The sequence below is a fragment of the Manduca sexta genome, chromosome 24 (assembly GCF_014839805.1).
Source record: "Manduca sexta isolate Smith_Timp_Sample1 chromosome 24, JHU_Msex_v1.0, whole genome shotgun sequence".
NCBI lineage: Eukaryota > Metazoa > Arthropoda > Insecta > Lepidoptera > Sphingidae > Manduca > Manduca sexta.
Window position 1 is genome coordinate 427,307 of NC_051138.1, and position 72,089 is coordinate 499,395.

Below are 72,089 nucleotides of genomic sequence, written 5' to 3' on the forward strand. Positions count from 1 at the left end.
TGTTGGGCCTTGGACAGCTCTTGCGGAGCTCGTAGAACGTTGTATTGTCGAGAGATGGCGCTGTTATATTTTTCGCGATTTACTGTGAGACAGTCGCTGCGATTTTGGTTCAGATTTGTCGCTAAACTAGTTGGTGTAGCTATAGGTTTGTTAGTGTTGCAGAAGTGTTAATAAGTCGTAGTTGCTGTGGAGTTATGTGTTCATAATTATAATTGATTTGAAAATTTAATAAAAAAAAATCAATTTAAATCTGTGTGCCAAATTTCACTCAAATGTCAATGTTAAGTTGTTCCTGCGTTTACTGCTAACAAACATCTCAAATGTCTAGAGTTTGTATTAACAACATTTTAAAGTGCAAGGGCTAGATGTTGTAAAAACTTTCTTTATTATAAAGCAGTAAGGTTATGACCACCACCACGAGGACAATTCTCAAAGGAAATTTATTAATGTTCGCATCGTTGCAAGTGAAGGAGATCCAGTGCCTAGATTTCATCAACCTTTTTTTTACTTTTGCAATACTGTTCAAACCTAAAGCTACGCGGAGTATTGTCGTCACAATGCCTTTAAAGCCGTCACACGGCATCACGTTATATAGTTGAACGCACCGCGTTCGAGACCATTGTTATGAATACTGTATATAATTTATTGTTAAATATTATTAATGTTATTGTAGAATGTGCCTTATGAAGTAGCACCGTGGGGAGTAAGTGGGGGTAGGCTGGGAAATATAAAGCCGACTTTGATTTGGGCTTGTTGAAAAATGATAATAAAACGTTTTCGTTTTATATTTTTTTCTGAATGAAGGTATACCGTGAAGTCGCCAAATATTATAATATTAGAACAAAAAAAAAATAACGAAAAAAATAAAGAGATAATTATAATTAATAATTTCGATCAATTTACTGGTGAGCAGATACGTCTTACTATGAATTATCAGTCCTATGTTTATGATTGTAAGGTTGAAATTCAATTGTTATATATATGGTTGTTGTTGGTATCAAAGTGTCAATCACATTTCTTTATTTCGCTATTTCGAAGCCATTAAGGTTATAGCTTAAGGTCCATTTTTCATACATTTTGTTTTACCTTTAATCTGGGTAACTAAACAAGTATTGACAAGTATTTTTGTTACCTACTTTTTTTATAATTACACGTGTGATATACGTACACGCACGCACACTTTACCTGTTAAATATGTGAAGATGAAACGTTCAATTCGTTTCAAACGAAAGGAGACGGGAAATTGGGCTTGACAGTACACTTATGAAACATATATCAATATTCTTCTTCTATTTTTATATCTGCTAATAAAAAATATTAGATTGTATTACAATGGGAAAATAAAAAGATGATGAAAAGCGTTTTTTTACGCTGTATTCTATAGCGATTATTTCTTTACTCCCGTTGTAGAGACAGATTTTTTTTTCTAATTTAGAAATGGTTCTATTATTCCTATAAAATAATGCATAAATCATCTCTGCAACACTAAGCCCAAGGTTCTATGGAGTTTCGCCCGTCTCCTTTGGACCTTGCCAACGTCGTCGAACACACACGACCTAAAGTAATGACGAATCCCTGGTCGAATACTTTTGGTGCGTAAAAGGCGTATCCGTACTCGTGTATGTGGAAAATCTAATATTGTTTAGTATTTGTAACAGCTGCTAGTTACCGTTCCGTATGCACGGCAAGGAGGAGTTTACCGAGTATAGTTACGAATCGTCATTCCTAGTACCCGCTCTAAAGATATCACCTTGTCACTGTTTAATCTGTAGGTATATGGCGAGATGATTGATGGTTGTTTTAAACTTTACTCTCTCCGCGTCATACCGCCGGTGACTAGCAGAAGTGCAGGAATATGTTATTAAACATCACCAATTTATTGTATAAATTATTTTTAAGTGTTTTTATGTACCTGTGACATATCATGTGATTTTTGCATTCCATTCAGCCTCACAAGTCTACCTAAAAATATTCTTATTCGCAAGCCATTTACGATATAAAATTATGTGTATGCTTTATGTCATTAATGTTTTGTATCTTTGATTGAGAGCTATAATTTAAACAATTCTTGAACAAACAGATAATTCACGAACAATTTACTTTACACTACTATTGTTGCCAAATACTGCAGTGCATACCCGTTCTTATATGTGTACACAACTGAAGACCTGATGGATCAGTCGATCGTTTGATGATGGGCGTCGTCAGATCCATTAAGAGGTATAAAGAAGCCCAGTTCTTAATTATTTTTTATACGAGAGAATTACCTTATAGTTAGTGCAGTATAGGTCAGATAATGTAATGGGGCCATCCATAAATTACGTCACACGTTAAGAGAGATGACGAGGGTCGACGAAGTGTGATATGTAACAAGATAACGGGATCCAAATTATTAGATATTCTTATATCTTATTATTCTTTGGCTCTCTCTCTCTCTGGTCGGTCCCTGATATCTGAGGATCGTGGTCAGCATCAGGGTTGCATCTGGAGCGGATGGTCTGCCTTCACCGGTTTCTGTTCAGCGCGTCTCTTACAGTTGTGTAGAATTTAGAGGACGATGAGTCTTTTACTTGCTCGGTCCATCTCATTGGTATACGACCACGCAATCTTCTGCCTTCGGTGTTCCCCACCATAATCTGTTTTTCTAAATTTTCATCGCCTCTGCGCACTGTTTGGCCAAAATATGAGAGAATGCGTTGTCGGCGTATAGTGGACAAGCTATGATTTGATTCATAATTCTTTGGCTATATAAGGTTTAATTTGTTTTGTAGGCGAATTCCCGTCCACTATACCACGGTCGCTCATTGGCTGTATTTGAGCCAAATTCCGCCCGCTGGGATGTGAGGTTGATTATATTTAACAAAGTAGCGCCCTATTTACGACGAACTACTCTTTTCATATATTCAGTTCTATGGAAACATATTGCAAAACGTGTGACGTCAGAACAAGTTTCACACAAGAACTTGGGAGCAGTCAAACAATCAGAAACTTCGTGTGACATAGTTTAAGGATTGCCTCAATTAGCGAGAGATGGCACCACTAAGTCAACATAATTATGCCGGCTTGTTTGTATTATATATGCACTATACTCGTCATCCTGATATGTCCAATTATAAACCACATCCTGTCTGCTTACATAACAGTACTTGCAATTTGTTTGGCGGGATTTCCAAATGATCATTTGACTACAAAATACCTAACTAATGTACCATATTTAAGGAAAGTAAATGTGAACAAATATTTACACTGTTCTAAAATTATTTCTGTTATATCACCCTGCCCTTTGCGTATTCCTGTATGGCGCTGAGAGATATTCTGTTAATCATTGATGACAGGTCCTTTTGATCAATGTTTAAGTAAATATTCATAAGACGTATTATTACAGTTAATGCATATAGTTTAATTTGATTACTTTTGACTTTGGAAACTGGTTTTTATATTTGCCCCTCTTCGATTATATTCAACAATTTAGTACGACATCGTCAAATAGGCATGTAATGGCACTATACATAGCTGCGCGCTAATGATTACGCGAATATTCCTCCACTTAATTACATTGTCAATTATTTACTGGTTAACATTGCAGTAAATTTTATTTTGTAAATATACGCAGGCAGGAAAAATAAACCAAATGTTTTTCATGTACGCATAATTAGGTACTAATATTGTTCCTATATCTTCGTGAGATTAATTTTTAAAATTTTCGACAACACGAATTACTGTTATGCAGTGTGTAATAAAATATTGTAACATATTTAATGGGACAGCCATAAAAAATGCATGTATTTGATTTTATTTTGACTCATGTAAGTTGAAAACATAAAGTTTTGCTGCAAATTGAACAGGTTTGTCTTGTGATTTAAAACGAACAATCCGTATAGCCTAATTACGGTTGAGAAAATTACAGATAAATCATCTCAGTTAAGCTAAAAGTTATTTAATTTAGGTTTCGGTACGTAGCCCGCATACAGCCTAGTGCAGACTACGCTAGACTACGTAGTTCAGTGGAGTAGAGAGTATTAGTAACGGAACGTGTCGTGGACACCAAGAATTTTATAGTGACTAATATTTAATGCGACTAAAATGTTGGCGTAATACAAACTAGGCTTTGTCGCTAGAGGTGGTATCAAACAGTAATGTTAAATTTCTCTGGATTTTATGAATATAGACTGGCCTACATTGAAGCCCGACTAATTGGAAATCGTCAGTATTCCACGTTCTTCACTATAATAATATGTACATATAGCGCTCAATATCCAGACGAATATAAAACTCACTTTAGTGATGTGCCAACTCGAGATAAACAGAACTCGAGCTAACTCGAGTTGAAGTTCACGTAACTCGAGTTCAAGTCGAGTTAAGTAACTCAAGTGAACTGGGTAAAATGAAACTGAGTAATGATTTGTTTTGGGTTATTTTTATAAATGTAATGACTCACCAATAAAAAAGGAATTTATTTATTCATCATGTATTTATGTTTTATGTATTTAAGATTAAATCTTCGTAACATAAATAAAGTAAGTATTTAAACTCGAGTTAAAGAGAATTCAACTCGAGTTGACTCAATCTAAACCCAACCCGAGTTAACTCGAGTTGACACATCTATAACTCACTTAAGCCACCGCCCTACTGGTTTTAGCCTATGGAATGGCGATAGGTAGATGACGATAATACGCTATACTCTGTAGAGAGCGAGACAACACCGCCGCGCTGCTCTCATCAATTGAGGAATGCCCACATGTGTGTATCGAATTTTAAATTAAATAAAATCGGTATTTACAATGTTTACCAACGATTTGGTTTTGAGCCACGAGGATAGCATTGTGTTAAAACGAAAAGGAAAACGCATAATATGTATATAATAGGTACCTACGCATCCTATCGTAAAATTAATGTTATGACTGGTATTCCCCTTTAGAACTTTATAATCTGATTATTTATATAGTGATTTTAGTTTCCTTATTTTGTCATCATAATAAATTGCCATCATCAAAGCCATTATAATAAATTGTTTGTCTTCAAAGACATTGAACTGGATAGTTGGTTATAGACTGGACAGTTACATCAGGATCAAATTTGTGCACGAAAGTTATTAACAATTGGTAATAAGTCGTTGTCTTATTTGAAATGCTCGAGTGACAAGATGTCACAGCATTCTTAGATACCTTTCTATTTTCTGTAAATATGCTTTACAGAAAATAGAAAGGTATAAAGGTATATAGGTAAACCGGAAGGCGGTTCTTAGATATCAATACAAAAAACAAAACATATTTACAGAAAATATGCTAATAAGTATGTACATTAAAAATATGAAGTATTTTATATTGGTGTTTTGTTATTTCACGGCAGATAGACTAACCATTGCATGAGCGTAATATATTTGTATGACAATCTTCCCAATGTCCGCTCTACATAATCTTAGGATTACCTATTTGTTTGCATATATTCATTAATTCGTAAGGGCCCGGTTGTACATTCCAAGGCAATTCCTACAGGTATATTTAAATGATTAGCAGCACAGTCATAAAGACATTTAAATATAAAATAATTTTGTCTATTCCGCCAAGCAGCGTGCAAGCAATGTTGTATAAATTAAATGAAATAAAAGCCAATGTTATTAGAGAATGTATTATTATATTACTAATGTTATAAAAGGTAACATCTACTTCAATTGTCTGACAACTGATAAACGGATGCTTGCAGTCGCTTAAGAGCGACTTTAATGGACATGAATTAAATTGTATCTTTGTTAATCAATTTTTGACAGCTCGAATAACATATGGGCTTTTGTTTACATTCGCACACGGTGGAGCCGTAACTTCGAGCAGACATATACCATCACGCTTTGTTATCAAACAAAATACGTTTCGTCATCCAGTTGCATAAACAATTACTTCATTTGTGCACAATATTATGGTGATAAGCTAGACTCGTAATAGAGTCAGAATATATATATCGATGGTTAGATATAACTACAAAATGTGGGTGCATTGTTGTGTCTCTGTTAAACCCTTTGTGGATAAAGTTTCGAACTTGTCCACGTGGAATGTAAATATTTTGAAATTTGGAGCGGTTTTTGTGGTTTGTCCCGCAATTTTAAATTAAGTGCAATGTCGAGTGAAATGGAACAGCTATGAAGTAAGCAATTATCACCATAATATGTGCTCATAGGTTTTTTGTAGAGTCCATGCGGATCATTGTACATATCATATTCTTATGAATCATTATAACTAATGTGTATGTCGGAGATAAGCCAGTATCCTCGTGTTCGGAGTCCATTATAATGAAAACACACTCTTAATATTGGTTGGTTTATTCTCTCTTGATCTTGGAACACAAGTGAAGTGAATTTAAAATGACCAGGCTTTATATAATCCAATTGAGTCATAGTGAATTTAACTGCAACTTCCTTTTTAGAAAAATAATTAAAATTACTGTACAATAAATCGTAGGTTATAGCTGAATATTCAAAATTAATATTATAATGAATTTTACATAATTAGATATAATATTACTTTACATAAATAACTTTTTAAGTAAGCAAACTATTATTTTACATTATTTGCTAACAGATGGCGCTATTAACAAGGTGTGAATATTTTTACTTATAGATTAAACAATGATATAGAAATCAGGATAATATTAACAATTCTAATTGAATTTACTTTAGACGTTTAGATTACATAAACCATTAAATAATGATTTAAATAAATATCCATTATTTTCCAAACACTCAAATAGTCAATACAGTTTCTAATTTATTCTGAAACTTAATAAATAACAGAATTGCGGTTGTAAATACTTATTTAAATATCATTCTTAAATATTCTAGACTTTTTCATAATAATATAATCACTAAATATAAATTTGCGCCCATATGTACATATCATTCCAATAACAATAAATCATCATTTGTTATGTTAATATTACTTTTATTGGTATTTTTCTTATTTCATTAGCCGCACACGAACCTGTGCTCTGTGGGTCACATAATATAACGTCATTTTTGCCGCCCATTCACAGCCATAACACCGAGGTAAGCGACACATCGCCAATGTGAAACAAAACGTAGATTAGGAAAATTTGGCTGTTGTTTGAGTTCCCTTTTCAACAACGAGTTAAATAATAAGCTTCGCGGAATAATGTTAAAATAACTACACTAATACAAAATTCCCTTTAACACAAATATAATATCTGTTCTTAGGGAAAATAATAAATTGTCTAATATGAACTTATAATGATTAGGCGCTAGTCGGTTGCGGCGTATGGCTGCCTAGTGCCTACAATGGAATTTCCGAGGATGGGCCGTGCACCATAATGGAATAACGATGTTGCGATGTGTGCAGCCACATGCCTTACCATCCTATACTTGCTTGCTTACTCCTTTTTATATGAAAAATATAGGAAATTCGATGCAAACTACTGCCAGCACGTGCAGGATTTTCTCAGAATCACGAATGCTGTGGTGCCACAATAAGTATGTTGTGAATAAATGTTTTTAGGCCGCTTTTTGTTTATGGGCAGACGTGTATTACAAGAGAGACGCTAGTTTGATTATTCAATTTTTACGAATTTATCGTGTGCACATGCCATTATACCTTGCTAAGTTCAGTTAATTGTATTTATTTCTTTAGTGCATCCATTTTAAACAAAAAAGCTCGTGTAAAAATTGCATGCTTATAAAATAATAGTTTTACGCTGTGCATTGTTAATCAATAAAGAGAAAAATAACTTTAGTTGCGTGTCGTGTACTTAATGTTTTCCGCGAATAGGCAATATACTCCGTCGGATGTGTAGAGCAAATTAAATCGGGACTTTTGAATTCCCTTGCACTAATCAACTGATTCAGGCATGTCTAGTTCTTAGCCCTCATCTGGATTTTATAATGTCCGGGTATAGTTTTTTAAATCACATGTCGGTAAAACCAGCGCAAAAACCCAGATATTATATTATAAAAAATAATTTATAGGTCAAAGTATTTATGAAATTAGGTGTCATTTCACATTTTCCTTATGTCATATGCTTAAAAAAAAACACAGTTAGTTGATTGTAGGCACCGGCCCAGGGATTCCGAGAACTGTAATTTTGCGGTTGTGAGGCGCGGGCAGTTTTTAGCTGATTGTGACTTATTTATTGTTTTAATGCGCGTGATAGTCACAATATGTTCACACCAATTTCAATTTTAATTAATTTTGCTGAAAATGATTCGTTAACCAGGTAAGTAAGTATTGTTTGTGTTTCGTAGTGTTTTATTATATCGTTTTATTTTATTAATTTAGAAAACTTAAAGCTAACGTACATAAGTAGTAAGAAAAATATATACAGAAGGCCAATTACAAGTTTCCATGTATAGATAAATAAGATTAGAATAATAAAAAGAAAATGATAGATAGTAGGTACATGCTATAGAATTCGGAGAAACTAAGAATAATTGAAAGAGACAAAAAACTATATGAAGAAAAGGTCGTTAAATTTTTTTTTGAAGTATTAAGTAGTTGTAGGCTGTATGAAAGTTAATTACTCCTTTAATAGTGCGGCGTGGCGGTGGCCTGAGGTCTGAGGTCTATAAGAGAATAACACGACGTGTCAAGAAATGTTTTTTACTAGACGATTTACAATTCAAGAACAAACAAAAATTGCCATAAAGAAAACAAGATAATGAATACATTAAACTCTATAATTGTTGGATCTACTTGAAAATTATATAAATGTGATCACAGTAATATTTAAAACTTATATCCTATTTCATATTGTACAATACAAACAAATATACGAAATCGATAGCAAAGTATTCAAATCATACATTACACAACATCTACTAAGTACCTACCTATATCTTGTGGAATACCTTATCGAGACAAACGTGCTACCGTTAACTTTAAAATAAAATAAATAAATTACTGTAATTGGCCGATAAAATCGGACCGTGTCATCTAAAATCTAAATTGAAGTCTGTTACGATTTTCAACTGACAAATATTGCCAAATAAAATAAGCCTTTTTCACGTAAGAATACAGAACATTTTCGTTGGTTTGTAATAAATAGCTGTAGTTCGACATGTGGGTTGGATCTGGCGCGCCCAATACGCTTGAATTTACATTGCAATGTATTACATATACTTCACATGTGCACATTGGCGCCTCAAGTTTATTTACATTCACTAACTCTACCTAGTACCTAAAGGTATTATTTTATTCATGCCACCGCGTATGCCAAAATTCTTTTCTGATTTAAAATTCCTCAACCTGCACTTTTCACGATAAAAAGTAGTTATAATAATTATCTTCGCTTAATTGAGATCAATAACATGAATAACTATGTTTGTACAATTCATTATTAGTTTGCCCTCTACACTACAATGACAACTAGTTAGCGTTTTGTGTAAAAGAGTACTTTTTTACATTGTATTATTTATGTCGGAATACATAATTGTATAATAATTAGTTTTAAAAAACACACACACGCACGCCTTATATCTTCGAAGGGATAAGCAGAGGCACAAGTAATGGTCCCACTTTTTGCCTTGTGTATTCCATTCCACGATGTTATAGCGGGCAGGCCTACCGCCATATTAGGAACAAATTCCATACTCCGGGCTAATATAGAACATAAAATCCCAGTATCGCTGTGCCCGACCCGGGTTTCGAACCTGAGACCTCAGAGTGGAACTCTTCCCACGTACACAATACAATTACACCATTGAGGTAGCCAGTTATAGATAGCAATAAATGATAAAATCTTCTCAGACATATCTCGAAACGACTCTCTGGTGCGCACCTCTAAAGTGCTAGAGCAACATAAAATGGAAGAGACTTACGCCTAGGTTACGTCTTGCGGTGATCAATGACCGGAATTCAGCTCGAAGTCCTTAAAGAAGCTCAGCAACGTCTCCTCCATGGTATTTATTTGTTGCGCTCGAGAAGTACCAGGCTGGAATAGACCATTGAAGTCAGGTGGTAGTTTACGTACTATCCGTGATTTTTTGGTGTAGCGGCCACCTGCAGTTGCCCAGCGTTGTTTCCTAGAACAAGACATATAGATAATACTTTGCATTGAGAGTACGTTGGAAGGTGTAGCGCTTATAATAATAATAATATCAGCCCTGTATTATATACTGTCCCACTGTTGAGCACGGGCCTCTTCTACTACTGAGAGGGTTTAGGCCTTAGTCCACCACGCTGGCCTAGTGCAGATTGGTAGACTTCACACACCTTCGAAATTCCTATAAAGAACTCAGGTATGCAGGTTTCCTCACGATGTTTTCATTCACAGTTAAAGCAAGCGATAATTCACAAAGAATACACACATCATTTTTAGAAGTCAGAGTTGTGTGCCCTTGGGTTTTGAACCTGCGGACATTCGTCTCAGCAGTCTATTCCACTACCTAGGCTATCGCCGCTTTTTATGTAGCGCTTACCTCTAAAATAATTACGAGGAATATCTTTGTTGTTTGTAAATAGGTAGTAGGCTGGTGCAAAATGAGACATTGCCATGATAGTACAGTCAGAATTCTAGAAATTTCACAGTAACAAAATACGCTACCTAGATACTGTTATAAACAGAAGTTCTCACTTTATAATACGCACGTAAACTGCATTGGCAGTGTGACATCTTTATTCTGTAGTACTGCCATCGAGGTAGGAAATTTATAATGGGTACTGCGAAATGACATATTTTTCTCATCCTATCGTCAAAAATACTAATTACAAAACCTTGCAAGTTTGTTATTGGGATTTACTTTATCCTGTTGTAAATGTGTGAAACCCCAGTAACTATTGTTTCCACAAATGATCGTTACTCGTCACCTGTCGTTTACTTTCCTGTACAAAGTGCTGTTGTTCTGAGTTTCCAAGTGATCGGGTAATGTATTATTCAGGGTTTTGTTGGGTATTCTACTAAGGTCAGGGATATCTTGGTTGTATTGCGTATTTATAAATATTTAAATATCAAAAATGTAAACAAAATTTTACCAACTTGTAACTTGTCAATATTAGTACCTGTCAATCATAAGTTATCTTCTCTCTATCTCTTTCTTACACCCGCATCGTTACGCTCGACGAGTCACGACTTACAGCGCGTATCTCTTTTTTGTTATTCGACAGTTACTTTTTCTACTATAATTCAAAGGGTTAAATTATGATTGATTTATTTTTGTGCCGATTTTGAACGCTTTAGATTTTCCTATAAGTATTAAAAATATTGTCAGCTATAAGATAGGTACAAGTCAAGACTTAAAAAAATATTAAATGAAAATACAGTAGGTATTGTTTACACGTGTGGTATTTGTCTGGTGTTACCATTAACCTTGGCGGCAAGTCGTGTTACAAGTCCACTGCAGCGACGGGAATTCCAAATTAACGTGCAATATTGCCAAGCGCTTCCTCAAAACAGTTTTAATTCTTTTTTCTACACGGGAGCCAAATGGTTTGATCATCGCCTTATATCATTCTTTTACGATAAAAATCCGAAAATAAGAATCTCGGTGGTTTATAGGAAAGAAAAAAAAAAGATATTTGTAATGTAGACATTAATAATTTCATTGTTTTGAAATCTTCCAATCATAGTATACCTTTTTGTTGCGATGGTATCGTATTTTAACTGATGTGTACGTTAAGGTTTCTTGGCACAGCGGGTGATGAATCGGCTGTCAGACGAGACGCTGAGGGTTCGGGTCCCAGGATCCGCAAATATTTATTTCAGGGCTGGTTCTGGACGCCAACGTAATTCTTCGCCTCCCCGCTATAGGAATATGTATATTTTCAGGTAAGAAGGTGTTTATTGTGTTCAATAAGATTGTATTGTAGATACGTATAAAGAAGGGTAGAGATAAACAAACTAAACATTGTCGTATAATGAAATATATTCTAAACTGACACAATGTATACAGTGACAACGCAGTTCAGTCTATACTACCGGACATATATAAATTATATAAAACAAACCCTATGCTTAGTGCTAAACGACACCGCGACTCAAAGTCGTTGGGTTCTATTTCTACAACATTTTTTACATTTGACTTGTTTTTAGGCGGACCTAATTTTTGTTAATTCGTTTATTTATGATATATTTGGCTAACTATTGAGTCACGGTGCTATATTTCAACACTAGGTATATATGTACCTATTATAATATATAGATAATTATCACCTGCCGCAAATGTTGAGAGCTCGGTGTGGTAAGTCTATGTTATTTAGAATGTTCTGGTGTAGATATTTGTGTTGGTAAAACAGTAATTTTTACTTTGAGGCGGACATTCAAAATTGATCGAGTCGAGTCACGTGGTCTCTTAATCGGTGAGCTCTTATTGTACCCGAGAATTTTTCACGTGTTTGCAGTTTGTGTATCGTGACTTCAGATCTGTTAATGACCAGCCTTATTTTATGTGACAAATTTAAGTTTACGGCAGATAGGTTAAAATTATTAAAAAATAAACTCATTGCAGAGCTCCAATCACACCATCAGAAGTGACTGCCGCACTTCAATATTCGTCGATAATTGGACAGTGCAACGGAAACCCAAATCATTAATAACTTATAATTATAAAACACCATTCCAAATTGGAACGACGGGCAATATATGACGAAATGTCCCTCACATTCTCAATTTCCCTTCCCATATGAAAAAAAAAAGTGTAAAACTGGATGGTTTTGAGAAACACAGACAGCCTCAAAATATGCCTACCAGTCAATGTCCTTAACCGCTGCTTTCTTTTGAAAGTTAGGGCAAGGAGAATTTATTTTATCATTTTTTTCTATGTTAAAATTTGTCATTTAATGTTGTGTAGTGAGTAGTACTGCGGTCATCCACAGCGGTAATCTTATGACGTCATATGTGACGTATTAATCATAGCGAAATGTCGCGGACTCGGTAAGTTTGAGGTTGTTACCAACCGACCCGATGTCGAGACGCATGTGTGACGGCGGTGTATCTGACACAACACGCAACAAGCGGCACCACCGTGAAGTTTGTCATCACATTTCGTCTCGACATAAACACTCACTTATAAATGTTGTCTCATAGGGTAGTGTAAGAGATAAAGGAAAGTAATCGTAAATTGAAACATAAAACACTTTAATTTACTTAACTATGACTAAACAATATTTATAAGTAAGCGTAATTGTGACACATGACGGTATGTACATTGCAGTAACACATAGGAAGACGTACAACAGTCTGCTCCCGTCGCCGCGGACATCTCCATGCCGGCGCGAGGGAGCTACACTAAACCGGTCGACCGACAGCTCAGCCGAGTTACAACTCGTTAGCTGTGACCATTTTACATTTATATCTAGTTGTGTCCACAGCTCCGTAACTAGGCACAGCTCTCGGTCGACACCCGCTTTAGACAACAATCAACAATAACAACTAGCGACGGCGTCGGCTCGCAGCAACCGCGGCCGCCCTGTCTTACCCGTTTCTTACATGCTCTCAGTACAGCATAAGGGACATTTCAGTTACTCTCGACCATATTGCGACTTTTGATTTTCAATACAAAATTTATCGCAAAATGGCGGCTTTATCCCATAAAATTACATATTTACCGCAGTAGAGCTGCGATGTGCGGAAATTCATTTATTAATCGCAAACTTAGGAGTTTTGTCCTAGTAAGAGATTATTCTGTTCTTACAATACCACTTCACGTCAAACGTTTATCTATCGCTTTTAGTATCCGTGTATTTGAAATTGTAGTGGCACGAAACAGTTCCTCAGCTAGTCCATTGAAAACATCGAAACCGTCTGCAGCTGTCGGAAGTGACAAAGTCGGTTTCGTCCTGTTCTGAAGGGACTAAGCACATCTAGCACACGTCTCAGAGCAAAGCGTTTAAAGCGATAGATAAACTACTATTATATACACATATAATAATATATACAGACAGCTAAGGTCAGAGATTTCAATAACCTTGCCAGTATCATAAATATATACCTAACATAGAAACATCCTACATTTGATTTGAAACAGAGAAGTAACATAACATTAAGACATTTGAGGCCGCGAGAATCATAGTAGGCTCTAAGATTATTCGGACTTAAAGTTGAGTATAAAAAACGTACCATACATTTTTGTTTTTAAAATATAAAAAATGGCAGCATAATAGATTTATTTATACATTTAATATGAAAAGTATTATGACACTAAAGTTTATAACTAAAAGAAACAATTACAGATTTAATTTTAATTACACTTTAAACTGATTCTCGCTGGCCAATTTATAAAGTAACAGAAACTGAAAAAATAGATATAGGAGTACATAATTCGATACATATACATTTGCTTCTGAGACGTTTGCAGGCCATCGCATCTGTGGCGCCTCGCCAATCTTCTGTTAGTGTCTGAAGGGTCCATCGCACAGGAAGCCATCAGACGTGGTGCCGAGCAGCACAGTAAATAAGTGTTAATACGCCGGTTGATTCACGAGAAAAACACTCGACTTGTTGACGAAGTCACACTCGATATGGTAATGGGCACAACCTCGGCGACCGGTTGCGCTTCTGCCTACTCCCCATCAGCCCGGGAGTCGTGCGTGTGTCCGTATTGGCGAGGCGTCAGTGGCGATGGGCCGTACATGCCGTGTAATTATCCTAGGGGGTCGCGGCGGCTCTCAGGCGACGTTGATCGACGTGCTCAGGCTCTCGCGGAGTTTTTCGAACAACGTCTCGCTATCACTGTCGTACATCTGCAAAGATAGAGAATCACGTTAGTATTGCCACTTGCATTACAAAAACTTTCTTAGATTCATGAAGATTAGATCCAATTTAGTAATCAGGACTTTACATTATCTTTATTGTCACATGGCCTATGAAGTTATATACAGACGCCACACAGTTACCAGGTTAAAAGCTCACAACACACTCACATCATCATCGTCCGAGTCGGAGTCGGAGTCGCTGTCGTCCTTGTCGTCGAAGGCGGCGGCGGCCTTGGTGCGGCGCGCGAGGCGGCGCGGCGTGCGGCCGGCGTAGTCCCGCGGCCGCGTCGCCGCGCCGGCGCAGCGCGACCGCAGGAACTGCACCACGCGCACGTCGCCGCGCCGCGCCGCGATGTGCAGCGCCGTCCAGCCCGCCAGGTTCTCCTGCGCCACCATACAGATTACATTGTAGGCAAACAATATGGATATATGATTCTATACTGCGCAATCGAGCAAGAGATGAGAGTGTGGCCGACCTTTGAGGAAATATAAGATGTTTGTGAAGATGCAGCATTAAATAACCAATATTTAAATTCCCATTTACGAATTTTAAATGTTACATTAAAAAAAACACATAGCTACGTAGGGGGTACGTACAACTATTTGTTCAACTGTTATTTAACTTATGAAGTAATCGCGTACATTCATTTTACCTACAAATCAAACACGAGGACGAGAGTTCTCGACGCGAATTTCCAACTCAAACACGACGACGACTAGAATTGCGTTAAACATTTGCACATTCTTATTTACCTTTGAAACAATATAGCCATTACGAGCGTGCGCGCCGCGAAAAACCCCAAGGTGTGCTATCAACGTTATCAGGTGATTAAGAAGCGGGTTTCCCAGCGTTTGACGCGCAATACACACCAACACGTCTCATGTTTGACAGCATAATAAATAAAGGCTTTCTTTGGGTACATACCGCTTTTGATTATAGATAGCTGACAAAATCACTAAGTATTACTACACTATCTGTCTAAAAATGACGCGCAATATACTGCTAAGTAATTTGCCTTTGAAAGTCCTGGGTTTTTTTTTATCACCGATTGCGGCATATACCTTTCAATTGGAAATAACGCGTTAATTTGTCCCGTAAATGATTACTGTAAAAACTTTCACTTGACGCAAATAAATCTATTTGTCTTCCATTCTCAGAAGAGAGCTCAATTGACCATTCCCCCCGGATCTAACGAGGTTTGACCTTTAAGTTTCCACGACCGACGGATGGAAGGCATCTGTCATGGCTCGGGCATTCCGCGGTGACAATTATAATATGACATATAATATATACCATTGCTATAATGGAGTGCTAATTTCATGATAAACTAAGAGTACCTACGATAGGTTGTAAATTTATGTGTTATTTTTCTATTCACATTCACATTTCAACACAAATACAGACAATGAGGAAACAAAGTCAAGGAGTTTTTTTATTCATGAGTATATTGTTACGAGTATATCGACACTATATTGTTTACAAGAAAATGTATCCAGATTTCGACCGTGAAGTGGCTGTTTGCTAGTTATGTTTATCGAACTGATAAATACGTGGAGTGGACTTTTGACAAGGGGCTTGAAAGTTGAGAACAACACGGCAACATCACATGCGAGAGAAGTAAACAAAGGGCGTATTCAAAAGACTAAGACCGACAGGAGAGGCTATTGGATGAAAAGACTAAGTAGACTTTAGTTTCAAGGGATAGATTATTGACGAGCCTGTCAGGTAATTTCGTAAGCCCATCAGTGTAGTGCGTCGATGACGTCACAGCATATTTACCCGCCGCGTCTTATCCGTACGTAGTTTCCACATTAAAACCGACAACACTAACTGGAACGTAGATTTAGAATTCCCTATGCACAATCCGGGAAAACGTATTAGTGCGTTGCGTTCGCATGAAGCGCGGTATTATTGCCGATGGCGTCATGCACCGGTCGCTGGCCGGGTGCGTTCGATTTTCCCCAGCGAGTGGAGTGCGGTCACACTGACTCACTGGATCTGTGTGGGATTTCTGTTTTCGTATAGGCTTCGTTGTTGAAGGTCGCTGTGAGTCGGTTTTAAATCCGTCTTTAAGTTCTATATTATTTTTTAAAATATAACTTGATTTAACAATAGTCACGGACCCAATATGGAGCGACATAGTTGTAACTTCCTCAAAGGCCAAACGATCACACATGAAATATATGCAGGGTACCTTTTGTACTGGGAATGTTCATTAACCACAAGGGTTCAACATGATTAAATCTTGTTCAAGCTAACTTACCCTGGCATTGATATCGGCTCCGTAGTAGACCAGGGTCTGTAGCGTCTCTACGCTTCCAATTGACGCCGCCAGGTGGACACAACATTGACCTAGAACAAGACAAGAATATTTATTAGTAAAAACATCCAATGATCACAAACATTTCTAACTACAAGATAGAATGCTAGCTACTTGAGGCCTTTATACTGCAGTCTACACTGGCCCCGATTGTAAATACAGTATTGTCTAAACGTAATGTCGAGTTATGGAGACCTGCCTTGCTTTCATCAGAACCAGATCACATCTTGTAGTAACGAGCTAGGACGTCGTGTTTTACACCGACGTTTGCATTCACTATCATACGCCCCTCCACTAGAAGCTTCAAAGGTTCAAGTTACATACTACTCAGATTTGAAAACAATATCTAACATCACAAATACACGTGTCGACTATATTTATTCAGTTCGTTTTCCTTCTAAATTACTACGCTTATCACCACTATGATAAGACTGAGATATTACAAAAAATACTACGTTTTTGCCGCACCGACGTCAAGTCTTGGAAACAGGTCGAGGTTACCCAAAAACCATTATATACTGATTCTGAACTGTAGTTAAATATGTAGTTGGCATGTATTATATTATCTTATGTACCGATATAAAAGTACAGTGTGACAATGTAATATTTTTTATTGCTTCACAACTTATAAAATATCTAGCAATTAGTATAAACACTTAATTGTCACATAATTTCTACATCACATGATGTAATGAAACGCGGAAGGCATTAGAAACACAATGAATAAATGCATATTAAATTGAAATAGCGAATTAATGTACTGATAAGACAGTGACCCAATGAACGATATTTCACCTGATCCATAGAAGTATTAAACGTCGTAAGCAGAGGAAATGACGCGGAACATGTTGTACTACATTATGGAATATTTTTATGTGGGTTGGTACAACGTGGGGGTTGATGAATACTACGTTTAAGTGCTAATTGGGCTTTAAGTTACAAGAGGTGTTGCCCTGAATGATCTGATACAGCGGGGGATAAGATATGTTACATAGAAGTGGATAACGCCTTGTGGGAAATTTCAATTTATATAACATCGTGTAACTACTATATACGATTAGATTTGATATCAGGTTAATTCCGCATTCGTGTTGATTGCTAAAAATACTGTCCTGTCATTTTAAATTCTATAAATATATCATTCTCAGATTATTTAAAACAGAAAACCCATGGCCACCGGTGGAGCTGCTAGTATTATTCTAGTTAAATAGTTAACAATAATTATGATTCATATACAAAGCTTGTTGTTTCCATTCCGTGTGACATAGTCCAACATTAATCGTGGAAATTACAAACATTATTTTCCTCGAGATATTTCGCAAAATTTAAATAATGATTGAGTTTTGAAAATCCCGCATTCCTATAACAGTTTTTTGTCTAAATATATAGAAAAATAGTTGACTCATTTACACTGTTATGTATGTCGTCGTAGATTAGTATATGTTGTCCGCTTGCAAACTGCCTCGTTTGTTTTAGACGCACAACATAAGCTATTAAACGTGTGTGTAATTCGCATAACTAATGCGCTAGGTAAAATGCAACACGAGCTGTAGATTTGACGCAGTTACATACAAATTGTTATTGTAGACACAACGGACAAACCCATAACGTATACCACACAATCGGAACGTGGACAAAGCTTAAATAGCCGTAGCGACTACTTTAAATTTAATATGGAATCATTTACCGATTCCTAAAGTTAAATGTTTTGAATATATGACAGCATTTTAAAAACAACGTTAAAATTTTTTGCGCTGTCGTTTATTCGACTGACGTGTGACCGCGAGATATTCCGTTGATGAATTATTATTTAGAGATTTTTAATAACATCTGGTGTGGGTTATTTTTTTGTCTTTGTTTTGCAACAAGTTGCGTCATATACGAAAAACCAGCAGTTTTTATGTTTAAAAAATACAAATATTTTTATAAAATGTAAAAACAAGTGGTGACTGTTTCAGAACGATAATACAAATAACAATTAGAAGCATTGCACTTATCGTCCATTGACATGCTACAGAGGTCTATTCTGAAGTCGATCGAAATAACTTTATGTCGTCAATACTTGACTCACATGGAACGCGCTCTATCTTCGTCTCCGCTGCACTCATCTGAAACTTACGCGCATGACCTTTTCGTCTTGTAGATAGCGTAGTTCGTAAACGCTTTCAATCATGTTACATTGCAATATATATGTCAATGTAAATAACATAACTTGTACACAGTAAAGAGATTTATGTGTCATTTTCGTGAATACTTAATGAAAATTTGAATACTGCGGTTCAGAATAAAGAGAGTGAAATAGATAAATATCAATGAAAGAGAACTTTAATGAAATTAAGCATAAAAATATCATATATGAACTTGGATACTGACTAAGTACGTTGTTTACATTGCCTACAATATCAATTTAGAAATGTTGTACGTTCATATCTCGGTTAAGAAACTATTAGCCTTGCGATATTTTTAAAATTAAAAACAAAATATATATTTAAATGCTACGAACTTTGAATGTTAATCACCGGGCTGTTTGTAAAATTCTCTCTCGCATTAAACCAGTGTTTGCTAGTTGGAACACGTCCAAATATATTTTAACGCTGTTCAAAATAGGCCTCCTCTAAAAGCGTTGTGCTTTTAAAAGACCTGGAATTTGGGTTAACGGTTCTAGAATAACTAGACAAAACGACGTTTGTTTTTGACAGCATAAGGTTTTTTGCTTATATATTATCTTTATGTTTGTTTGACCTGATATTATGACAACGTTATGTTTCATGATAAGAAAAGTATGGTATACTTATTACAACCGACGAGACGTTGAATCCCGGTCGCCAGTATACAGGCTTGCATTAAACGTAATAAGATAAAAAAGTACTAAACACAAATAAAAATAATAGTATAGAGAAGTCTCTCGCTTGCCTGCGGAATCAAGTTTCAAGTCTCGACTCACATGCACATTATACCTGCGGGTTTACTTTAACTCTGTAAATGAGACGACAAAAGGTACTTAGATGTTTCTTTCTCTTTTGTGCTCTCTGTTAAAGATTCTTACACAAGAGCTCCTGAAAATTTAACTATCGCAGCATGAATCACATGTAAACGAATGAGGTAAAATGGAATTTTTCAAAAGCAGTGTTAATTAAAGATTCTGTCCAGGCTTTCTACGTAGGCATAATATTAATTTGAGTACAATACTGGCGTGCGTAAAACGAAACTAACCGCGTAATACCCCACGGGCACCCAATTGTTTCGACTAAGCGTGCATTACCATCCAAGGTCTGGTGGAACGTCACATGTATTTTCCATTACTTTATACGTCCTTTGACGTACACTCATATAGCATACTGTTACTTGCAAATATCGCACTCATCAATAAAGTCACGAATCGATAACCTTTCCTGATGTGTACTCTTTAATATAAATCATCCTTATAGTGTCTAGATAATGGAAGGATTGGAATCATGACCAAGAGACAATATCTCTGGTGCGACTGGTTAACGAGACAATTGTGAAAGAAGCAGCCATGAACAAAGTTTTGGTGATGCGAAAATATTCGCAACTAAAGATTTCCTAATATCCACAAAACAAATTTGCTGATTACGGGGTCATATGTTTGATTATTAGTGCAAATAACAAAGAAAACATGACAAGATTCGTGGAAGATCACTTGGTGTAATATTGATTCAAGACCATTTTACATATAGTAGTTTGATATACAAATATTACTTCAAAACACAGAGCTGTCGCCGACATTACAGCTCATTAAGACGGCACAACTAACTGGATTATTAATGTGGGAAACCTAATGTGGCCACGAAGCAGTTCCCCGAGCGACAGGTCAGCTTACAAACTGGAGATAACACCTGGTGATTTAACTTTTCTGTGAAATAACCTAAAATACTATCATGTCATGTTTTAAAATAATATTATATTGCATGTTATGTATTATTCATTTCTGAATAAATAGTAGATTACTGTGGTTTACACACATTGAACCACACGGGTTGGGTATGGGGCGGATATAGACACACTTTAGATTACGATTTTTGAACAGATAAGCCGCTTTAATTCTGATCTAAAGCCCCTACTTACCTTAATATTGTATGATTGCACTAATTATAAATTTATCTGTACAATAATTTTAATTCTCTTCGATTTGTTTCATCCTGTTTTATCGTACCTATAATTTAATTCATTTTTTTAATATATTGTCTCAAACCCATCTTTATTAATATTGAACAAGGATAAATTATCATAAATTACAAGATGCCTATAAATTTTATCACGAAGGTATAATCTTGTGCGAACATTCCAAAGGTTCCCTGACTCAGTAGATGCGAATTTTTTATCTCATACCATGTGCAACGCATCCTATTTCAGGGAGTTTTTTTGTTTATTATACAGGTGTTGTAGTTAACATAGTCTTAGAAATATACGGTTATCATAAGCTTTACTATAACACAAACAGAAATAATGAGTTTCTTTTTATATCTGAACAGGAATCCTGTATTATCGTATACGAATTATTAGGCAAGATTTCCGAGGCGCCACCTTATTTAGTTTGCATTTGTTCTGGTTTGAAACACGTCAAGCGTTGATAATGTGGTAATTTGTTAAAAATAAGTACTAGCGGCATTACATTGTAGTATGTAACAAGTGTGAACGGTGTAATTAGTGGATAGTTCGACAAGTACTTAGCAATATGCAAATGACAACTGGTTTTAAGTTTACTTGTTCAATATCTACCATTTGGTAGTCAGGCGAAAGATGCTAAATGTATTGTTTCTAAATAAGTTCTATTTGGGTTTTAATCAGCTTCTCTAAACACATTTCGAATCTTAAGCCAATTTAATATTTTAGAATGACGTTCCTTAACATCTCTTACGCAACAGAGAACCGTTACCGAAGCACCTAAATGTCGACTAAAAAAGCTTTTATCCAGCATTGAAACGAAATTCTTTACGAATGGACCTTTTTAATGTTTTTTTTTATATATTTGTTTGTTCAGAGATATAAAAAACATAATTATCAAAACACGGAGCGTACACGCTGCGGTTTCGGTACATTAATAGCTTGACATTGATGTGTGGGAAATTTGAAATATCAACAGTTATTCATCAAGACGACACGTCAAGGCGTGGAGAGGTTTCCTGCCCGGCAAGAGCAACGTATCGTCAGGCGTCACTACGGTACGCGCGCGGAGTGCTGGCGGGCGCGGGGCAGGGCGCAGCTGCCAGCGGACTGTGCAGTGGAGGGCGTGGGGAGGGGAGGGCTTACGTGCCGCGATGGGGTTTTCCCAGCAATGTGGCGAGCGGCGCGCGCGCCTCAACTCTCGACCAAATATGGCGTCGCGCTGTTTTCTCTGCTTCCGCGGCGCACTAACGATTCATTATCATAATATGCAAAATTAATACCAGTACCTACTCTAGGTATATCTATAATCATGACTAATTTTGTTTTCCGACTATGAACGTTATATTCTCAATTAATGCCAATTAAATTAGATCGTAAATATCAACAGTCAATATCAACAGCGCACATTTAATTTTATTTCCGGCGTCTGGGAGTGGGCAACCATTGTTAAAACCAGTAGGAACTACATTATAGATATTGGGCATAGTTTCATATAGGAAGGCAGTGCAGTGACATTGAATGAATGAATGAATTGAATGAATTGAATGAAAATATACTGATTCTAGATGATGTTGGTGCTCACAATCAGTAGAAAATCACTATCACTCACTAATCGCGCCATTCATAAAAAGTTTTCAATTATAGTGATTTAGTAAGATAATTTAACAGAATGCCGAAATACTTTCAGAAAAACGTGTTAGCACTTTGTATCCAATGAGATCATCGCTACAATATTATCGATTTAGCTACGTCAATGGCATTAATTTGACTGAAGCTCGAAAATAGCTTCCTTTGTATACGTGTGAATGAATAATAAAAAATAATTATTTTTTTGTCTTTGTGAATGGTTTTAAAGATCGTAAATTTTACGCAATAGACACATTAAATTCTTATTAAGTTGCCCCTTAGAGTTATTAATAGACCAAACCTGATTTTGTTTCTAGATTACTTACCTAAAGCATCGTAAGCTGCTAAGTATAAAGTTCATTTTATCGTAAGAATTAAACGGTTCATCATGTTCCAACGCAGCTTATACGATTTCTTTTGGATGTCGTCGGTCGTCTCCGAGTTATGTTGATATATATAACTACTATTTCCGTATTTATAGAAAAAACATTAAAAAGGAACTTGATTTAGAAACAAGATCGTACTCAAGTAGGTACTCATATCGTTTATCAAAAATCTTTGTAGCACGAGCGGCGTACGTAGATATTGGAACCAGCGCGGGACATTGAAAAACCGGCGGAAAACCCAGCGTTCCTTAATCACTATGTAGCCAGAAGTGTGTATATATTTGCCTATTTTTGGCGCCAAACAGTTTTCCAATTAAAATCTATTTAAAGGACATTACAGTCAGAGTAATAACTAGGCTGATAGTGCTCAACATCCAACGGGTCTACATTGTGCCTATACTACGATGCCATATTCGATCGTCCTGTCATTGACTTGTAAAAAACAAAACTCGATTTATGTCGGTGTTAGTTAATTATTTACATTGATTGTTGTAAATCGGGCATCAAACTAGCGGTCCCTCGCTTCACAGCAGGTCACACACCCACTGCGCCGTAAACGCTATCAAAGATAAAATAGATTGTGTTCAAGTAGTGGGAATCCCGTAAACAGTCCTTGTGCTAACAAAGCGAGGTTGTCGCGTAGTGATACGATCTGACAGCGTACGATTCGGTTAGAACTTGGCGGATTCGTCACCACAGAACCGGACCGCGCGTGTTTCCCCAGAAATCCGGTTCATCACACTACGTTTGGGGAGTATGCAGAATCACGGATGAGATAATCAGCGCGAGCGCACACTTTACATGATTAGAAAGTGCGCGTGAGAAGGAACGAGCGTGAGGGATTTCCGCACCTACGTAATGCTGCGAGTAGCGCGGACTTTCACGTGGGTATAACCCCATTGTTACGGCTCCAGCCATGCGTCCGCAGAAGAACTGCGGTTTTCCTTGCGCAGTCTTACTGTGAACTAAGTAGACTGGCCATGCCTCCGTAATCGTTTTTTTTTAATTTTCCTCAATTCCTGATCGGTATGCCAACATGAGATTAGCTAGGCGTTTTTTTTATATAAACCAAACGTCCTTCGTACCAAGAAACGAGTAGCCGCGATCGAGCTAATTGCGTAGGTACATACGCCGTAAAGATATTCATGAGGTATTAAATTGTCTCCTCAGGAAAAACCATGTCGCCGCGACTTAGCATATTCATGATAGAATTGTAGAATTAGCAAATGCGAGCGACGACCGGCGGCCGGCGCGGCGCTGCCGGCTGGGGCATCCCAAACGGCTTGTGCGGATCGGTGGCCGCTCGAACACGGTCAAAAGTTTGCTTTCACTTTGGGAGCTGAGCCGAGGGGGGCGGCGGCGGTTGTGTTACGCGACCGGTCGTCGTAACGTTGGAAATACCCAGCCGACGCTCGCCACTCGACAGCCTCCGACGCGCCACGCCGGCGGTCGTCGTTCCTCGCTCGCACACTGATGGCCTCTCTCCGTCGCCTTTGTATAATTAGGCTTACAAATTATGTAAGTATATGTGTTCTGAGAGTCTTAACAAGGTCGGCCTGTCGGGTAAAACCGTATGTAAATATACTACATAAAATGATACGAAATTCTTTTAAGAGAGGCGCGGGCCGACCGCCGCCTCGCTCCGCCTCGGAAAAACCAGATATAATAAACTCCAAAGAATTAATATGTTTTTAATGCATTTTACACGGGTCGGGAATTCCGAATTTAAATTATACATGGCAGACACGTCGGAACATTCTAGAGTGGCTGCACAGGTTATGTGGCACAAGGTACGCTTTTACATCAGGAATATAAATAGGAGCGAATCGGGACAAAACAGGCTATTCAATTTATTTAAACCAATTCTTTTTGTTACTTACCACTTATAACGTATTTTATAAATCCACCAATAAATAATCAAAAATTATTAACAAGCCTATCGAATTGAAAAATGAAGTCATATGTCCAATCAGAGAAAAAGTATGCATTCAATACATAGTCATGTTGTATGATGTCACCGGCATTACAGCGCACGAGTGCAAGGGAGATGGCGCGATGTACAAATATTATTGCAGCTATATTTTAAAAATAATTTTGACGCTTTTTTCGCACTGATTTTTTTGTAACAATCTAATACATCAAAGTAGAATACCTAGCACCATGATGACATTGAGTGTAATGGAGACCTTGGCGGACGTCATTGGACTCAGTGCATTCACACGTAAACATTGCGACGCCTTTGTTTACCAAACTGGTTCTCGTTGACCCTAACAATTAATTCAAGAAAATATCCTAGAGAATCTCCGCATTTTTTGTGCCGAGCGTGCGTGACGTCGCCGCGTTTGAATGCAGTATCATGTCCGGATGGTTGCCTACTGCCTACCACAATGACTATGCTTATCGAAACAGATCGTTTGTATAAATCATTAAGAGTTTTTTGGTACGTTCGAAAGTGTGAAGATACTTGTCTATTAGAGGATCTGCCCGAATCTTCAATACTTTTAGAAGTCTAGTAAAAGAATGCTATACGTTCGCCTAAGTACCAATAAAATTCATTGTAACAACTATGTTAAATGTGAAATAGTATGTTTAGTCAACTGTTTAATATTTGGAACTGTTGTGAATGATAACACTTGGTCTTTTGGTCGCGGCTCATCTAAGGTTATCTCAAGGAAGATGAATTATAATATGGCAGCGCTTCCATAACACCACGAGCCGGGTCACGGAGGTATCTCATCAAGATCAGGCACATTTTGCCTCCGAAACTTAGCGAACGCATTTACATCTCGTTGATTTAAGCCCTATTTCTTTTCATAGGCTATGGAGTTTGTAAATGGAGATCTTATCTTCAACTGTGTACGAGCGTCTCATTTGTATGGTATTGATTATTGGTCAGATGGAAGTCAGTGACACTCCCTATACGTTTTATTTAATACATAAAACCAGATCAATCGTGGCCGTAAACGAGCGGATGGGAAGCACGCACAATCTTTAATCTATTTGAATACAGCAAAAGCACTTGTTTTGTGTGAGTTAAATGAATTCGAGATGAATGTGTGCTATACTACGCAGCGGGTTTAATAACATTATATGAATTGATATTTTATGTTATGGAACGGTACTCTATGAGATGCTGGGAAAACCGTTTCGGATCGGGTTTTTACTACGTGAATCAGAAGGACACACGAGGTTACAAGTTGTTCTACTGTAATTAGGTATTTATAATTGTAGTACATAAACTGCATATTAACATGGACCCTTCATAATGACAATAATTGTTACTTATTTTAGGACTATTAGTACGTTATCATTTCGCAATTTGTGAAACAATATAATTTATAATATGCTGGTAGTTTAAACAGTCAGAAATTGAAGTGATAAGCCAACGCGATAATAATGTATGTGTGAACAATGAAATTGAGTAATTTTATTAGTTTAATTGCTCGCTATGTGACCGAGCTAGTCTGTACATAATAATAAAGCGTAGGTTTGAGTAATAAATTAATTAACGTTAACGTAATGCGGTGGAGAAATATAGGTATGTTAAGTCACTTGCTGATGTCAATAAATGAACAAAATTCAACTGAATGCAAAGATCAGCAGAATGCTTACCCAATGGAATGTGCCACCTGTTCATTGCCAAATATAATAAATAAAATAAAAATAATGATGTTACAACTCACCGTTATAGTTCCTCTGGTCGAGTATTGAAGACAATTTCCTATTGGGCTGTTCCGGTACAGGGGCAAGCAGGGCTTTGAGACACTCCTGGTTTCGCGCTGCGGTCGCCTTGTGTAAGGGCGTCTCTCCCATGAAGTCGCGAATAGCGAGCGAAGCGCCGGCTATCACCAGCATCCTTGTCACCACGGCATTGCCGCTCATCACCGCGAGGTGGAGGGGCGTGTGGCCGTAGTCGTTGGGCAGGTCCAGCCACTCCTTGTCAGGGCACACCCTGATGATCGTGCTCACTGATTTCTCGCAGCCGTGTACCGATGCAATGTGTAGTTGTCTGCAAGTGAAATCTGATATTGATTATTTTGGTAAAACAATATAGAAGTCGTAGTGTCCTTCAATTGACCACGATGACATCTTTTTGTTACATTCCGTCACTGTTATTAGTTGTGAACCGGTTTCATTGAAGAGCATGAATGGAACAAGTGTTCATTGTTACTTGGAAGCATTGTCTAGTAGCAGTTACCATGCCACATAAACAAAACGGGAATACACTACGTACGAATGAGCTAATGCTGATTTAAGGGTTACCGTACAACAACAATATAACCTGTGATTTAATAGCCTATCGCCATAGATGTTTTTAAATGCCCTACTTGGAAATTGGACTCAGTAACAGAAAGTAAATAACACCAATACTTTTCCAGTTAAGTATGATCCCTGCACATTGTAATATTTATCGATTTACTGTATAGTAGATGCAATGTTTAGTTTTCCTCGGTATACATATGATAAGCTTACAATGGAGTTTAAACAAAGTCAATAAAGTCTGTACAATTATAATGCTTATTAATTGAATAGATATATCGGCGTCCGGAAGATATGGATGAAATGAGCACCAGAGAGAAGGAAGAGTTTGATGCTCTGGTACCACAGGACCTGTGGGACCTGTGCCAAGAAGGCGCGGGACATATCCATAAGGTCGTGTCAAAATTAAAAAAGGACTTGCTACGCCAATTCAATTAGGTTGAGTTGATTACAAATAACATAAACAGTAAAGCTTGTAGACAGAAAGAGTAAGTTTAAACGGATAGTTTCGCGTATTTAGCAGCTACTGAAACATTTAATATTTTGTTAACGAAGCATTTGTAACATTAACCTACCGACACGGCGCCTAGTAAGAATCGCGACATTGCGCGTTATAGCTATAAACAGACCCACGTTCTTAAACTACAAAATAACTGGGACCTTGAACTCTAGTCAGCATTTTTTGCCGTAATGAATCCTGTACTATTTCGCCGGCTGAATGTTGACAAACCGAGTCTCTTGCCGTGGGAATTAATTATGACGTGTTTGTTGTAGGAAGTGGGTTGTCTAACGTATTACGCATTTCCGTGAACGTTAACCTATGGCATTTGATAAACATGGAGTTACTCAGCCATCGCCGTAATTACCTATTACAGATGGATTTTACGCAACTGGGAACCGCGACTTAATAAATGGTATTATTTGGACTAGCATGGCAATGAATATTGCTGTAGAAACCAGTTTTAGTGGAAGCACATAGGGCATCTTCTGGTAAGGCAAGATTCTGAATGATTTTCAACATGACTTGCCTAGTTTAGATTCATTAATACATGTTTCTATAATGTACAGCAAACAGTAGGTAAATTATTCCAACTACTACTACTACTACTAATGGCACTCTAGTGCAGTGTTTCATCACTGTACTCTGCTGAATTCCATAATAAACCAAATAAATGTAAATTTTTCCTCAACAAGATAATTTACCTAAATAATTTAATGGTAACTCAGTTTACAATGGGTAATTTGATAAAGAGTTCTGTTTATTATTTGATAAGCATATTTGGTTATCTATTTATGAATATCTTTTAAATTGCATTGAGAATGATAAGTAGTCTTTGTTAAAAAACACATAAAATCTTTAGCTTGAGCTCCATAGCAGAAAATAAACATCATTGAAAGAAATTGCATAAAGCAATGGCACATATCTAATTGCTGAAACCTTTTCAATGCCAATTATAATAATATATTGAAATCTACAAAGTTTGTTGCGTTAATTAAGAAGTTAAAAAGTATTTTTAAAGAAAAAAAAGTGTTATATTTAAACAATATGTACCTACATCAATGCAAATTTACGTATCTGTTGAATAAAGTAGGAAAATAATATTTAAGCTGGGGATTTCTAAACATGTACGTAAAAACAAATTAGGAAATCCCGCACCATTCAGAGGTCACAGTTGCAAAAGAGGTGCGCATATTTTTTTCCATTTGATGCACAAATGGCACCTTGGGGTTTGCCCGAGGTTGATGACATTATTTTGGGCACTTTTTCAAAAATGTTTTGCAGGAAACATATACCGTAAAACAAGTATGAAAAATTGGATCAAATAAGACAGTCAGTCAAAATGAAGTCATCTAGTGTCTACATATTTAATAGCTAAACAATATTTGGATAACTGAAAAATCAAACCTTTTTCTATAAAAACATAATAAATTTGCTATTTAACATACACTTTGTGTTCACCTTGAAGTTAATTTTAGACTTTGTTGCTTTTAACTGTGATATAAGCAAATTTGCTAAAGTCTCAAAAAATAGATTATAATTATTCGAAAACAAGTGTAATTTAGCATACATATCCCTTCACATAGCAGGATTATAAAGTATAATAAACTAATAAATGGAATAAAACATGTCTCATGTTAATAAATTGGTTATCAGTAATGTGACCGGAATGTAACTCTGATATGGTGTTTGTTTGTGAGCCTATTTAGTATTGACAATTGCGCACAATGGCTGGTTTTGGTTCGTAAAGCGACTATGTCAGACTCTTATAGTGAATATGCGGGTAAGGATCAAGGCACGTGGAATACTTACGTATCTCCGTCGTTGTCAGGGTGGAACAGGTCCGCCAGTGGTGGAACATCAGGACAGCTCTTCTCTCTCACATTTACACTTTTGAACTTGTCCGTCAATTCCAACACCTCACTTGGAACCCCTTCGTATTTCTTATCACAATCAATCACGCCCGAATCCACTTCACCCGAAATCTCATAAGATTCCAATTCACCAGACACAATTCCGGAATCCATGTTTTCTTCCTCGACAATCTTCGTTTCATATCCTTTTTTGGCACTCATTTTTGGTTCTTTATTACGACACTTTAAAAAAAACTTGTAACCTGTTGTACACTAATGTTGTATTATCAATATCATTGACACGAAAACATGTTATAAAATTTAAAAAAATAAGCTTGCTCAATAAGCAACCGTTTAGTAATGAAATCGCGTTCGCAATGAATACTGTGTTCTGTGATGAATGCTATAAAAACTACACTACGTCGCCATCTTTACTACGTCACAAGGCGGTCGGATACATTTAACGGGTTTTCCTATTACAAACACGGGGTAATAACAAATTTACTAAAAAAATATGTTATTAAATTATATTTCGATATACAATTTTGGTATATTTTGAGGATATTAAACTGCTTTAAGCTAATATTGATTGTGATATTAGAGATTATTGTGTTTTTGATCGTATGATATATTTTTTGAATTATAAAAATGATTAATCAAGTACAGTGTAATATTTTAAGGTTTCGTATATATACTGACGAGGCAGATTTTTTTTATGGCATCCATGGTTTGTCCTGGCTTTAAAAATTGCTTAACAAAAATTGAAATTATGTTATACTAATTAAAGTCATTCTCAAAGAACTGCCTGCAGTCGCTTCTCAGTTGACGATCAATTAGAAAAACCTTTGACAAAAACCTACACAAATAATTTTACGTTGACTTTCCGAATACATTTTCCTGTCAAGTGGCTCCTTGAACCAATTGTTGCGTCAACATTGTTGTTGAATAGGTAACTAGTGATGGCTCTACTTGTTAGATCGATGTTATTTCTAAGTTTTAAGTCATAAATATCTTTGTGAAAGTTCAGCCACTTTTATTTGTTTTCATTTAGCAACCTTAATAAGTATCAATGACGCGACGGTCCAATTAACTATTATGACCTAAAATATTGCGTTTCCTCTATTTAAAACACATCCGCCATTTGATTGGCAGCAATAGTAAGTATATGATAATAGTTGCCAGTTAATATTTTAACTTAGAATATTTTTATCAATAGTAAGTATGCTATTTTGGGTTAAATAAATGCAGGGTTGATGGATGGTCAAATTAACTTATATTATTGTACAAAGTATTTCATAAATTTCATCGAGCCAAAGTTGGTGATACAGTCGCATCACTATTCCATAGAATTTAGAAACATGAAACGTCAAACAAGATGTACCGAGTATCTCTAAGTAGTTTGTGATGTCCCGTTTCCCGCTTAAAATTATCTAGACTTACTGAAAGTACAAACTTTTGGAATAGTATAATATTACTTTTGGTGTCTATTTCATTTCATATAATACAAAACATGTTTGCGGAAAAAGTTATTGAATTACTAAAGGAATCTGAACGAAATCCAGATACCATAGATCAATTTAATGTAAGTTTTGTTCACTTATTGTCAGTTTGTAATTTGTTATAACTATTTTATTACTGTATCATAATTCAAACAATAACAGTAAACATGAATGTAAGCTCGTCATTATGTTTGTTTTCTTTGCATTGTACTTATACCTTACATTGTTTGTTGATCAGTAGTGTCTTTCAGGACGACAAAATTCGACAAATATTAGAAGAAATGGACCTTTTATTTAAAATGAATATGAATGATGCGTAAGTGTTTCAATATTTGGGTATGAATTTACGCAGAATGGAATGTAAGTTTTGTTTAGGGACAGTAGAAGGAGGTATAGTGAGTAGGCAAAGGTACTTTAACTAGATGACAAATGTTTTGTAAAAAAAAGTTCATTGCATCTTTATTATAATTGATTTGTTACTGCTTAGTGACTTAATTCTATTAGTGTATTATTATAAACAATCATTTTTGTAAAAATTAACACTATCATATTATAAATTTAATTTTTTATAATTTTCTTGCATAGGGAATATTATCTAATTCAATTTATTTTAGCAATGCTACAACGGAGAACAGATCTCTATGGACAACAGTGCAGGTGCGTCATTCAGCTCTAGAGAGAAATAAACGGTGTCTTCTCGCCTACCTCTGTAGCAGAATGAACAAGATCAAGACATTACGCTGGGAGTTTGGCTCCATACTCCCCGCAGACATAAGGGAACTCCTGTCGGATGAAGAATATGAGTGGTTCTCAAAATATTCCACCAATTTAGCTTCATACATGAGGTCTTTGGGCCAAGATATCGGCTATAGTGGTATAGATCTAACAGAGAATTTGAAGCCTCCAAAATCTTTGTACATTGAAGTGTTGTGTGTGCTTGATTATGGAAAGTTGGAACTGGAAGATGGTGATGTTATCATGTTGAAGAAGAACAGCAGACACTTTTTGCCCACTTCGGAATGTCAGACTTTGATTCGGCAAGGTGTTTTGAAGCAGATTACATAGGTTTGTGAAATATTGCAGGCTGGTCCTGGCCATCTGAGTTTATTCCAAGTTATGCAACAGAATATTCAGTCTTCATCTGTTTGGCCTCCTGCCCCCATTAATGTTCTTACACCCTTGTGTAAGACCAAAACAGTATTATTGCCAAAGCCTGCTTAATTTAGATTTAGGTAATAATGTCCAAGTGCCTTTAGTTAATAATCATTGTGATGTAAGGTTAAATTGTTAATAAACATTTTTTTTACTTTCAATAATATTTCAGTGCTAATTAATGAATGAGATCTGGTTAATGTCTCAAGCTGGGTTCTTAACAAGATATTTTAATGTGTGGTAGGTCATTACTGCTGTCCAGGTAGTAAAATTGGAAAGAAATTTAATTGTTTTCTACATGGGTGTCAGATTGTATTGACTAATTCTGTAGAATTACAAAATAAATTTTATATTTGAATAATTGCTTATGTACTGATATAACTAAGTGGATTTAAATAAATGAAAATGTTTCCTTTTTTAGTAAAAGTTTTTTTGAAAATAGGCAATTTAAAGATTAACCTCACCTGCGGGTAATGACCAATGTCCATGACCCACTGCCAGAAAAATAATTGTGGTTGCATAGCTGTTTCCATAGAAGATTGTAGCTTAGGAAGGAAATTTGTAGGTCCTACTCCAATACGAAGGTTTTTGGAATGTTGCCACTTCTGCAAGAAAGGCACTATGCTGCATGTTGGCCGAACTGATGAAATTTTTAGTACAAAGTTCTAGGTCAAGTTTTGTATTTGAGTGACAGTTGTGATGTTTATCTAAAATAATAAATTCCATGAATCATTTAAAAAAAAATACGACTAATCAAGTAATAACTGGGAAAATATTTATATCACAAGGAAAACTGCAAATCTTAGTACTAAGAATTTGTTTAACCCTGACTATAAATAAAACCCAACGGGCGTTCCCCAAGCACCCTCCAACTTGGTTATTCCAGCCTGATACCACTGAAAGAAGTGTATAGTTTTTTCCAGAGCTATTTTTATGTTAAAATATTTGTATTAAATTGTAAATTAATTTCAAAATGTATACCTAATAGATTAATAGTGTTGATGAGTGTGAATACAATGTCTAGTTTGTGATATGCGTACTCACTCTATATAACTGATGGGATAGTCAATAACTATGGGTATTTATTTATTTTTTAAGTCAAACAGTGGTAATTACATTCATTAAATACTTATTACAAATCTCGTACAATATATTAAATGCATTACCTTTAGTGACCATGGTATGTGTAGGCAATATTCCAATTTTTAACAATTTGTGGGCTTATAGAATGAAAAAAAAAAATTATATATATTTGTCGTTTCTGGGAAGCGAATTTAAGAGTCGAATCAGGTTTCCCAGTTAAGTACAGTGCAATGAAATCAACGAAACAATTATGTTTGGTTTTTATGCAAATTATGACGTCACATTGACGCAATTCGTTCTTATTAACAACTTTGATAACGAGTCATTTGAAGATTGTTTATTATTGTGTTTGTTCCCAAATTACAATTAATTCGGATCGTATGTTTTTTTATAAACGGAATGATGAGAGACGGTAATCTCGCGCCTGATAGCAGCTTTACGATTGCCCGTGAAAATAGCTACATCGAAGTTATGGTACTAAAAAAGTAATTTTTAAACTATTCAAATAAACAATATTATAAATTTAAATAATCTCTGACACAAAAAAACCTTAAAATAAATAAATGAATATGTTTGTCCTTTGATGATGTGTGTTATAAGTACCTACTACCTAGTAATATTTTGACCGAAACGTCGTCTCCTCGGAATATTGTAAAAGTATAATGTTTCTCGCTCCGGTGCGGGTTTGGTATCAAATTTTTATTTCAACCTTTTTAAATTACTAGTTTTTTCACCATGTGCCTCAATCATCACCTTATACTACCACCCACTGACCATTCTTGTAACGACAATCGCGGTATTTGTGCTGAAGGTTACATAGGAGTTGGATATCCCGAAGACGTGATGTTGCAGCACCAACTCAACATGTTTGTTGCATTATGTGAAAATACCACTGAAGTAATTGGGTATTTGACAAATTTTCGAAAAGTACTTTAAAATGTTCTAGAGTCTCTAAAGATACGCTTAACAATTGTTTTTTTATATTTAGAGCCATTTTAATAGCAAAAAGACAGTTTTAATAAATACATTTTGTGTTTCCCGCTGAAACGCTAAGTCACGTGACAAATAAGGGGCGTGACGTCATGATGTAATACTGTTAATGTAAACAATACGTGAGATTCGTTTATTATTCAAGATTATAAAAAGGCCAATACAATAAAATACCTTATAAGTAGCACACCTGATGGTATTATTAACTACATTTCTCCCTGGTTATGGTGGCAGGATTAGCGATGTATGTTTGGTTGAAAATTGCGACTTTTTAGATCATTGGGAACCTGGTGCGATTATACTAGCTGATAAAGGATTCAAGCATATTGAGTAACTGTTATTACAAAAGGGATGTAGTTTAGTGAGACCGCTAAGTGTATCAGTTAAGTCTAATTAAACCAAAGTTGAAGCTCGAAAAACTAAGAGATAGCAAGTTTACTGACACATTGAAAGAGTCATCCGACATCTAAGGGAGTTCTCAATGTTAAAACCGCATTCAGTTGTCAATACAAATTTAATTAAGTTTTTGGACGATTGCATTGTTATTGCATGTGCCTTAATTAATTTACAAGGCTCCTTACTTAAAAACATTTGACGAATAAAAACAAAAATTAGAATAAAATGTTTTATTTTCCTATATTAAGTTATAAAAATAAGTTTTTACAATAGATTGTAAACATTATTCTTCCAAAACTTTACAACTTTAGATAAAATATCATTAACTTTGATCTCATCATACTCTATTGGTATTACATGGACTTTATTATTTTTTTAAATTCCCAATCTGCCACACAAAATAAACCTTTTGTTAAATTACTCACATACATTTGCAAAAGAACTTAGACTACAAACTTTTCTGTTATTGTGTTGTTACATATATAATATATAAAACTTTTTTGGCTTGTTGGACATTTAATTTCAATAACTGTGTCACCCTTTAAAATACCATCTGGCGATGCAGCTACCATTGGGAATTTTTGGCTGATAATAAAACCACATTCTGCAATCTTGTCATATTTTTTTCCAACTCCTTTCTTACTACTTCTTCCAATGATTTTCCTCTTTTCATGGTTGGAGTATCTGGTACTTTAGCTCCCATTATTAAGGCAACCAAGGATCCAACAGTTGTTTTGCATCGTGAAACATCAATTGCTTTTGATGCTTTTATTCCTGAAAAGAAAATTCATTTTTTTTAAAATGTTAGACTAGTGACTGCCTGGTGGCCACATATACATTTATATCCCCACTAGGATGCCCTGTAGAATGGGTGCCCAACACATATGAAGGTGAACACAAACATCAAAGACTAGTAAAGTTACAAAACTAATTTATATTTTGAGATTGCATCTCACATGGAACATATAATTTCAATATGTATTAATCTAAGACAGCATTTTCCAACCTTTCTTAGCTGTGGACCACTAAATGAGCAAAGATGATCACCACAGGCCTCCTTAAATCACAATAAAATGCTTCTCTTAAGTACAACCTAAAACTTCATATAGCTTTAACATTAAAATCAGCCGACTCTAGATATGTCCACAGACCCCAAGTTGGGAACTTTGCTCTAGAACATTGATTTTAAATATCTTATTAGTTCAATCCTTACAGTATCAAATCACATTTAAAAAGGCAACATCACATTTAAAATGCAATCAAATACCTATAAATAATTAATACCTTAACTCATGCCATGCTTGAATTTTGTGTTGTGCTCGAGTCAGACTTTCCACAAAATTAATATTTTCTTGTGTAAAAACACCATTAATTTTGGCTAAAAACGTTTCAGTCACTTCCTTTCTTATGCTTGATGCTCTAATAATGCATTGAGAACTGAAGAATGTCGGGCACTTTGTAATCAGCTTGATGTTTTAGGATTTGAGTTAGCATATGAATTAGCATCATCACCATACAACTGTCTTGATGATCTGTAAAAATAGAAATAAAGCATCACAGATAGCCACAATACGAGAAACTTTTCGTTGAAAAGATTTTACACAAATAACAGGTACCTAACCAGAGTAAGATTCTTCATAAGTTATGATTTTATTGGTAACGTAATAATGTATTATTTGTATTTATAGTCTACAAAGTAAACATGTACCTATCACATGCATGACATAAAGGTTATTTTATAGCAAAACAAGAACATGCTGTTCATCCTTAATTTATAAGGCTAAGTACATAAATCAAACTGTAATCTATTGTGAATTGAACAAAATATCAGAAAACGACAGTTTTGTACTTACAATGAAGTTTCCACGTTCCTAAATTCTGCAGAACAAAAGTCCGGGTTTGAGGCAAAGAAATTTGCGATCATAAAAGACTCCATTTTTGGCAAATTTGCACTGTCAGTTATAATAAAACCAATTTCCATGTTTTTTTTCGGTAAAGTGCACCTTGGACACGAATTAATCATATAAATATTAATGAAACCTGCGAAGAAAACGCGCCAAAATCTTTTTCGGAATGACAAGACCAAAAGACAAGACATTACATATAATACATCGTGACGTCACGTTCTCTAGTCTTGGTCGCTTGAGACGTTTCTTGTAAATGATGCACAGATTCAAAAACTCTTATTTTTATTTAGGAAAATAAAATATTTAATAATTTTATTTGTAATTTAAGTCAAATATTCTTAATTAACACCTTAAATTATATAATCTTCAATACCAAATTTATTTATTTCTTTACTATGTCAAATACCCAATTGTATACCCAATTTCAAATCAATCGGACTTGTAAAGATAGAAAAACAGCTGACAATCATCAATCACCTGAGTAGATCTTCCTAAATTATAGCTAAGAACTATCTCTATCACATTTATAGCTTACAAACATAAAAACATAAAAAATTGGTCCATTTGTTTGGGAGCCACGATACCGCTGACAGGTACAGACATGGGCACCGTCAAGATTGGTTTTAGGGAAGTGCATTTGCACCTATGTGCTATACTACATAATAAGTATTTTTTAAATCTCAAATCGCTTTTTGAAAATGGGTTATTATAAAAAAAACCCTCTATGGTCGATAGTTCCCATTAAAGCAGATTTATTGACTGACATATTTTTTTTGTGATTTATTTCTGGGCATGGAAGTGCACGTGCACCTATTTACACCTCCCTCCCGGCGCCTATGCATACAGACGCATAGACACACAGATACACATCTTAAACTTATAACACCGCTCTTGTTCCGTCGGGAATTAAACATATAATATATTTTGTTCAACACCCTTAAAGAAACTTGCGACATAGATATTAACATGGGACATAAACTTAGGCCCCATGCGGGCATTTTTCGCCGAGGCTTGTGATAAGGGGCCGATCCTATCGCCATATCGGGTACAAATTACAGCTCGGAGCAATTTGAGTATTGTTTTCTGATTGAATAAATTACACAACTGAAATATATTTGTCTATGTAAATGTTAAGTTTTTTGTTAAGTGTAGCAATTTTACCGCTTGCAATAAATATACTTGGAACACAGTGATGCACTGCGGTTTGCCGGCAAAAATAGTTTTATCTAGTCGGACTTTCATACACGAGATACCTGAAAGCATGCACGCCTGCTTGACGTCAAACTTTCTGGGGAATATCTGTTTATGCTCCCCCATTCAGTATGTGAGTCAGTGAGCTGCTGTACACGTGCCTTATTGTGTATTTCCATTCCTACTGGATACGCTACCCAGGAATTCGGTTATATAAGTCTTAGGATTAATTATTAATCTTCTAACACGAGTTAAAAACACGTAGGATAATTTACTAGGGTAATAAAATCGGAAATACGTTCTGAAATGATAAAATTTTCTAAAACCCGGCGGAAAATAAAAATAAATACGGGAATTCCTGAACCGGACGTTTGGTATTTTGGGGCGTTTTGTATGTATGACGCGGTAACAACAATATCTAGTCTGCGGCGAGAAAACATAAATAATCGTAGTAAACATGATTTAGCACATTCCTTTGCTGCGCTAATGCTGCAACTTCCACCATAAATGTTGATTTATGATCCATGTTGTGTATCCCGGCTAATTGGCTGAGGTGTTGTGCCTGGCATAGTAATCGGATTATAGACTTTTATGAGAAAACTAGCTTTTGCTCGCGGCTCCGCCCGCGTTATAAAGTTTTTCAGGCTAAAGTTTTCCGTTATAAAAATAGTAGTTTCCCGGGAGCCTATGTTCTTCCCAGGGTCTCAAACTGTCTCCATACCAAATTTCATCTTAATACGTTAGGTAGTTTTTGAGTTTAACACGTTAAGGCAGACAGATGCAGCGGGGGACTTTTGTTATATTATTTAGAACTTTTTAAGTGAAACAATCCCGTCATACATCATTGTTGCATAACTTTAACCGTTTACGCAGCGCAGGCAACGGAAGCTCTCAAAACTCATAATTTTCCCCGTTTTTGCAACATGTTTCATTACTGCTCCGCTCCTATTGGTTATAGCATGATGATATATAGCCTATAGCACTCCAGGAACAAAGGGCTATCCAACACAAAAAGATTTTTTCAGTTCAAACCGGTAGTTCCTGAGATTAGCCATTACTGCTCCGCTCCTATTGGTCATAGCGAGATGATATATAGCTTATAGCGGTACACAAATAAAGGGCTATCTAACACAAAACGAATCTTTCAGTTGAAACCGGTAGTTCCCGAGATTAGCCATTACTGCTCCGCTCCTATTGGTCATAGCGTGATGATATATAACTTTGAGCACTCCACAAACAAAGGACTATTCAACACAAAAATATTTTTCAGTTCGAATCGGTAGTTTGTGAGATGAGCCATTACTGCTCCGCTCCTATTGAATATAGCGTGATGATATATAGCCTATAGCTCTCCACGAACAAAGGGCTATCCAACGCAAAAGAATTTTTCAGTTTGGACCGGTAGTTCCTGAGATTAGCCATTACTGCCCCGCTCCTATTGGGTATAGCGTGATGATATATAGCCTATAGCACTCCACGAATAAAGGGCTATCCAACGCAAAAGAATTTTTCAGTTTGGACCGGTAGTTCCTGAGATTAGCCATTACTGCCCCGCTCCTATTGGGTATAGCGTGATGATATATAGCCTATAGCACTCCACGAACAAAGGGCTATTCAACGCAAAAAGAATTTTTCAGTTTGGACCGGTAGTTCCTGAGATTAGCGCGTTCAAACAAACAAACAAACAAACAAACAAACAAACAAACAAACAAACAAACTCTTCAGCTTTATATAATAGTATAGAAGTATAGATAATCGATTAGCAGCGGGTCGTCGATGCTAGGTCGGGCAGTATTTACGAAAGAGGCATAGAGCCTTCTTAATAATATGTCTAGACTTAACAAATTGACGACCAAGTAGACGTATCTTTATATACGTATGTGTGAAGTACCTTGTGTCTGTATGTTCGATGTGTAGGTGTAGATCATAGATATGTTTTAGTAATTAAATAATAAGATTTATTTGATTGCGTAGATGGTATTACGTGCTCGGTACGACATAACGACGAATAAGTGAAAATATATTATTATAAGCAAACCTAAGGACTCATCTTGAGGTATATGAGTAGGTGACCTGCTTAGTAAGTTGCCTAATTTAGGGAAAAACATTTTACCGCGATACCAATAACATCCTGCATGATTATTAGGTTTGTATGGTTTCCGAGGAAATCAACGAACGTGCGCAAATACCAGTGCGTATTATTTTTGTTCTGCAATGGAGACGGGACTGTACATTTTTTATTTAAATTAATTAAGAATAAAATTATGTATATTATTATCTTTTGTTTTTATGTATTGTAGCTTTTCGGTGAATTGATTTGTAAACACGAAAGGAGAATTTTAATTAGTTGTGTAGACGATCTGCCGGCAACGCGGTGACGTCACTTGAAACGCATAGAAAAGGAAAATTACGAGAACGAAGTGTCGTATCCAAAATATACAGGTTTTTTTTAAAAGGATTTTTTTTTTACTCACTCGTCGTTTATGTTATATGATTTAAGATACTCTTCTGCTGATGAACTCCACTATACAAGTCCATTATTGTAAGCAATGTCTTAGGCGTTATTTTTACCGGGTGAGGCGCATTGGTTTTTTTTGTGTGTGACCCCGTAGTCAACGCCAGGAGTAACGTGCGAATGAAGGGTCCTGGAGGACTGGGAGGGGATATCTGGGGGAAGGAAAAGGAACCCTTTTAGATTGGGGGAAGTGGGAAGTGGGAAGCCTAGGAAATATTCGGGAGCCCTCATATGCCTAAATGTGTAGTTACAGCCATATACACACTGAACTGTTTAGTAGGGCCGCGGCTAATGTCACCCATTGATGCATGGGCATTGGGCGTGCATTCAGTGCGAAAACCGACTGCACAAGAATAGCCTCGGTCGGGGTGCAATAGGGTTAAGTGAGACGTATTATGACAGTCGTTAACAGTAAAATTAAGTCAGAAAAGCATCCCCCTGCACCATGGATGACTCGAGGGGTTCGGATGGCGATGAGACGAAGGGACCGGGCTTTTCGTCGGTACAAGAAGGACCGCTCGGAGGAAAACTGGTGCCTTTTCAAAGCTTCAAGGAATCGGTGTAATCAGATGGTGCGCAACGCTAAACGCCGACATATTCTTAGCAATATATCTTTATCCTCTTCGGCCAGTATCTGGAGATTCCTTGGGTCTCTAGGTATTGGCAAAGACAAAAACCTAGAATCCTTTGGGGCGACTATTGGTCTGGATGATTTAAATTGTCATTTCTCATCCACTACTCCGTTAGATCACCAAACCAGGCGTCGTACCATAGGTTTCTTAGCTGGTCTCCCAAGGCCTAATATTAACCCCTTTCAATTTTCTCCAGTTTCGTTGGGTGAGATCAAAAGAGTAATCCTTTCCATTAAGTCCAATGCGATTGGTTGCGACAACATCAGTCGTCGTATGATAATCCCTATCCTAGATCACCTTATCCCAGTCATTTCGCACATCATTAATGGCTCCCTCACCTCTGGCATATTTCCGTCTCTATGGCGTAAAGCCATTGTAATTCCCCCTTCCCAAAACCCCCTAACCCTTCACATGCGAAACATTTCCGTCCTATATCCATTCTTCCTTTCCTCTCCAAAGTGCTTGAGGCCTGTGCGCATAAACAGTTGTCAAGATTTGTGCACCTAAATGATCTGTTGTCTCCACTGCAATCAGGTTTCAGGTCTGGTCACAGCACTACCACAGCACTACTTAAAGTGACTGACGATATTAGGGCGGGCATGGAGGATGCCAAGGTCACTGTGTTGGCTTTGGTTGATTTCTCGAACGCCTTTAATACCGTCAGTCACGACATCCTTCTAGCCATCCTCTCTCACTTCTTGATCTCTCCTTCGGCTCTGGATTGGTTTTCTTCTTATCTTCAGGGACGCCAGCAGTTGGTGCGACTTAGCGATGCTTCGTCCGGCTGGTGCCATATCGAGTCTGGAGTCCCTCAAGGCGGCATACTGTCCCCATTATTGTTTTCTATCTTTATTAACCTCCTAACTCAAGAACTTCAATGTGCGTACCACCTGTATGCCGATGACTTGCAAATATATTCTAGGGATGGAGTAGATTGTGTAGCCGCGGCTGTGGACAGGGTGAATAGGGACCTAGCTCAAATTAAGATCTGGTCTGACAATTTCGGCTTATCTGTAAACCCTGCGAATTGTCAAGCCATTATTGTGGGTAGTCCAAGGATGATTTGCCGGTTGGATGGTACGATCATTCCGCCTGTTTTATTTAACGGCAATATCATTCCTTGGAGCTCCAGTGTTGTAGATCTCGGTTTGCACATCGACTCCACCCTAAACTGGAGGCCCCAGGTAACATCTGTCTGCCAGAGAGTCACCGGTACTCTCCGGACTCTATACCGCCTGAAGAACTTCCTGCCGCTCAAGACCAGGACTATGCTTGTGCAAGCCTTAATTCTTCCTGTAATCGACTATGGTGATGTATGCTATTTTGATCTGAATGCAGACCAACTCAACAAACTGGACCGACTTCTAAATAACTGCATTCGTTTCGTGTATAATCTCCGCAAATATGATCACATTTCTTCCTATCGTCTTGATCTAAAATGGCTACCTGTACGCCAGCGCCGTTCTTTGCGGGCACTAACCACTCTTTTTTCTTTACTTACCTCCCTTACTCCTCCTACTTACTTATCCTCCAACTTCCAATACCTCTGTAATAGCCACGATAGGAATCTTCGCTCTTCTAGCAATCTTCTCCTTAAATGTCCATCTCATGGCTCTAACTTCACTCACTCTTCTTTCGCTATCCAATCTATTCTTCTATGGAATTCACTCCCTCTCGAAATTAGAACGGCCACTTCTCGGCTTGCCTTCAAAAGGAGGGTACGGCAGCTTTTGTTAAAAGAAGCAGAAGAGTTATCACGTTAATTCTAAACTTTTTATTATTAGTATGTACATAATATATATTTATGTATTTATAATCTGTATTTTATGTATTTATAATATTTCTTATATTCTGTTTGTATTTAATATAATTATACATTATAGTTCTTTTATGTATGTTTATGTATTATTAATTAATATCCATGATGCACCTACCTTATTTATCTCTGCACCACCCTTAGGTTGACTGGGAGAGAATGCCTTTGGCATTAAGTCCGCCGATATACATGTATGTATATGAAGTGTAAATAAATAAATAAATAAATAGAAAGAAAAGAAGGCAAAAAAATAGGAGGTTATCGATTCGACGTGTATTTTTAAAAATGTTTTGTCATTTAATTGTAACAATATTTTTTTATGCACTATTTCCTGGCCGCAGTGGGGATTCCTTATTAAAATTTTTGTTTCTTTGATAACTGCATGACGTACAGATCCCATTGTATTGATAAGCATATGTCACACGCGTTTCGTGCATGTGACGCGCACAAGTGCATTTCACGCGCACGCACGAGTAGGGTTGTCAATTTATTGTATTTTAATTTTTCTTATACTTAGTCTAATAAGTGGGTATTATGAGCTTAAACATCGAATAGTCTCACGTTCAATGCCTTGTAATTCAAAGTTCCAGTGTTGCTACTGCTGTTAATGGGGAGTCGTGTCGATTACCATCGAGCAAGCAAATTACTCATTTTTTTGAGACATAAAAAGAACTCACCAGAACCAAGGCATCTAGACAAGGTGCCTATCCTATGTTGTGCGCATCAGGTATTAAGGAACTTTAGGGGCCTTTTTCTCTATGACAGTCCAAACTCGTAACACGACTGTCTTCATGAAATTTGTGTGGAATTATATTTTGTATACCAATTTATATTGTCTTAGATACGTTGCGTTACGTGCTTGTTACACATTGTCAAAATAACATGTTGCCTACAGAATAAGGCACCAGGTCCCATAACACCCAAACTTGAAACAAACATTAACGTTCCTTTTCACAATTGGCTTATTTTCCATTACAGGAAGTATTGGACTGTCGAATGGATCGTAAGGATTGTGAAAATGAAAATATAAAAATCGCACTAAAATCGTATTTTAGTTTTATTTTCGCGAATGGATCATATTTAAAAATATACCTCACAAAAAAAACGTAATAGTCATTGGGACGGTAATTTTGTACACAGTAACAGCGATAATTCCTAAAACATCATAGAATGTCTAATCAGATCAAGTTGTGGGTACAACAGTTCCGTGTCTGTTTACTGTTCTGGGCCCTTATTCTGTATGATAGTGTAAACGCGTAACGCGGCCGTGTCATGTTATCTTCGAGAAATGTGCGTGGAATGGTATTCTGTAAGCCAAATTTCTATAGTCCTAAACATGATGCGTTGTGTTACGTGCTTGTTACGCACTGTCAAAATAACGTGCGGGATAGAGAATAAGGCCCCAGGGTTGAAAAGAGTGTCCATGAGCTACGTCATCCTCATCACACATACACGCATTGCATTGGACGCAGTTCTCATCGTCATGCTCTGTGTACGTAGTTGCAAATTTCCTTCACGATAACCTGTGACGTGCATACTTTAAACATAGTCGTGCGTCATTCAAATCTAATTTCCAAGAGATAATTTTGTCATCCATCATTAAGTCGGTTTGAAGTTATCAAATGAGATCTGGTTCATCCACTCTTGATTTAGTTCTTGAAACTTCAAAGCTATAACTTTCTGTTTTTACCAAATCGGATTTAGTGATTATGTTATCAGTACCTAATCAAAAGAGAAAATTCCCCACATAAATGTCAAGTATTTGAAAAAACCCAATAATCGTCAGATTAACGTTGCATATCGTGATTCGAAAAAAAAATATCTTTATAGCATGTCCTACGAGCAAGTGAGTTATAAAAATATCAGCCCAGTATTATATACTGTCCCACTGCTGGGCACTGGCCTCTATTACTACTTATTTTTTATTAAAATCTTGCATTCATGTGCAATAAAAAGTGGATAAATAAATAAGTTTAGGAAACAAAAAAATGCTAATTGGCGATGCATGCGATTTCGAATATTGCCGTGGTGGGTGGTGGTGTTGTTTGTGGGCCATCCTCGTGCTAACTATCAGATAAATAATTTTCCTCTTTCGATATTCAGTTGTATGTTATTATGTTATATGCAAACATGTTAGTCTGCTCTCATCCACGTCTATCAGCCAATGAACCGAGATTCAATCAATGGATGACATTGTCATCACGCGGTAGTAATACTACGCAGTTAGCGTAGTATGAATTTTTGACAGATATTCAATTTTGATAATTGAAGTTAAACCCGTATTTGGAACCCTGAAGAAACATGACTTCTTTTTTCAACTTTTCAGGGGTAAGGTCGTGGTAGTGGATTTGTAAAAAATGGGTCGTTAATATTTTATAAATTAATTGCGGATAAAAGGGGTCACTAATGTTGATTATAAGAAATCATAGGTAATTTAAAATTATTTTGATTTTTTGAATTTTGTACCTGTATAATAATCCTAATTAATCTTTGTTTCTAAAAATAAAAAGGTACCTATTATTTTTTTTTAAATATTTACCTAACTACCTTATAGTGCCGATAATCGGCGTCATTAATTTAAAATTGTAGCCTGTTAAATTTAAGTAGGCCTCAGACAAGTTGGTTTGTTGAGTAGCGTTTCAGTATTCGGGCTTTAATATTTTAATTATACCGGCTACTTCTCGTTGCTCTGTCAGTGTCAAAGGCAATAGGTAGTTTGTTCATAAAATCCTTACAATGTTAAATGTCCCCTCTTTGTTATGAACCTATTTGACTGATAAAATACTGTCCATATAAACTTTACCAGTTACCGTCTTCTTTCTTTCGAGTATGAAAATAATTTCTTCTAACTTCCATTACGGTTTTGGGTTAGAGTATAAACAGCGCACGGCTGTAGCACAAAAATGTGCATCGAATGAAAGTCATATTCATTTGATAAAAAATAACAGAAGGCCGTCATTCTTAAAATGTCTAAAACCAGTGACTTGTTATTTGAATAAATCAGATTAAGTAAGACTAGGTGTCTTTATCAAGTTTGTATAATAATAATACAGAAGGCACCCTGTCGCACCTTGGGACGGAATAAATACGGCGAAAAGTTGGTGCATTATTGCGACTCTGCCTACCCCATCAGGGATAAAAGGCGTGTGTGTATAATATAATAATGCCAGTCTTGTGTTACATATCTATACGAGTGCTGAGTCTTTTCTACTACTGAGAGGGTTTGTCTATTGCGTCCTATAATGTACTGAGTGCAAATAATTGGTACTTGACATTTCTCCGTGTATTTTCTGACGTGTATTTTTCGTTTAATGCAAACTACTTTGATAATCTTATGGAATGTTATATTGTTAATATTTTTTCATAATTACTATTGTAGGGTAGATCATTCAATTTTATAATTTTCGTTTACCAAAGTCGTGGGTAGTTGCGGAGTTGCATGGTGTCTGAGGCGAGAGCTCCGAGTATCGCGTCCCACGCCATGGCCGTCGTCGTCATGGTGTGCAAAATTTAATTTCCGTTGTATGTACGATTCGATACCGGACATAACTGTGCCAAGAACGATCTGTATTTATGTGTCCATTATAACTTTTAAGAGCGTGAATCTAGTTGGCTGGTTCAACCTGCTAAGTGAATTATCAGCCGAGGGAGAACACGATATAAGGAAATTTCAGGCAAGAGGTTGTGAGCCCAGTGTCTACTTCGAAAAACGAAATCCGTAGTTTCGGATGACGGATCGCAAGTTTTGTTATTACGAAGTGTTACGGATCCAACGACGGATTCGACGACAGATCCGATCTGTTCATTGAAATATTTCAGATATGGAAATTGTTAGAAATTATAGGGTTTCGCTATCTCTTTTTAAAACCATCTGCGAGGATAAAGTTCGACTGTTTTCGACATGGTCCACTGCTGAACATACCTAGGTCTTCTCTATAAATTTCTAGTCGGTCTGTGAAAAGCAGCCTGAATCCTACGTGTTCCTGCGACTTTCGTAGGGTCATTAGTCCATCTTGTGCTATTAATAATGTGAAATTAGGTCGAGTTCTAGTTTTGATTACGTAGGTATATATGATTACGTGATGATAAAACTTTGTACCCCTTATTAAGCCCATTGCGCGCATGTAAGAGTATGAGATTTGGTATAATCTAAGTTCATATACTTGTAATGAAATTATTTTACGGATTTTATCGCAGTTTCTTATATTATAATTTTCTCCCAACGTTTCGAATACTTTACAGTCTTGATAGTCACCAAAGAGAATATAATCACTACGTTTTAGTCACAGGGCTAACTGAGGTGGTGATCGTCCAACAAGTCGGTTATAATATCTACCCACAGAGTACATATTTTTTTTAAATTTTATTTGTTGACGGTCCAATCTATGCAGAAATTTCTTGCATAAGCATATGACACTTGACAGGTGGTCAAAAGTTAACTAATCTTTTTAAGCGGCTTGAATTTTTGAAACAATTATTTGCCCACGGTAGCTAAGTGTTTTGGATGGTCGTGAGAATAGGGGACCGGCCTATGCTTGATTTTGTACATTATGCTATATGCAATGGTTAATAATACGAAAAAGAAGCTCTCCTGCGAAAACTGCATAAATATTGGTTTAATAAATGAGCGAGTAATTCATATTTAAAATATTGTAATGTGCAGAAGTGGGCGCGATGTAGGGATATCGCTTCATCTCTTTCTTTTGCACGCGTCGTAATTCCCGATGTCGTCACATGTGGGTATTTCCTCTCTTTTCTGTTTCTTGTTAATTACCTCTTCCACCAAAATTCAAAGACTTATAACTTGTTGATTTTTTACCGAATTTCAATAATTCCTTCTGTGTTATAATTTATATTATGTAAGTAGATATTTGATAATAGTAAAGAACAATAATGAGTCCGGTACCCTATTAACCGTTAAGTTATTTAAGAGTTTGGGTCTGATTAGGATTACGGATTACTAAAACATATAAGACAGTAAAAGATTTATTGGGTTCTAACTTTATAGTAAATTGGATTTTATTATTGACGGAGTTAAGGTGATTTAAAAATGCAGTTACATTGTTAGATATTAAAATTGACAAAGTATCTAAGTACGTACCGTTTCTAAAACCTTGGTGCGACGGGGCTGTGGTCAGGGCTGTCTCTTCGTAGTCCAATATATGGCGATGTCTGACATTCGCGTAAACACAAGAAATCATTATTCATATAGGCTTGAATAATGCGTGCAGTAAAATAAAATGTATAGTAAGGCATTAAGCAGAGGTTAAATTCAATCATTTTCTTGTTATTTGAGTATGAGGCACACAAAGTAAACAACACAGCATTTTAATGAATAGGTATTTAATATCATTATTATTATGATTTTGTTTAAGTTACTTATCGCTTTTATTATTATTTCCTAGAAATTATTTTAATAAGCTCCATGATATTATCTTAGACAAATTAATGTCTAGACGGAGTACCGCGTTTCAAATTTCAATTAAAAACGCTAAATCTAGTAGGCCTAGTATTATAATCTAGTGTGCGTGGCGGCTGCGTCATACGTTGTCTCTACGTAATTCTGCTTAACCCTGTGTGCGTGCATAATGATACCAGCCGTTGCACGGTTCCCATTAAAATATTAAGAAAATTATGTTCACAAATACAAAAAAATAATAAACTAGAAATAAAATAATTGATTTTCTGATTATAATTTTTTTATTACTTACTCTAATAATAGAGATTTTTATTAAATTTATATTATACACGTGAACTAAATCTCCTTTATTTTAAAACCTAGAATGCCGGGCCTAATTTTATGTAAATGAAGCTTCGGTACTGCCATACATTTGTAAAAATCTAATTTAGAGAGTGTAATGGTGTGAAAATTTTAATACTATAAAATAGTAATAAAATTATTTTTAAAATTTATTTACTTAATTGATTTGATTTTTACAAATCAGTTAAGTGCAATATGGTCCGTAACTATTTTATGATGTATCAAAATAAAATTGAATTTGTAGTTTCAGCGTAAATAATTACAATATTTACCGTGTATGAAAACATTTACTTCGATTTTTTTTCCCATTTGTAAGATATGCTAATTTCTTAAACTTGCAATCCAAAGGAAATGGCGAACTTAAATTAATGTATTTAATGAAATATGTCTATATTCTTCGACGCGTTTAAACTTTTCAGTATCAGTCTAGACATTAATTTGTTTAAGCATATTATAACAATTATCAATAATTGTCTGTTTATGTTTGAACATAGTTACTTACCTATTTCTTTTTTATATTAACTGCGCTAAACTAAGACGAAATCGCGTTCGGTCACGCACCTTTGACTTTTATACCTATTGCGCATGCCTATCCTATCCACCACCTATCCATTCAATGGATGTTATTATTTAAGTATTTTTACGCTGATATGTCATTAACAAACTTCCATACTTGGGTTCTATCAATAGTACATAGTCTTCGTTATCGCGAGGAAAGTGCATTCTAACCATGGTCCAGCTTCATGGAAGACTGAGTGGGTAAGTTAATCATCGCTCATAAGTCTTACGACCCAGTGTTAAGTCGGCCTGTGAGATGGAGAATAGCGGTGACAGCTAAGGGGAGCACCTCGAAAACCTCGAAGCTATGTGAGGTCTGCCATAGTACCGTCGCTTGCTGGGAACCCTAATTACAGAATTGAGAATTTTAAGTCAAGTTACCCATTTATCAATATGCAATATACCAGTCGCAAGAACATAGCCACTAAACGAGTGAGCCGAGGATATTATTCAATATAAAATATTAAAAGGACTGTCAGAGGTGGTGGGTGGCTGAAAGCGCGCGTTCCTTAGTCGCGACTTATAAAAATGTCCCATTTCCACTGACCGGACCGTAAAAATGCGCACGTGGCTTCCATACAGAACGATATACGTTCCGATGGTTGCCTTCGATATCCGTATGTAATTCAAACGTTTTTACGCTACTGTACTATGCAGGTAAACTTTTTACCCATCAGCAAAAAAAAAAAAAAAAAAACATGTTTTTTGAGTCCGTATTTCTTAATTCTTATAACTGAATGACGAGTGTGAATGACTTGATTATTTGAACCATGAACAGCAGCTGTCTATAAACATCCACCAAATATAGCTTGAATTAAAAATAAGATCATATTAATCACTGTCACGACTTTTAGCCCCGAAATGGTAGGCAGAGGAGTAATCACTTTCGCCTTACTATGTATCTCATCCCATTGATAGGGGGAGCGTATAGCCTTATCGCGCATAAAATTACAGATACCGGGCTGATACTCAATATCATTTTGCCGGACTCGGGATGAAAACCAGAGACCTCAGTATGGTAGTCGTACCGCGCCCGCAATACAATTATACGTACACATTACACAACCGAAGCAGTTCTTTCATATTGTTCTTACTTAATAAATAATTATGTACACGGGATAATTGTCCTTCAAACCGGATAATAAGAACGTTTTTATACAGCTGCTTATAGGCAGTAATAAATTGGACAGAACTCATGTGTAATGGATTACTACTGTAGGCTTTTGTAGACAAATAATTGCATGCTATCCAAAAAATCAAAATAAGAATATATGTATGTATCAAATACCTTTTGTTGGAGATTGTAACCTTCGTCGTGACTTATTATTTTTTATATGTTCTATTTTTAGAACTAATTGTATTTTGTTTGCCATAGTTACTTCTCTTTAGTCCGAAATAAACACTCATGTCAATAACATCTTTTTACTAACTTTATTTAATTACTAAAGAACATATACCATATTTACAACACGTTATCAGCACGAACGCTTAGTTCTTAGTTTTTTTTTCACGTTATTTGGTAAAATAAAGTTGTATATATTTTTTGTGTGACTAGGAAATAGTAATAGTCTGAAAATGTCACATGAATCTGGAGATGTTTCGAGTGTGAAAAATTCCCCGTCGTCGAGCTCATCTTTTACATTTTCATGTTTGAGGAATAAAGATGGATATCCTACATGGAAATTTAAGATGCGCAATTACCTTATGTATGAGGATCTGTGGGAAACAATCGGTGGATACCCAAATGGAGACACAACCCCTGCCTCTACAAAGGTACGCAAAGACGCAAAGGCATTAGCAAAGATATGCTTATCAGTAGAAGGTGCAGCGATAACCCATATAAGATGTGCGAAAACTGCATCTGAGGCATGGACTTGTTTGCAAAAAGCCTTTGAAGATAAGGGAATAGGACGAAGATTATTTTTGGAGCGTAGACTGTACAGGTTGAGTCTATCAGAGTTCAAAAATATTGAACTATATATTAACGCAGTTATGTCAACCGCACAGGATCTTGCGGATATTGATGTAGTCATAGAGGACAAGTCTATTGCTGCAATACTTTTGGGAGGTCTAACTCCAAGGTATGAACCTCTCATTATGGCTTTAGAAAATTGCAATGTAGACGTGACTACAGAGTTGGTGAAAACAAAACTGCTTAATGAAATGTCCAAAGATGTGGCTACGTCATTAGACTCTGTTTTTCATGCGAAGAAGAAGCCTAAGTCAATGAAGAAGAATATAGTTTGTTATGAGTGCAAGACACCTGGACATAAGAGACCAGACTGTCCACAGAGAAACAAGAAGGAGAAAGGCAATGCGGTAAATACCAATGATACGATATTTACAAGTCTTAATACTTCTGGAAACCCAAGAAAGGACATAATTTATGTAGATTCAGGTTGTACTAGACACATGACTTCTAGACGGGACTGGTTTCAGAATATCTCGATACAGAATCAAGGTACTGTTACTGTCGCAAATGGAGAACAGATTAAATGCTGCGGAATTGGAAATATTTCAATAAACACGCCCGAGAACGTGGTCAACAAATATTAGTGATGTTGCTTATATACCAGATTTGAAAGCTAGTTTGTTATCTGTATATAAAACTGTTGAAAAGGGTTTTATTTGTGTTTTTGATAAAAATGGATGTAATTTTTATAAATCTGATACTTTTAATTTTACAGGTGAATCTGTTGCTCATGCCTCGCCCTGTGGTGGACTGTACGTTTTAGATGGTACTGTAAATGTTTCCGAGAATGTGGCGGATAATTTTTTGACACAAGATGTGCACTCTGGCTGTCAGGATAGTTATCAAATATGGCATAAGAGGTTAGGACATTTGTGTCGTATAGGCATGAACCAACTGAAAAATCACAAGGTAGGTATAAAGTATACAGGAGTAGATAAAACTAGTTGTATCGCTTGCGTGGAAGGTAAACAAGCAAGAAAACCTTTCAAAAGGTTAGCGTTTAATAGGGCTACTTCCCCTTTGGAACTGATCCATATGGATTTGATGGGACCGGTGTCTACAACTTCTTTTCAAGGAAATAGATATATGTTGACAATAGTAGACGATTATACGCAAAAAGTGTTTGCTTATTTTATTTCTTCTAAAACAGAAGTCAAAGATATATTTTGTGTGTTTCAATGTTTTGTTGAAAATCAGTTAGATAAAACAATTAAAGCAATTAGGACTGATGGAGGTAAGGAGTTCGTGAATAAAGAGTTTGTTGATTATCTTGCTTCAAAAGGTATAGAACATCAAACAACGACGCCTTATAGTCCTCAGCAAGTTGGAGTAGCGGAACGCACCCATCGTTCGGTTACAGAAAAGGCAAGAACGTTGCTAGCTGAAAGTTCACTACCGAAAGCATTCTGGGAAGATGCATTCCAAGTTGCCATTTACCTTAAGAATAGGTCTCCTCATCGAGCCTTAGGTGGACAAATTCCTTATGACAAATGGTATGGACGAAAAGGTGATCTTAGCCATCTAAAAGTATTTGGTTGTAGAGCTCTAGTCCATATACCTTCGTGTCACAGGAAGAAATTAGATGTCAAGGCACAGGAAGCAATTTTCGTCGGTTATTCTGAAAATCCAGGCACTTATATTTTTAGGGATCCTGCTAACCCACGAAAAGTTATTATATCCAGAGATGCAACCTTATTTGAAAATTGCTTTACAGCGTTAAAGCAGAAGCAATCTGTCGCACAGTCAGAATCTATATTGTTATTTGATGAGCAAAAAGAGATTGATTCTGAGTTTGATCATGACTGTCAATTCTATGACTGTGATGAGAGTATCAGCCCGGCGGCTGAAGCAACTTTACCAGTAAATCTAGAAAGTACAAAAGAGTCAGTGACTCTGGAACAGCGAGAGTCTCTCAGTGACTTAAGGATGCCTAGTGTGGAAAAAGAGACAGCGAATTTGGAACAGGAATCGCACCCTGAGCGCAGATACCCTTCCAGAGACAGAAAACCAACAAATTTTTATAAAGCTTACAATACGTCAATGGTAGATTCTTATGAACCTACGACATATTACGAAGCTACTCATGCCGATGATGCTGATAAGTGGCACCATAATATGGCTGGTGAGTATAGTTCTTTAATGAAACTCCATACATGGAATTTAGTAGATAAGCCTAAAAAAAAAAGGTTATGCCATGTAAATGGATTTACAAAATTAAACTACCAAACTCTATGGTAAAGAACTTATGATATTGGGAATTTTGTTGATGACATAATAGTCTTCTTTAAATCTAATTTGACATTTGACACTGTCAAGAATTTGAATTTTTGAGAAGATTTGTCGAGATATTTTTCATTAAAAGATCTCTGAATTATATTCTTTCTATATTAGAAAAGTTTAATATGAAGGAGTGTAAGACCGTGGATACTCCATTAGTTTAAAATAATATGGCAAGAAGAACGGATGGTCAAGTCATAAGAATGAAGAACCATTTAAAGGGTTTTTGTGACGCAGACTGGGCAAACTGTCCAATCGACAGAAGGTCATACACCGGTTATGTTTACAAGTTAAGTGGAGGTCCAGTATCATGGGAATCCAAGAAGCAACCTACTGTTGCGTTAAGTTCGGCCGAGTCAGAATATATGGCATTAGCGTCTGCCACGAAGGAAGCGTGTTACTTACGTCGGTTTATATACGAGATAACAGGTATACTTTGTTCAGTTAACTTAGCTTCTGACAGCCAAAGTGCCATTAATCTTGTTCGAAATCCTGTACACCACAGCAGGACGAAGCATATAGATACTAGGTTTCACTTTATTAGGGAAAAGGTATCTAATAATATTGTTAAGTTAGAATATATAAAAAGTAACGATATGCCTGCTGATGTACTAACGAAGGCCCTCGGACCTCTAGCACACAAACGATGTGTAGTTAACTTAGGTTTAGAAACTTAATTATTTTATTTGCTTTGTTTCTGTCACAACTGCGATTAAGGGCGGCTGTTGGAGATTGTAACCTTCGTCGTGACTTATTATTTTTTATATGTTCTATTTTTAGAACTAATTGTATTTTGTTTGCCATAGTTACTTCTCTTTAGTCCGAAATAAACACTCATGTCAATAACATCTTTTTACTAACTTTATTTAATTACTAAGAACATATACCATATTTACAACACCTTTAATACTCGGGCGTGAAGCAAAGGGAATCAAATATTCTGCCTCGTTTAAAAAACATTCAGGGCCCATTCGCAGCTTCATTCAGCCAGACAGCCCGTTCGATACTGCGACGTTTTAACCTGGAGTTCATTTTTTGCCGCACGTGGCGTGCGTGTGGCAGGTGACAGCCAAATCGTGTAATCCATTGGTCGTCCAAAGCGTGCGTCCACTATTTCGTTTCATTTTTGAAGAGTTAAAGTTTTTTTGCAGCTTCTAGACGGCTGTCGGCGACAGTTGCTTTGCTAACTTCGTATTGAAAAAAGAAAACTTACTGCGCATTTTATACTTCACGAAATTCAAAGTTGGAAAGAAAATTGTTTCGTATTTTACTGAATGCGAAATTAAAATGTATAAATGCGAATATATTTTCATAAAATGGACGTTCAATTATTCTAATTAGCATAATCACGCAAACTAGTACAATGCATTGTTTAGGGGTGGCTTGGACGGAATGCAACGGGCTGAACTCAAAAACGATCGGTTATATCCGGGCCACAAGCTTTCGAATTTTCAAAACTACTTAGGAAAAGTAAATAAAATGCAAAAACATGTACACTTAACCTGAAAATCCTCGAATAATTACACTAATGTGATGGATGAAGACCGAAGCTTATTGGCACAATTTAACATAGGGCTGATGTTATTATAATAGTTTGACCTGTGTCTCATTAATTATTTAACGATGTTATTGTTAAACATCTGTCACAATTAAGTGCGTAGATACAAATTATTATCGCCATAATAGATGAGTGTAAAGCTTCGAAAATGTTTTGATATTTGATTTTGATACAAGGGTTTTAACAATAAACATTTTTATATCTTAAATAATGTTCTGCCTTACACACAAATGTGTCACATAAGGAAGAAAGTGACAAAACAATGATGAGATATAAGAATCATCGATTAACCGACTGACTCAGTGATGTTGTGTATGTAGTACGGTACCGCACAGAGGTCCCGAGTTCGAATTCCTGGTCAGGCCAAGTAATAGTTTTTTTTGTCCAGTATCAAGCCGGAGTCTAGAATTTATGCCTAATATAGCGATGGGTTCGCCCCCTATCACGTCACTGGATAATGGCGTTATGTGTTTTTTTAATAACGTTTATTAGTAATGATGAACATATTTGCCAATTGTTTTACTGGTCTTCCACTTCTACTCCTTCGTTATATCGTTACACAAAAAAAAATCTAATACTTAATCATTTAAAAATCAATAATGTTTTTATTAAATACTTTTAAGTATATGTAAGGTTATTAATAAGTTTGCATTCATGATAAATAAACACTTTAGATTTAACGACTTTATTTGTGCAAAAAGTTCAAATCGTAGACGAACAAAGTTGTACCTAGTAAGTATGTGGTTTTATTTAATGATTCTCTATAAGTAAGTATATTTTAAGAAAATAATGTCAAAGTCGCGTCGCGATCATCATTGGTGAGGACAAATAGGCGTTAATCTAACTAACCTTCAACTAGCTATCTATTTGATGACTATACGAAGAAGAAATGCAAAAAGAGACTCTTGGCTCATTAATTTTAATTATCAATTGTCAATTGCATCTTTCATATATATTCTTTTCAAGTCTTGCGTTTCTAATATCACAAATTGTTACATAAGTTAATGCACGCAAATCAAAGTAAATGAGATGAAATTCAAGTGGTGAAATTTAACCAAGGACTGGACAAAACAAAGGTCCACACAAAAAAATTAAAAAGGAATGAATATTATTAACTAGCTTTTGCCCGCGGCTACGCCCGCGTGATACAGTTTTTCGGGATAAAGTTTTCCGTTATAACAGTCACGCTTTATATTTTCCCGGAATAGAAAGTAGCCTATGCTCTTCCCAAGATCTCAAACTATATACATACCAAATTTCATCTATATCCGTTGGGTAGTTTTTGAGTTTCACGTATTCAGACAGGCAGACAGATGCGGCGGGGGACTTTGTTTTATAAATTATATTTTTTAGAACTTGTTAAGAGGAACAATTCCGTCATACATATTTATTTCATAACTTTAACCGTTTACTCTGCGTACGCATCGGAAACCCTCAAGACGAATATATCTTCCCCGTTCTTGCAACATTTTTTATTACTGCTTCGCTCCTAATGGTCGTAGCGTGATGATATATACCCTATAGCCACGCCCGATAAATGAGCTCTCCAAGACAAAAATATGTTTTCTTTTTGAACCTATAATTCCTGAGATTAGCGCGTTCAAATAAACAAACAAACTTTTCAACATTATGTAATAGTAAAAAGTATTCTATGTATGACTGCCTCGGTGGCGTAGTTGTATTGCATGTCCGGTACAATAGCGCTCTGAGGTCCTGGGTTCGAATCCCGGGTCGGGCAAAGTGATATTTGGGTTTTTCTGCTCAGTATCAGCCCGGAGTCTGGAATTTGTGCCCGATATGGCGATAGGCTCGCCCCCTATCACATCATGGGACGGAACATACTTGGCGAAAAGTGGGTGCCCTGGTTGCGCCTCTGCATACCCCTTCGGGGATAAAATGCGTGATGTTATGTATGTATTCTATGTCCGTCTCCTGGTTCTAAGCTACTTCTCCACCAATTTCAGCTAAATCGGTTCATCCGTTCTTAAGTTATAATTAACTAACACCACTTTTAGTTAATTATAACTTAAGAACGGATGAACCGATTTAGCTGTACTATTTATTTTGAGACTATGCAATTTTGTCGCGTTCGCGATTCACTTTCACTTTTGTTGAGTTTCAGAACGCGATATTAGATCCTCCAACGCGCACGCGAATTTGAACTTTATGCAGCGGTAATAAATTACAAATTGACTCTCCATTTTATTTAGAAAACGTTTGTATGGGAAATAGAAAAATGCTGTTTTTAGGATTTTCCCGGCAATTATTCGAATTTTTCTCACCTTTTAAAGCTTCCCTAGACCTCCACGAATAATTCAAGACCAAGATAAGATAAATCCGTTCAGCCGTTCTCGAGTTTTAGCGAGACTAACGAACAGCAATTGATTTTTATATATATAGATTAACGGTGAAGTGTACATTCAACTACATTGACAATAATATTTTAAGGTCAATACCAATTTTATTTTGAAAGTAAATTTAACTAAATGATCGGTCGGTCATCTAACCAAAAATTATGTGTGATGTCAAAAACTGCGTAATAATTAATACGATTTTGTAAAATTTACCGATTTTTATTGATATTTAAAATTATTATAATGTCAATATTATAAGTAGGTACAAAGGAAACCTTTTAACCAATTAATTAATTATTAATTTTCCAATTCGTGCCAGTTTTCCAAATCGTATCATTAATATATTCGGTTACATTATAATACTCTTTAGAAATTAGCACACGTTGGACGTAACACTTGGACTTCTGTTCGGCTAAATTGGTCAAGTTTCAAGTTTCAAAGGGCAGTTTATTCGTATATAGTATTAACGGCATATTGAGAGATAGGATGTACTATATTATGCACTTTATAGAAGCGGATGGAAACGCGAACGTCTACGGCTTTTCATAAGGCTACTTTACGACTACTTCTTCAGACACGGTCGTAACGTAGAGATAACTATTCTTACATTTAGAATCGATTAAGGAATCGATTAAACTAAATCGATTTTCTATCAATAGGGAGGTATAAATTTATTATATTAACGATGTATTAAAGATGGTGTAAGCGCACTTTTGTTTGGTTCTTTAGCGATTTAATATCAATAGTCACCTTTATATTCATTATAAGCGGTAGGTATATACACTAAATATGCCTATATAATTATACATAATACGTCCCTTATTCGTCATACGTTGTTGATCCAAAAACCAATTTCAAGAATGCTATTATCCTTACGAACCTAATTCAGAAAATATTTTTTTTTCCTTCATATCAAAGTTTATGAATAATCGATTTTGCGTATAATCGATCTCAAAGCGCCTTACCAGGACGCGTTTCGTGAAATAAAGCTATATAAATTGTAGTAACAGTGGACCGTTAGATATAGTTTGTATGCGCATACATTGCGCAGCTGACTTGGGTAAATAGCGCTATGCAAACGTGTACACCGAGTAATGTATTGCTTAACCTCGCCGGCTCCTTGCATTGTCTTGGCGTCGCAGTCGATCGACATTCCAGTGATATAACTTTTTTTAGTAGCAGCGATAGTCTAGTTGGTTGTGGAACGGACTGCCAAGACGAATGTCCGCAGGTTCAAATCCCAAGGGCACACACCTCTGACTTTTCTAAAATCATGTGTGTATTCTTTGTGAATTTATCGTTCGCTTTAACGGTGAAGGAAAACATCTTGAGGAAACCTGCACATCTGAGAAGTTCTCTATAGGAAATTCGAAGGTGTGTAAAGTCTACCAATCCGCACTAGGCCAGCGTGGTGTACTAAGGCCTAATCCCTCTCAGTAGTAGAGGAGGCCCGTGCTCAGCAGTGGGCAAGTATATAATACGGGGCTGGTATTATTATTATATAACTTTTTTTAGTAGCACTTTAGATATACTTTGTTCCTAAGGAAATTTTGCTGGTAATGTAATATAGTACTGTATACACTAGAGGTTTAAGTAATCTGCACAAATAATTAAAACACACTAGCCGCACCTATTTACGGCAATGACGCAAGTGCTAGCCATCGACCTCCTCAACCACGATGCTGTCCAGTAACTGTCTTATCATGCAGCTTGCCGCCGCTAGTATAAGCTGTTGCGAGCATTAGGTGACCAAAGCGGTTTTGTACAAAATAAAAAAGATATAACTGAATAATAATTCCAAAGGTAAAAGTAAAAAAATAAGTAAAAAAGGAAAAAAGATATTTGAAACGGAGAACGAAGGATAAGTTCCTTTATTTTTTTTAACAACACAGTTTTTACTACAGTGTAGGGTGAGAACAATACACTTTAAAAACATTAACTATCTAAATTCGAAACGATTCTGCTTAGCATTAACAGCCCGAGTGTTTGGCGTAATTTGCTGGAGTCTGGTTTTATGACTAACTAGGTTAGTTTTATTTTTAGTACTGATACATGTTATGGACCATACAATTTTTCGTTTTGTTTTTTCTCTATTCTTATGAACGCAATAATAACGAGTTGAGGAAAACGCCTTAATATCGAAATAATACACTACATTGTTGTTATATACATAAAATATAATTTAACAGGATCTGACCTACTGTTATACCCATCCCTGTGGCATGCATGTGTCCGATTATATCGACAAATTCTACAGTTTACTGGTCGGACTATACATTGCAACTGTCGAGGTATTTGTACTATACAAACCTATTGCAGTGTGTTTCGGTTATCGGCTCACTACTCTGGCTCTAGAAGCTTCTTTCTAAGGTCGTGTTTTAATCACTGTTATTATGCTGCATGCCAAGTGATTATTTCGGCCGAGCTGGCACAGTATGTCTACAAAAAACCTATCGCCTTAAACCATTACCTAGTCAAATGCAAATCTCGTCATGCATTTACAAATTAATCATTGTGTTCCGAAAACGATGATTGTTTGCAATACAGTTCGTTAATATTTAATAATTGAGTCAATCTTAATTCTGTGTACACTGTACGGTGATTCATAGTAAATATTATGGAGAGTCCTAATAGATGGTTGTATTAAGTATTTATGAAGTGAATAATATGTCGATGACTCTAGAGGTGATTAACTTCTCATAGCCTAGAATATCATTAATGGATTATCACTAGTTTTGTATTCCATCGATGCTTATGTTCTTATATTACTTTAATCAATGGCGCCTTTAATAAAGTGGTGAGCAAAAAAGGTCTTCATGTAAGGCAACACACGAGGCCCCGGGCGGTTGCTCGCTTCGACCCAAATTCCGCCAATGACTCCAGTCTACTGCCGGCGCGACAAACTTTTTTCATGCATGTTGCAAAAATGGTTTGGTTTAGTCTTCACATTTTATAAAAAGTCGACGGCTGAAGCTGAGATTCAAACCAGGAGCTGTCGGTCCACAGTATATACGTTGGTACAAAACCAAGAGACGACATTAATTACTAAGCAATATCTTACTAATATTATAATTACGAAAGTTTATGTTTGTTCCTCTTTCACAAAAAAACTACTGAACGGATTTGAATGAAATTTCACAGTAATATTGGTTATAACCAATTATTATGTATACATAAGAATAACACATAGGCTACAATTTATAATGATTTTGTGTAATTTGGTCATAAGTTAAAGATACATATCAAGCCATTCGGAATAAAATATCCCGGAAAACTCCATCACGCGGGTGAAGCCGCGAGCAAAGGCTAGTAATTTCTAAAATTGAATACCAAAAGGCGAAATTTGCAGAGTACGTATTTAAATGTTCCGGATGGTAAATTCACTATTGATTAAAACCGAAATACAATATAAGCTGTATTATAGCGCGATAGTGGTAAAAATCTACCAAAAAATATAAATATCTACTTAATTTTAAAAAAATTATATATGCGTCGCAGCATGACCTCACGTCTTTATCGCCTGACGGATAGGCAGAGGGGGACCTTGCGTATCCTAATATCGTACACTCATTTATATATGTAACTGGCTTTTTCTCGCGGTTTCGCCCGCGTGAAGGAGTTTTCCGGGATAAAAGTCCCACTATATATTTTCCCGGGATAGTAGCCTTCCCGGGGTCTTATACTATCTCCATACCAAATTTTGCTTTCTTATACTAAGTCTTATGTCACGTCCCGTTCCCGTGGGAACGGAATAAAAAGTATCCCATGTCCGTCTCCTGGTTCTAAGCTACCTCTCCACCAATTTTCAGCTAAATCGGTTCATCCGTTCTTGAGTTATAAATAGTGTAACTAACACCACTTTTTTTATATATAGATAAAACAGCGAAATTCACAACATCCTTTTTTAAAAATCGGTTAAAAAAATAATGACTCAGCAAATTGAGTCATAAGTCATAACATTATCACGATCAGTTTATAGCATTGTATGGTTTATCGTGATAAAATTATATAGTTCAAACAGCTTGCCCTAAACAATAATCACAATTTTGTGAAATGTGCATATAAGTATATCCGTAAATGACTCATTGTTGTGATAATTTTAAATATATTTTTTAAGTAATATGACGCACTGTTTTTCATGACTGATGATTTGTCATGAGGTATCCCCATACCTTAAAACCACATTTTTTATGACACAACACAATGACTACTCTGGCAGACCTTTTGTATGCGAGTCCATCTGCAAAGATATATCCTTGTTTATTTCTGACATGAATGAGCAAACACAGTTGTGTTCCGGATTTTTATACATATGTTTCATACTAGCTTTAGAGCGCAGCTCCGCTTGTGTGAAAGGTATTGCCGGCATAAAAGTCCCGTTACATTTTTTCCTGGGATAGAAAGTAGCCTATGTTCTTTTGAGTTTCTAATACCAAATTTAATCGAATTCTGTTTGATAGTTTTTCTGTTTATCATGTTCAGGTAGACGCGGCGGGTGACTTTGTTTTACAATACTCAAGGATGGGCTCGGTATTCAAAGTGACTCCACTCTGATGGTTAGCAGGGTCCAAGTAGAGCGCCGCCTTACGAGAAATGATTAACTGGATATCCACGTTGGTTCTCGAACACGAGACACGTGGGGCATTACGGAGGGTTTTAAACCTTGTGTAGGGTGTTTATTGTCCCGCCGGATATGTATATTCACGACGACCAAGCAGGTATGAAGGCTATTGAAGTTACAGTAGTTTACTCACTTTATGAATAGCAAGTCCACTGTGGTACTACTGCGATCGAATCGGCGTATTCATGCTGTAGAAAATCGATTTACATATATTGCAATTTTATCAAAATTGAATATATACATACACTCATGCCTTCTATCCCCGGAGCGGTAGGCAGATGCGCAACTAGTGACTAACTTTATATCATGTATGTTCTGTCATATGATGTGATAAGCTAATCTCTATAATGGGCACCAATTCCTGTTGAGACTCTGGTTTGATACTAAGCAGCAAACCAAATAGCCCTTTGCCCATCCCAGGATGCAAACCCGGGACCTCAGGGGTGTGTCGTATTAACTACAATAACAACTAACAACTTCGCCACCGAGACCCTCAAAATTGATCTTACTATAAATTGCCGTTTAGGCTCAGTATGGCTGCGGATTGGCTTAAAACCCAGTTTGACAACCACTAGTGCTAAGTGACTCAATCCCAGGGAGGAAGCCAGCTGGAAGACCTAAGTGCCGCATTGAATTGAACCTGTCCCAATAATAAAGCTATTCAGCCATTGAGAGCGCAATCGAGGGGCGAGTCACAAATAGTTAATTGCTGTCGTTCCTAGGTGGTGATTCTGTGTTATGAACGGGTTCAGTTCGAGATTTCGATACAAGGAATCACTAAGGTCTAAAGACTAGTCAAGTGATAACGCGGTCAAATCCAAACCTTTTACCAAAATACATATAAACCGATTTTTATAATACAAAGCTAGGTAATAAATTATGATTAGACATAATTTATAATAATATTATAAAGAGGAAATGTTTGGGACTATGTTAATTTACAGATAATTTACAGGGGCTAAACGATTTTGGAAATTATTTCACTAATAGGAAGTTACTTTATTTCTGAGTACTATCGAATACTTTTTATTCCCGGAAAAACATATCCCGAAAAAACTTATTACGCGAGCAGAACGGCGGGCCAAGGCCAGTTAGTCTATTTGTGACTTTTATTTAATCTAGCCATAAAAATCTCATTTTTTCAAAAGGATAATATAGACAACGTAGATTCAGAAGCCCCCGCGCACCAAAGGACGCCTTCGGCGTCTACGGCAGTATGAGGCCAACAACACACTGCCGTCCATCCCGGGGGTCAACCGAAAAATGTGCAAAATGCACAAAAATGCACGAGGGCGGACAGCCCCCTGCTGCCCGCCGACGACCCCCTTCGTGGCCCCTATTAGTCGCCTTTTACCACAGGCAGGGGATACCGTGGCGGAATTCTCCAAACGCCCCCATTCCACAGGGCGGTGTGTTGTTGCGCCTGACGTGTGCATTTTAAGGAAGCTTTTTGTGTTGCTAATCGCCTTGAAACGTAAATCTTTGTTGGTTACTATGTTACTTGTATGCGAAATACCATACAGCTTTGTCTAGAAATACATTGAGCACTAAGGCACCGCGCAAATGGTTAGTAGATGCCATTTTGTGTCCTGATCAACATCATACAATGTGAATGCCTCACCAGTCTTGGGTGCACTAATAAGTTACCTAGAGTTTTTATCTATAGGTACTAATGTTATAAGAAGTAAGGTTTGTTTATCAGTTTGGTTGTGGAAGGTTTTTACTGCAACTATGGATTCGGTTCTGAAAGCTCTTTCTCTGATAGGTAGCTACATTACACAGGAGTTTTATAGGGTACTGTTAACCTAGGAACGAGCTGAAATGCACCATGTGAATAAAGTTACATACAAATTATATTGTCAAAACGTATCAATATGTAGAAAAAGAAAACAATAGGCATTTAATGCTAAATTATGGTTTTGTTCTGCATGTAATTATTTATTAAATCCATATGCTTGCAGCACCTGATTACCTTATGCAGAGCAATAATCATATACCTGATATGAGGAGGTATGTCTAAAAATAATATCAATAGTGTGCCGTTCTGCTTAATCCTATATCCTAGGAAGGGTGAAACAAATAATGTAGAAACAGCTGATAAAGACAAACTTAGGGGAATCATGTTCTATGAGACCGAAGATCAAACTGGTTGAATCACAAGACATCACGTGGCGAAAGAGAGATAGCAATATGTTTATAGAAACTTTGCGGTTTAGGTTATCTAGGGTTAACACTTTTATTCTAGGTAGGCTACACAGTATATAAATTTATCAATCATAAATGGGTTTTTCTTGCTTTATACCCAACGATTCTTGGGTATAAATACCCCGGAGATATCCGCTCTTCTTCTTTAGACATCCTCGCCTCGGCAGGTTTCACTGAAAATGCGACACAACTTAGTAATGAAAAAAAATGAAAGGGCTGCCCAAATTAAAGTTACGAAACGCTCGATCAAAAATACCACATATGAAATAAATCACAACCGCTTGCTACATCGTTGTCCACTATTCTTAAAAAAATAATTCTTACTACTGGTGAATTACTTCAAATCAGCTATCTTTAAACAAGCTATATTGTACTTGTTGATAGGTCTCTTGTATGCCAGATTTTGCCGGAGTAGCACATCACATATCTATATACTACCAATAGACCACGAGGCAACATTTGATCATACATATAAACTCATTTCTTTATAATATTAGTCAATAGTATTTGTTTAAGAGAAAACAGTCTTATCTAATAGTTTTGCATAAGAATTTTAAAAGCATATGAATATTACTAACCACTGCGAGGTTATAGTAGTAGACGCAAGAAGTAATCCATTGCCCTCCGAGACAATTCTTATGTACTCGGATTCCACATCGAATGCACGCTCATGTATGTGGGGACATTTGTCGCGGCCCCAGGCACACAGCCAGTATGTATACCTCGTGGTGGTAAGTTCACATTAACGCTTTCATAGGGTCTGCTAACATTTCTTATCCTTCTCCCCTTCGCCCATTCTAAAAGAAGGTCCCTATTCTTCCACCACACTTCCCTCCCAACTTTCCTCCGGGCCCCTGCGGTCGCTAAGCTGGGGGATTCCAGTACCTATCCCCATCGCAGGTTCCACCGGTATAGAATGCAGGACGCCTATTTAAAAAAAAAAACCTTTGTCCCCAGTAAACTAACAACTAACTAACAGTAACCGACCTGAATCCGGAGGAGAAGGAGCAGGATGTCGTACAGAGCAGTTATGAACTATGGTGTTCGATGTACCTTATTTATAGCAGTACAAGAGGTATAAACTACTTATGGCCGCCCACAATTTCAGAGGACTGCAGTAAGTGGCCACCTTTTAGATATAATTCTTTATTTTGAGTCATGGAAGGAAGTCTAAGCTAGATTATGATTATATACATCTAAAAAACAGAAACTGAATAATATCCGACAATATTTAAAGTCTAAATCTTTTTAATTCCCCCAGTGATCGGCAACACACTCACGATCCATCTAATATTATTAAGGATTGGTTATTAGCAGCGTTGGCTTATCAGACAAGCTACTGGCGCGTTTGCTGGATTTTACAACTTGCGTAAAATTATTCTAAGAGTAGTAAGGTCACTGGGTTTTTTGATATTTAAAGAACTATTGCTAAAGCAGTAGGAAAAAGGTTAGGAAAAAAAAACCACAAGTTACATTGACTCTGAAATATGTATTTTCCATTTGCCAATCTTCTGATAAGTACTGCTACATTGTAATAAATAGATACTACTATCACCATGAACTGAAGGGTGCGCTGGAATTCCCAAATTAATAAAGATAGTCTATCTCTTAAACTTACTTTTTTCCTTCTTTTTTATGTTATCTTTATTATAATAATTAATGATTATAATGACTTGCTGTTTTAGTCTTTTGATAAAATCTAAAGAAAACAATTAATTTAATGATATAGATTGCTTCCTTATAGAGACCTACTTAATATATAAGGAAGCAATCTAATGAATAAAAAAACTCATACATGCGTGTAGATATTTATACATTTTCATGGTGTGTTGCTGGTTAGAAGTAAACTACTTCTTATGCTAAGAATAAGATGAAATTTGATGCACAGAGACCACATGTCTTGATTGAAATATAGCCTCAATTTAATACTCGAAAATACTTCTTCGGCAGCACTAACAGCGGGGTTTTTACAAAAGAAAATGTCTTTAATGTGGGAAGAAACTGTGAGTAAAGCCTAGTTTGTAACATTATGTGAATCCCACACATGTTTCCTAATGTCTATAGAATGCTCATTGCTCAGAAATTACTCAGTAATTGAAGATACGGCTCTACAGTACGACGGCCCAATATAATACAGAGGGTAGTGGATAAAGGACCTATCCAAGGAAGATCAAAGGACGAAGCATAAAAGATAAAGGAAAGTGACTAAAAATAAAGGCTAGACCATGGGGATCGCAGGGCAAAGGTCAAATGACAAAAGACAGGTGTCAGGTGTTCAGTATCATTTACAGATGTCAAGTGGACGTTAGGATCTCAGATGTTAGTGGCGATTAGTCAGAAAACAGAAGCGAGGTACCAGATATCCTAAATGATTTGAATAAATTTAGTTAGTTATAGAGATAGTTATAAAGCACAAATAAAATTTCTCGGTCCTGGCCAATTCGAATATACTTTTTGAACAAGATGGTACCTAGTCTAATGGAATAGAGAGGGTTAATTTTCCGTGGATGTATTAAGTTTTGAAAGTAGATACATAAATATCAGTTAATGACTTCTTTATGTAATGTATAGACAATAATTATCACATGTAGTACCCATTGTATATGATATATTAAGCAATAACACAATCATTAAAAATATTATGTATGTATATAAATGATAAAATAGCAGAAATTAGGTATAATTACTAAACATGAGATGTGGTGTTAGCGCCCTGACTTATGTACAAAGTCGCTTGAGGTTACAATAATAACTACTTAAGATTAAGATATTGGTACTTATACGATTGACATGAAAATTAAAATAAATTTTAAATTATTATTTTTACTGGTAAGAGGTATTCGATTCGCTATCGCTGTGAGTTTGTTGTTAAGTGTGGTTAAGTGACACCACACTAGGGGCTGTATTGACAGTTGCGCTCTAAAGTGCGATGTAAGCTGAGTCACTGTCAAATTAAAGTCTGCATCTTAAGATCCTCGCTATTTAATGAATAGATATCAACAACATCTCAACTGATACTTAGTCACAGCATGTGAAGGGGTTTACAGATGAGTTTTATTCATTGCTCAACGCAGCGCCGACTCAGCTGAGAAGAAGTTCTTAAATGAAAACTCAAGGTTCGTTTATTAAAAATCAATACATTAATGTCTACTTAAGTTCCTACTCAAAGATGATAGTAAAATATTGATACGACCCTTAGTACGTAGTATAAAATAAAGTGTTGCTAACGTTGCTGAAGCTGTGAAGTTCATAGTATTTTTTTTATATTTTCCGATTATTTATTAATTTCAGATTTTCAAATAAAAATAAATGTATTAGTTATGATTTATCGTTATATTAACATTTCTATAGCAGAATTGATTTCTCCTTATTAAACAACTATAAAACAAAAATGTCACTCGCCCGGTATTAGGCAATAATCCTTTCGATAAACAGTTGCAACACCACCGAAAATCTGAATTATAAAGCACTGGGTGAAAATTAAAATTATTGTACAAAATTGGGTAGCCGGTTGCCAAAAAGTTCTCCACTCCAAGTTGCAGTTCGTTCCTAAGACGCCAAGTAACTCATTCACAATTCCTCTTGTATTGTGAGTTGGACAAAAACATTCGGAGCTACCTATATTTTGCGTAACATCTAACTTATAACTGGGTAAAAATGAGCATAGGTATTCGATTTTCAAATCGGATCGCCAAAATGTCTGGTTTTATGTAGTAACTTTAGGTTTAAGTAGCAGAATGAGCCAACCAAATCACTGTCTGATAAGCCTGTCGCTGAGCATAAACAATAACACGACCACACAGAACTTGCTATCACGCGCAACCAATTTTGCACACTACACTGCACTTGTCTTCAATGTAAAATTGCAGCTCTCCTAATGCTCAGTAATAAGATCGGCTACAATGTTCTTCATACTGGAACACAGCAATTGTTAGTAATAGACAACCTACCCAGATGTATTCAATCGATGTTGGATAGTTGGAAATGGACTTACTATATCTAGTAAGTAAGTAGAACAAGTAGGAGCAATATTGAATACTCTTGGGGATATATAAAAGCCATGTGCATATAATTCCTGTCTAAAAGTTTGGTAATACGTCCCTGATCTGATGTTTATGCCAATAGTTAATTGCGCTATTTATCATTTGCAATTACAAAACTGACGGCCTCGTTTGATCTCGGTTCTAAGATAACACTTCATCTTATTCTCTAATTTTGGCATCAAATCTAGAGTCGAATTTTAGGCAATCATAAATCAATACAAACTAGATAAGTTAGGGAAAGATTTTGCCATGTCGAGTTGATATGTAGTTGGGGTTTACCGGCCATTCGGGTTTCATTAGCGAGACGAGGCGCCAGGCCGGCATTTCCGGAGCGCCGGCGGCGTCTCTGAAATTACCGATGAGTAAAGAAATTACGATCTTGACTCATTATGCACGCGGGTATGAAATTATTCCATAAGAAATTTACTGTCCTACTTAATAAATGGGTTTCATGCATCAACACTTTTTTTATGGCTTTCATGTATGTAATATCAATGTAAAAAAAGTTTGTAATTTTTTTCCGGGGGACGCGATGGTTGGGGTTGGGATGGGTTTGGATACTATATGGCTTAGTCGTTTGTGGAATGCGATAATGATTTTCCCCGAATAAAAACTTTAATACGTTTCTTTGTTTGAAAAATGTACAGTATGTAAATCTAAGAATTGGTTTATCTTTGTAATTCATTCAATTTTATGTAATGGTTACATAAAATTGAATGAATTACAAAGATATCTACGTTACCTTCAATTAGATAGTTCACCATCAGTGTTTATCTCTGTCGCTGATGGTAATGACGACACTTTATCTAAAATAAAATAAAATAAAATAAAATACTTTATTTATCACGTAGGCGAACAAAGTTGCACTTATGATACGTCAAAACAAAGAATAAGAATAATTATTATTTCTAAACAACTATTAAAATCACTTATATAACTATGGAGATTTTAAATTAGGGATAAAGTTTATACAAAAGACTAGGTACAAACCGAAGTAACCAGCTCGGGCTGGCAAGTAGGGGAAATAGAAGGGTAACGCGTCGCGATCCTCACCGGTGAGGACATGAGCCCTAGCCTAGCTAACCTACCAGCCTTTCACTAGCTACCTAAGTGATGACTACCCGAAGAAGAAAGGCAGAAAGAAACTCCGGGCTGTCTTTGTTGTCCTCCAGTGTTCAGTCCTTCTGTTGTATTTTTTTCCAAGTCTTTCTTGTACATAGTCACAATAGTTATATAAGCTAATGCACGCACATCACCGTTAACATGGGATAAGATGAAATCCAATCGACTAAACCTGGAGCGGCATAAAATAAAATTAGCGATAGCAAATAAAAGAGAACATAGATTCATACTTAAATAACGGCGTACAGCGTGCATTCGCCTACATTTACAATCATAGTTTTCAATCATGAGAAAAGAAAAATATTAGTGATATTGAACAGGCAAACACAACATGATCGGGTGGTCGTCTTTCAAAAATTACATTTCATTAAGATATGATATGATTATGTCAAATTAGAACTATAGAAATGTCATTATTATAAAAAAGCATGTGAGACATGTAACAAAGACATTTTAGGCAGTTAATTAATTACTAATGTGTGCTAACATGGTGGGTCATTGTGTGCAGGACAAACTTTCCAAACCGTCTTATCATTAAGGTAATCAGATACAGTATAGTATCCTTTACACATTAATTCACACTTAACATAACACTTGAATTTTTGTTCGGTCAAATTGGTAACTTCGAAGGGAAGTTTATTATAGAACTTAATGCTATTAACTAAGAAAGATTTATTGGTTTTACAGAGCCTATGATTAGGGACAACCAATTTATTTTTATTTCTGGTATTTAGACTATGCAAGTCACTGTTTTTAATAAAAGTACTAAGGTTTTTACGTACGTACATTATATTCTGAAAAATATATTCGGCCGGCAAAGTCAGTATATTCACCTCCTTAAACATTTGCCTAAGGGAATCATGAGAGCGAAGGTTGTAAATAGCTCTAATCGCTCGTTTCTGCAAGATAAAAATGGTCTGCAGATCTGCAGCAGAGCCCCACAGAAGAATACAATAGGACATAATGCTGTGGAAGTATGCAAAATACACTAGCCTTGCCGTAGCCACGTCAGTTAATTGTCTAATCTTCCTAATAGCAAACACGGCAGAGCTCAGTTTACTAGAATTTTGTTGAATATGGGGGCCCCATTGCAATTTACTATCGATTGAAACCCCGAGGAAGACCGTTGAGGGAACTAATTCTAATTTATCCCCATCTAAATCAATATTTAGTTCCTTTTTTATTCAGTAACGAAAATCTGACACATTTCGTTTTTGCGGCATTTAAAAGTAAATTATTAGAAGAGAACCAGTCAGAAATCAAACTAAGTACTTTATGTGGCTCACCGAGATTCTCATCCCTTCTATTTAACTTAAAAATAATCGAAGTGTCGTCAGCGAACAATACTACATCTGCTATATTATCAACCATGTAAGGCAGGTCATTTATGTAAACTAAGAATAGGAATGGACCCAATATGGAACCCTGGGGAACCCCAATTCTAACTGCGGACCCGGCAGAGGAGACGTTGTCGATAAATACTTTATGATTTCGACCTGATAAATATGAAGATATTAATTTAAGTCCAATTCCTCTAATACCATAATAATGAAGCTTTAAAATGAGGGTTTTGTGATCGACGCAATCGAATGCCTTGGAAAGATCACAAAAGACCCCCAGTGCATCCTGGGATCCCTCCCAAGCATCTAACACAGCTTTGACTAAAGCACGTCCAGCATCTTGCGTGGATCTGCCTTATCTATCTCTCTAGCTACATAGTCGATAATTACAGAGTATTTTAAAATTTTACATCTCTACGAGGCATTCGCAGGTCATGGTCTCGAAGTGCTTGGTAAATACAAAGTTCGGGAGGTGTTGTTAATGTTTCCAGGTCGTGTCCTCCATCATGAGTGCGGTATACTCGTCGAGGTTTAAAAATATCAGTTTATTGCAATGAACAATCGCTTATCAAAGCGTATCTTGAAGTGGTTCTCCTCAGCAACAATTACTATTGCCTATTATATGAAATAATACATAACGCGCGGGTTTTATCAGATTTAAGGAAAGATAAGTGATAAGGAGAAGTAATTGAACAGATAGGATCCGCTGTTGGAATACCCGTAGTTTTGTATATCATTACGATACACAGGAAAAAAGTAGCTTCTCATACCGAAATCATACGTAAGTATTTACGCAAATTTTCTTATCTGAAGTATATCATAAAGAATCCGTGGTACTTTATACCAGGCTTATCTAGTTGTAAACGTCCCTATACTTGAAGTTAGAATGCGTCCTCAGTTCATTATTTTGTCTCCCGTTTTGCTATGGATGGAAGTGTACAATTAAAATTTTCAACTTCTCCCTATCTTTCTATTTGAATAATTTCGTTGCGGGATAATGACAAAATAGTTTTCCCTGAGATTAACCGAGCTTCACCGCTCGGTGTCATAAAATGCGTGCCACTGCTGAACAGGGCTTATAGGAGTTGTAGTGGTGGATGGTGACGGCGGGAAAGTCTCTAAAAAATATTGTAATGAAGTAGTTTGCTATTATTTATTAGAGGTAAACTTTGACAATGTGTGAAGGATGTGGCTTGTACAATCTTTTCCTCTGTCAAAGATATAAAATCAATTGATCATGCACACGTTTACAGAATTTTATAAAAGTTCGTAAAACTTATGCGTTGAAGATTTATTTTGGCTGCATTCATTCAGTTTGACTATGCGTGTTGTACTTT

At 36.3% G+C, this 72,089-nt stretch overlaps 3 protein-coding genes across 3 annotated transcripts in view; 2 read left to right on the top strand and 1 right to left on the bottom strand.

Annotated features, from left to right (window-relative positions):
• LOC115440474 (sphingosine-1-phosphate phosphatase 1) overlaps positions 1–4,844 on the top strand; it is a 13,184-nt gene extending 8,340 nt beyond the window's left edge. Inside the window, exon 4 of the mRNA XM_030164796.2 lies at positions 1–4,844. This exon is cut by the window's left edge and continues 486 nt beyond it. The gene's annotated coding sequence lies outside the window, so the exon portion shown is untranslated.
• Positions 4,845–11,841: 6,997 nt separating this feature from the next.
• LOC115440475 (NF-kappa-B inhibitor cactus) lies at positions 11,842–30,180 on the bottom strand. The gene is made up of 5 exons (XM_030164797.2): positions 29,720–30,180; positions 26,832–27,157; positions 16,952–17,040; positions 14,856–15,071; positions 11,842–14,675 (listed from the first exon to the last, which is right to left on the bottom strand). The coding sequence occupies exons 1-5, from the start codon at positions 29,980–29,982 to the stop codon at positions 14,601–14,603; spliced, it is 969 nt and encodes a 322-aa protein (XP_030020657.1). The 5' UTR covers positions 29,983–30,180; the 3' UTR covers positions 11,842–14,600.
• A 915-nt stretch (positions 30,181–31,095) lies between these two features.
• Positions 31,096–32,831, top strand: LOC115440473 (DNA replication complex GINS protein PSF1). Its single transcript, XM_030164795.2, has 3 exons — positions 31,096–31,342; positions 31,511–31,575; positions 31,874–32,831. Exons 1-3 carry the CDS (start codon positions 31,271–31,273, stop codon positions 32,322–32,324), a joined length of 588 nt encoding a protein of 195 aa, XP_030020655.1. The 5' UTR covers positions 31,096–31,270; the 3' UTR covers positions 32,325–32,831.
• Positions 32,832–72,089: the final 39,258 nt, after the last annotated feature.

Coding starts and splice junctions, on each gene's coding strand:
- LOC115440475 (XM_030164797.2), bottom strand. CDS start 29,982: ATGAGTGCCAAAAAAGGATATGAAACGAAGATTGTCGAGGAAGAAAAC. Junction 17,041..26,831: donor CGACCAGAGGAACTATAACG/GTGAGTTGTAAC, acceptor GTCTTGTTCTAG/GTCAATGTTGTGTCCACCTG. Junction 15,072..16,951: donor GAGCCGATATCAATGCCAGG/GTAAGTTAGCTT, acceptor ATGGTGGCGCAG/GAGAACCTGGCGGGCTGGAC.
- LOC115440473 (XM_030164795.2), top strand. CDS start 31,271: ATGTTTGCGGAAAAAGTTATTGAATTACTAAAGGAATCTGAACGAAAT. Junction 31,343..31,510: donor ATACCATAGATCAATTTAAT/GTAAGTTTTGTT, acceptor AGTGTCTTTCAG/GACGACAAAATTCGACAAAT. Junction 31,576..31,873: donor AAAATGAATATGAATGATGC/GTAAGTGTTTCA, acceptor AATTTATTTTAG/CAATGCTACAACGGAGAACA.